The sequence below is a fragment of the Lynx canadensis genome, chromosome A1 (genome assembly GCF_007474595.2).
Source record: "Lynx canadensis isolate LIC74 chromosome A1, mLynCan4.pri.v2, whole genome shotgun sequence".
NCBI classification, from domain to species: domain Eukaryota; kingdom Metazoa; phylum Chordata; class Mammalia; order Carnivora; family Felidae; genus Lynx; species Lynx canadensis.
The window spans coordinates 523-72,611 of record NC_044303.2 but is presented as its reverse complement, the minus strand read 5'-3'; the positions used below and the strand labels follow the sequence as shown (position 1 = coordinate 72,611).

Sequence of the window (72,089 nt, the reverse complement as noted above, 5' to 3'; positions counted from 1 at the left end):
TACGCCACGGACCCGCAAGCCAAGCATACACCACACACACACCACATACAACACCCTTTCACCACATACCACACGTACATTACACATTCAAGACGTATATTTCAGAGACACACACCACACACACAAAAGACGTGCAGACCTTACACCGCACGTACCACATGCACCATGATTTCCACATGTACGTGTGACACATCTACCACACACACATACCTCACATGCACCGATCCTCACCGTACAGATACTACACGTACCACATATACCACATACGCACACCGCACATAAACCACACAGATGACATACAAACCACTCAACACACACAGAACACATATTCCACACAAATTCCCACACATATTTGCCACCAAAAACGATACATAACCACACGAACGCCACACATAAGCCACCTGACACCACACATACACCAGGCAAATATTAGCACATGCACCAAACACTCACACACACACTGCACTGCTAACACATACAACACATAAAAGACACACAAAAAACCTCACACATACACTATATCTAAGTGTATACCACACACAAATCATAGACCAGCTTTTAACCAAAAATATACTGGGCACACACAAATAGCATGCGCACACTTCATATACACCACAAAGACCATACATGTCTCACATGCCATACACACAACACGCATATACCACACACACAATACACACATACGTGACACACATTTGCCATGTGGACGCCACACATACATGACAAGGAAGCCACATACATATCTCACAAATACCACACATACCACAGTCAAGCCACACTCACATAACACGCACATAATACACGCACCGTGCCTATATCACACACACCCACAAACACACACACACACACACCACAAGCCATATGGCACAAAATGAACTCAGCACACACACCACCCTCACACAAACATAAGCACTAATGACACATATAATGCACATACATCACACACGCTCCCCACCCACACACCACATCAACACCACACCCATCACAAAAATACCAAGCAAACACACATACCAAATATACACCACACACAACAAACACATTCATCTCTCACACTCACACCACACATGCAGCACACACCCCAAAGACACAGATCACACATACAACACACACACACAGAGCATGCCACAAAAATACCACCACTACACACACAAAACAGATACTTGGCAGACGCCTCACATATAACACTTCCACAAACACACAAGTGAAACCAAAAGAATATGTCACACACACACACCACGCATATGCCAAATATATACCACACATGCCACACACACACACAAAACAGTCAACCCACAACTCCACACATATACCATACAGCGCACTTTCACAACACCACACACTTACCATATACACACATAGTAAAGGTATATCGCACACTCAGTCACCACAGAGATACCCACACACACCAAACATACACCACACACAGACACCAAACACCATACATACATCACAACTGGCATTTAAATAAAAACTTTAAAAAACATTCTCTACTAGCCATAGGGAAAGGCCCCATACTTAAGTGCCCAAAGCATTACTGTGCTTCAAGTGACAGTCTTGTCCCTCATAGACATATGGAGTAACACTTTCCCCACCACCTCTCTGTGTAGATACTTGTGCTTTACTGCTGAAAAGTACCCTTTGCTGCAAGAGGGTTTTAGAAAGCTTCTTGGGGATGTGTAGTCAGAAGTATTCTTAAACCCTTGTGTAGAAGCACCAGGAAATGGCCTAGCGTTAGGTGCCTAAAAGTACAGTGGCATTATTCATGCAGCTTTCAGTGTAGATCCAGTAGGAACTTTTGTTCAAACCCTCTATATTTGCACAAGGCAGTGTCCATGTTCTTAACTCACAGAAAAACACTTTTCTTAAAGCATTTGTGAATTACCTTCTCAAAGGCAGGAAGAAGTGTGCTTACACCCATCTGTTCAAGCACTAGGGAATGTCCATGTGATGAGCTGCCTGATAGTTGTGTTCTGAGTATTTCAAATTCCTTTTAATACATATAATTACAAGTGTTCTTCCACCTGGTTGGATAAATGCTATGGAAGAGACTTCTTTTTGACCGCCTAACTATGCCGTGCTTAATACATCTTTCATTTGGCTTTCAACATGCATCTAGTTGGGTATTTTCTCTAAAATCTGTTTATTATCATAAGGGAATGGCCATGCACTTAACTGCCACAACACAATTGTGGCTAAGGCATCTTTGCGTTAGTCTCTTAGATTCATCCAGTAAGAAATGTGCTTAAATCCTTCTAAATGATCACTAGGGCGTGTATAGGTGCTTAACTGCCTGAAACAGCCATGCACTTGGTAAAATCTCCAAATATTTTTAAAATACATGAAGTGACAAGTGTTCTTAAATCTCTTTATAGAAACACTTAAACTTAATGGCTTAAAACTACCCTGTTTCAAGACTGGCTGATGACTTTCAATATATGCGAATAAACTCATCAAAACATTCTATATGAGGAATAGGAAGTGTATGGGAGATGCAGGAGAGAAACATCAAAGGAAAAGACTTCCAAAGGGAAGGGCTGGAGAAGGTGCAAGGCCTTAGGACATGTTTACACAGCTGAACGCGGCAGAGGCTCATAAGGAACGCCCAGAGCCATTAACATTGTCCAAGGCCGGATCCTCCTTCACACCTGATCCTTCCTAGTGTTATAGAAACCATTTAACTCGAAATTCAATCTTTAAAGGCTGATTAACACACTTGCTTAGCTGACTTTATGCACATAATCTTTAGCAATTATCCTAATAAAAAGAAGCTTCATTCTGGAGTCGGGGCCTCATTCCGACTCCATTATGAGGACCTTCACTTAACTGCACTTCGCGGACTCATCTTTTGCGACTTCGGCCATACTCCCTGCAACAGAACTGGCCAAGTGCTTCACTGCTTAAAAGTACAGTGTTCTTCAAAGGGCTTTCATGTAGAATTTCATGTACATGGAATAGGACCATTTGTTTAAATACTCCATATTTGTTAGAGGGTAATGGATCTGCATGTATCTTCCTAAAGGTAGAGGTTGTGTTTCAAGTGGCTTGCATAGGCCTTTTACACAGAAAAGATGCGCTTATAGTAAGGCACTAGAGGATGGACATGGCCTTAACTCCCTGAATCTGCAGTGTGCTTAAATTCAGTTAACGTTTTTGGTCAATGTTGGAGGAAGTGCTCCTAACTCCTGTGTATACAAACTAGGGAAGGGCCTACTGCTTAATTGCTTAAAGCTACTCACTGCTGAAAGTGTCTTACATGTACCTTTTCACAGACATCTCATTGGAACATCTGTTGCAACAGTGTATATGAGCAATAGGAATGGCCACGTGCTTCACTGCCTAAAACCACAATGTGCTTCAAGTGGCTTTCATTCCCCGCCTTAAAGGTTTTTTTTTTTTCATTTTCTTATTATTACTTGAAGTCCCTTAGTTAAAATACAATGTGATCTTAGTTTCAAGCATATAGTAGATTGACTCAACAATTCCAGGAGCACCACTCAGTGCTCATCATGACAAGCTCACTACTTAACCTGTCCCTCCATCCTGTCCACTCCAGTAACCAGTAGTTTGTTCTCTATAATTTAGAGCCTTTTTTTGGTTTTCCTCTCTCTCTCTCTTTCCCCTTTGGGGGTTATTTATATCTGTTTCACTTAGATCTCTGCTTGTTCTTTCATTTGGGATAAATTTCTCTGTCTTCTCACTTTCTCAAGTCTCCGTGCCTGTTTCTATTCCAAAAAGTATGTGTTCACAATACAGAAAGGCCATGTGCTTAACTGCTGGAAAAAACTCTACCAGAAGCATCTTTGAGTTAGTTTCTTAGATTTTTCCCATAAGGAGGGGGCTTAAATAATTCTGTATAAGACACAGGAAATGCCTATGTGGTTACGTGCCTGAAAAAGCTGTGTGCTCACTGAGGATCCCATTCACTTGTAAGTTCATGCAGTAGGAAGTCTTGCTAAACTTCTTTGTATACATAGAATGGAAGGGCTTTATGCTTCATGGCCTAAAACTACACTGTGTTTAAAGTGTCTTGAGAGACTGTCTAGACATTGTTCCAATGGCCTTGATCGTAAGAGCCTAAAATTGCACTGTGCTTAAAGCAGATGTCAATTAGTGTTTCAGATGAATGTAGCAAGGAGTGTTTTTAACCTCTCTGTAAACTCTAGGGAGGGGGTTTGGGCCTAAGTGTCTGAAACTCCATTGTGCTTATAGTATCATTCATGTAGCCATCACCTACACAGCATAGGATCTCTTGTTGAAACACTCTCTATTAGCAGCAGAAAATGACTGTGTTCTTAACTGCCTTTTACAAAAGGAGCTTTTGTTCAAACATTCTGTTAGCAAAGGGAATGACCATGTGCTTCTCTGCCTAATTGTGTTTTGTGTCAAGCCTAGTTCAAAAAGGTTTTGGATACACAGTCATAACTATTCCAATTCTGGTGTAGAAGCACTGGAAATGCCCTAGCTCTGAAGTATCTAAATCTACATGGTGGTTAATGCATCTTTTGTGTCACTTATAATGGACATCTAGTATAAACTTTTGTTTAAACCCTGTGTTTTTAGCCTTAGGGAATGTTTTTATGTTTAATTGAGGACAAATGCTCAATTAATGCTTAAAGCATTTTTGAGTTAGTTTCTTGTATTTATCCAGTAAGAAGTGTGGTTAAATCCTGGTAAGCACTAGGGAATGCCCATGTGTTTGTTTAACTACCTGAAACCCTGTGTTCTCAGTGAGGGTTCCAAATGCCTTCTGAATAAAATGTTCTTAAACTTCATTAGATCAACAATAGGGAAGGGCCTTCTATCCAAGTGCCTAAAACTACACTGTACTTCAAACATTCTTTATTAGCCTTTACACTGATCTCATAGGAAACTTTGTTGAAACACTATATATTAGCAATAAGCAATGGCCATGCACTGAAGTGCCTAAAACTATACTGTTTTTCTTGTCACTTGCATGAACCTCTCACCATTTAGTAAAACGTGCACCTGGGGTGCCTGGGTAGCTTAGTCAGTTGAGCGCCTGACTCTTGATATCAGCTCAGGTTGTTATCAGTTGGTGGGATCAAGTCCCACATCAGACCCTGCACTGATAGTGTGGAGCTTGCTTGGTATTCTCTCTCCCTCTGTCTTTACCCTTCACACCTTCTCACACTTGCATGTGCCCTCTGTCTCTCCCTCTCTCTCTCAAAAATAAACATAAAAAAGTAAAAAATAAGTCTTTGTAAAAAGGTGCTCCTTATGTGTACTCCATAAATATTATAGAAATGCCTTGTCTTTTTTTAAGTTTACTTACTGAGAGAGAGAGAGAGAGAGAGAGAGAGAGAGGAGAGCATGCACACGTGGGGGCAGGGGCTGAGAGAAAGAGACAGAATCCCAAGCAGGCTCCACTCCATCAGCACAGATCCCAAGGCCATCAACACAGAGCCTGATGTGGGGATCGAATGCTTGAATTGTGAGATCATGACCTTAAACAAGATCAAGAGTCAGATGCTTAACCGACTGAGCCACCCATGTTCCCAAGAAATGCCTTGTCTTAACTGCCTTGAACTACAGTGTGCTTAAAGCAGCTGTCAACGAGCATTTTAGATGAATGTAGTAAAAAGTATTCTTAACCACTCTGTTTAAACCCTAGGAAAGAGCTTTGTCCTTAACTACATTGCACATTAAGCATCTTTCATGCAATGCCTGAAACAGCCAGCTTGCTAGGAGAATCCCTTCATCCTCACCATTGTCCAATTCTCATCTTTCATAAAGAACGCTGGTCTTCCATGTATCCATTGTCACCACTTTGCTAAATTTACAGGGGAAGTTATCCCTAGGGTCCATTCAGAGTTGGGCTCTGTGAGGAATATCCCCTGCTTGGAAGTGGGGAGTCTGGCGATGTCCTTGTAACTGTGGGGTAAATGTTGCACAACAGTCCCTTTGAATTCTGTTTCAGAACAATTTGGACATCCAGAGGCCTAGGCCATGTGAAGGTGCCTTGTGTAGGTTTGTGGGTAGGGTGAGCCAGAGGTTTCGGAAGGGAGCTGGTCTCTTTTCTGGGGTGAGTGGAAATTAAATTAGACATCTTCTTTCCAGTTTGATTCCATTCCCATTGAAAATGTAGAATATTGGCCCTCTTGGGGGCCCTCCCTTCCCTTCACTGTTTTTTCTAACCAGGTCTTTGCTCACACTTAGGAGCCATGGAGCTCTCACACACTCAGCCAGCACCCAGGAAGAGGCAGGGAGTTTCTACGTTGCTCCTGTGTTCAGTGAGAGTGACCAGTGACAAATATCCAAACAGAAGATGGTCTGTTAGTCCCTGGGCACGTGGTGCTTAGCCAGTTGTGCTATGGAAGGTGAAGGAGAACCAGCTTGCTTCATTCCCCTGGCTGCTTGAGATGCCCTAATTTTCACTAGCAGACAGTTCACACATGGGCAGTATGCTCCAGAAGCTGGTGAGTGCAAGAAAAGCCCTTTCCAGGAAGACAGTACCAGGTTCTGGCTCCAGATGCCTGAGCAACAGGCAGGAGCACCCAACAACTACAGCTCAACCACTGCTGTTTCCATACACTGATGGCAAAAGTGGGAAAAAGAGACAAAGCCAGGGATTTCAGGCTCCTGCTGCAAGAAGAATTCAGGACAATTGCTGACAGGGATCCCAGGTGTACCTTGTAGAGGGCTCGCTTTGCTTAAACTCTCAGGCTTTTAGTATTGGTAATACAGTCATACTGCTAGGATATTGTGCTGGGTACTTCATTTTCAACATTCCCCCCATTAACATCTCTAGGGAAGAACTCTGGCCATCTGTGGTTTCCCTTTATACACCATTGTCTTTTCTTGGGAAACAACGTTCTGCATGGAATCCAAACAGAGACAGTGTCTCAGAGTCATATTTTATGCTTCCAACTTGGGAGTCTGGTGGTATCCTTGTGACTGTGATATGGGTTTGGCATTGGGACTTTCTCAATTTGGTTTCAGAACTATGTGGACATACAGAGGCCTAGGGCATTTGAAGTTGCCCAAAGGAGAATGTTTGTATGTAGTCTAATTCAGAGGTCTGGGGAGGGAGCCAGGATTCTGCATGGGGTAAAAAGAAATGAAGATATTTATTTCCTTCCTGAAGGAGTATATGGACATCTAGAGGCCTGTCATTGAAAGAGGTCCAGTGGAGAATGTTTCTATGCTGGACCAGAGGTTGCTAGAGAGAGCTGACCTACTTTATGGGCTGAAAGGAAATGAAGTGAGACATCTGCTTTCCAGATTGATCCTTTTCCCATTTGGAATGTCGAGCTTTGGTCCTCCTCCTCCTAGCAATTGCCAACCCATTGCTGTGTTTCTAAATATAGTTTTATTCACATATAGGAACCATGGAATTGTCACTGACTCAGGTGGCACCCTGGGGTAGGCCACATACTCCCATTCTGTCCATGTGCAGAGTCTGATGTCCCAGAAGACAGGTATCCCTCCTGTCTCTGAGCCTTCCATACTTAGCAGGCTAGATATCATGGGAATGGGTAACCACATAGAGCTCCTGCCCCTAATTGATGGTGATACCCTCTTATGGAAGAGCAGACAGTCCGTGCTAGTGCAGCATGCTCCATGACCTCATCAGTGCACAAAAAGCCTTTTGAACAAATGGTGCACTTGGACCTCGTTCTCAACTCTTGATCATCAGATGGAAGCATATTCTTCATATCTCAGAACACTGCTGCCCTTACATGCTAATAGGATGGGCAGGAGCACACCAGAAGCCAAATTCCAATTCTCATCCTTCATGAATGACTATGGCCCTCAATGTATCAAGATTCATGGCATTGCTTTATTTTCCATCACGGTTTGACATGTGGCCCATAGAAACTCAGTCCTTCAGGGTACTACCTCCGTCTTCCTAATGTCCAATGTGGACTAGCCACTGTGACTGTGGGACAGGTGAAGGCAAAGGGGCCCTAGCATTTTGGTGTCAGGACCACATGGACATCCAGAACCCTAGGGAACTGGAAGGGTTCCAGCCAAGACCTGCCTGTGTGGAGGCTGTGCCAGACATATAGAAGGGAGCTAGCCCCCTGGCTGGGCCTAAAGGAAGAGAAAAATCTCCTTTCCAAATTGATAACATGCCCATTAGATGGAAACATTGAATGCACTTTGGTCCTTGCTGCAGCCACTCCCTCTCCCTTACTGTGTTTCTGACTGCCTCTTCATCCATCCTTAGGAATGATGGAGCCATCACTCACTTAGCTAGCAACTCTGGGTAGGCTGCAAACTCCCACGCTGTTCCTGTGCTCAGTGAGAGCTATCAGGCTCTACTCTACCAAAGGAAAGGGTGGTTGGTGCTTGTCCTTCTGTGCTATGGGGGGTGAAAAGGAGCCTGCTTGCCGCACCCACCTGGATTGAGTTGCATTCATTCTCAGAAGCAGACAGTATGCACATGGGCAGTATGAACTGGGAGGGGGTCAGCATTGGAAGAGCCATTGCCAGGAATTAGGGAACCAAGACCTTGTTGCAGATTCCTGACCAGGGGCCATCAGAAACCAATAACCCCAGGTCAAACATTGTTATCTTCCTCAACTGATGGGAAAAGTGGCAGGGATAGACCAAGCCAGAAATCACTGGCTCCTAAAGAATGAATGCAGGCTTCTTGCTGACAGGGCTCCCAGGTGTAGTCCCTCAGAGGGCCTAAGCCCACAGGTCTTTCTTATTCCAAATACAACCTGGTTGATAGGAGACTGCTCTGGGTAAGTCACTGTCAACTTTCTCCAGATCACATGTGGGATGAAGAACTCTGGCAGTGTGTGTCTCCATTGTCATACATTAGCACTTTTGATCAAAGAAGGTAAAGTATTCTGAGACAGTGTCTCAGAGTAATATCTTCTTGTTTCATCTTGGGGCTTTGGTGGTGAGCTTGTGATGGTGATAGAGGTACTGCATAGGGCCCTTCTCAATTTGGTTTCAGGATTATGTGGCCCTCTCCACACCCAGAGTGTGTGAACGTGCCCAGGAAGAATGCTTGTGAGTAGGCTAAGGCATAGGAAGTGGATGGATCCCTGTGTGGAACATGTGTGGAACATGGGGAAGGGAAAGTTGGGGTCGCCCTTCCCGGTTTCCCTCGTGCCCATCTGAATGCACTGTTTTGACTCGCCTTGTAGTCATTCCTCTCCCATTGCTGCTTTCCTAACTTGGTCTCAATTCACACACGGAGACCCTGTGTCTGTCCCCTATGCCAACTGAGATCCCCGGTTTGGAGGTGAGTTTCCAAACCTTTCCTGACCCAATGCAGGGCTCTCAGAGGCTGATGTCCCAGAGGACAGTTACACCCCCTGTCCCTGATCTTCTGGTGCTAGTCAGGATACAGTATCATGGGAATGAGAGCCATGTGGATCCCTGCCCTTAACGGATGGAGCTACCCTCTATTGAAAGAACAGACACTCTGTAAAAATACATCAGGCTCCATGACCTGATAAGTGTACAAAAAGTCTTTTGAATAAATAGTGCACCAAGGCCTCGTTCCAACCTCTTGATTGTCACATGGAAGCACATTCTTCATATCTCAGAGTCTCTGCTGCCCCCCTTGATGCATATGATGGGCAGAAACACACCAGAAGCCAAAGATCCCCTCTATTTCTTAAGGGAGAATGTGCGCCCCTTGGTCACAGGGCTCCAAAGGCATCCTTTTGCAGCACTCCTGGAGCCAAAGCCCACAAAAGGTGCTTCTGATACCTGAGCAAGCCAGCTTGCAAATACATTGTGCTAGTCAGATTCTTCTAAACATGAAGAACTATGGCCTTGTTGTATCCAGTTTCATGACACTGCTTTATCATCCATCAAGGTTCATTTTGGTGTCCATACAAATTCGGTCTTTCTGACTACTATCTCCACCTTGCAGATTTCTAATGGGGACCAGCCCTTATGGCATTGGGACAGGTAGAGCCAAAGTGGCCTTGGCCTGTAGGTTTCAGGACTACCTGGACATCCAGAGTCCTTGGACATCAGAAGGGGTCCAGCTGAGAGCTGTGTGTCGGGGGGCTGGGTCAGACGTTTTAGTGGGGAGCTGGCCCCCTTGCTGGGTCTAGGGGAAATGAAGATAAACATCTCCATTCCACATTGATCTCATTCCCATTGGATGGAAATATTGAACACCCTTTGGTCCTGGCTACAACCATCCCCTCTCCCTTCCTGTGTTTCTGACTGCCTCTTCTTTCACCCTTAGGAGTCATGGAGCTGGCACTCACTCAGCAGGCACCCAGGGACAGGCATCATATTCCCACTAGGAATGTAATCAATTATAGCCATCAGCATCAGATAGCCATCCCAAAGGAGTATAGCCCTCCTGTCCCTGGGCTTGGTGCTAGTCTGTTTGTAGCAAGAAGTGGGAGGTGGGGTGGGGGGAGTGGAGCCAGCTCGCCTCTTTGGTCTGCCTGATTGAGGTGCCTTCCTTCTGAAAATCAGACAGTTCACACAGGAGCAGTAGGCTCCAGAAGCTGGTCAGCACAGAAAGAGCCTCTTACAGGAAGAGGACATCAATGCCTGTCTCCACACTTTTGAGCCACAGCTGGGGCATCTCCCAGCTACAGCACTTTCACTGCTCACTCCATTGAAAGATGAGAAAAGCAACAAAAGTAGACCAAGTCCCAGGGCTCTCTAGGTCCTTCTGAAGGAAGAAGGCAGGCCTGGTGCTGACAGGGCTCCCAGATTGAGTCCCTAGAGGGCGCTATTGCCTAAACCCTCTGGTGTTTCTTCCCACATCCAGCCAGGATGCCAGGAGCTGGTGCTGGGCACTCTCTTCTCCATAGAATTCCCCTTCCAAGCAATGAAGAGCCCTGGCCCTCCTTTTCTACCTTGACACATCATTGCCCTTTTGTAAAAACAAGGTTATTCACACATCTCTTTAGAATCAGTGTCTCTGATTTAGAGGCAGTGTCTCTGCCTTCCACCTGGGAGTCTGGTCCAGTCCTTGTGACTGGGGGAGAGATCTTGCCACAGGGCTCCTTCTTCATTAATTCTCTGGGTTTCAGAAGTATGCAGCCATTCTGAGCTAAGGGATTTGAAGGGGCCCAGCAGAGGACGTCTGGTATTTAGGCTAGGCCAGAGATTTGGGCAGAAAGTAGGCCTCCTTCTGGGCAGAGACAAATGAAGAAAGCCATCTTTCCAAGTGTATCCCCATTCCCACTGGAAATGTCAAGCTTTGACCCAGTGGCGCCCATTTCCTTTCCATCATTGTGTTTCTCACAATGAATTTTTTTCTCCCTTAGGAGACATTGAGCTGTCACTCACTCAGCTGGCACCCCTGGGTAGCCTGCAAACTCCCACTCTGCTCCTGTGCTCAGTGAGAGCTATCAGGATCTGCTCTACCAAAGGAAAGAAGGCCTTGAGTCCCTGGGTGCTTGGTGCTTGGCCTGCTGTGCTATGGAGGGTCTAGGGGAGCCAGCTTGCCTCACTGACCTGGATGACTGAGGTGCCTTCATTCTGAGAAGCAGACAGCTTGCTCATAGGCAGTATGAGCCAGGAGGGGTCAGCATTGGAAGAGCCCTTGCCAAGAATGAGGGAACCAATTCCTTGTTGCAGATTCCTGAGCAAGAGCCCTCAGAACCCTATAACTACAGCTCAAACAGCGCTGCCTCCCTCAACTGATGGGAAAGTGGCAGGGATAGACCAAGCCAGAAATCACTGAGTGTAAAAAAGAATGCCAGCTTATTGCTGACAGGGCTCCCAGGTGTAGTGTTCAGGATGCTCCTGTGGCCTAAGCCCACAGGCCTTTCTTATTCAGGATACAACCTGATTGATAGGAGACTGCACTCGGTACTTCATTCTCAGCATTCTCCAAATCTCATGTCTGATGAAGAACTCTGGCAGTGTGTGTGTCCCAAGGCCACCCCTGAGCCCTTTTGTTTAAATAGGGTTTGGATGGGGATAATTCCCAGACAGCATCTTAGAGTAATATCATCTTTTTCAGATTGGGAGTCTGGTGGTGTCCTTATTATGGTGACCTCATATTTCCAGGTACCACAGAGTTGCACTGAAGTACCCTAGTCCTTCCTCTGGAGTCTGGGCCAAGGATGGACCTGGATTCAGGAGAAACCTACCAATTTCAGGAATTTCTGGCCCATATTTGGGCCTTTGAGCATGCAGCTAAGAAAATGGATGCTGGTGCCCCATGGCAGAGCTCTCTCTAACCTCTTTCTCCTTTCTGTCTTGTCACTTCCCCAGTGTCTGCTTTTTCTTGAGCACACCTTTCAGTGTGTGTGTGTGTGTGTGTGTGTGTGTGTGTGTGTGCCAGTGCACATGTGGGGTTTTGGATAGTAAAATGACCCCAAATGGAGAGCAAGTGGGCATGTTTCCTCCCAGAAAATTAAAGTCTTTCATTTCTAAAGCAAACATGATGGGAGGGATTTGAGCCAGGGCCTATAAAGGCAGAGCCCAGCTTTATCCTCTGGACTCTTCCCACCTCCTGTGATCTGGGCCAGTCCTAGTGTCTTGATCATTTCAGTCACCCCACAGTACAATGAGAGCTTGGCAACATAACTACAAACTCCAGTTCTCAAGAGGGTGTGATGTTAGGCTCCATTAACACTGGATAGGGTGTCAGGTGGGGAGCATTCAGGCACACCTGTACACTAAGTATACCGGTTTATTTTAGACAGGTATAAAAAACTTCATAAAACAGGCAAACATTTGGAGCTGATGAGGAAAATATCAGGTCTGTGTCCACCACCAGATACGCAGGACATCACTAACCCAGCAGTGCATGAGTGTGCTCCCTGTCTTATGAAGTACGGTAAGGAAAGACTCTGCTCAGGAAGTAGGTCTTATGCAACCACCCAACCCCACAACCACCTACTGTTCCCAGTAGAGAGGGCATGGATATCAAACAGGAAGAAGCACTGTATCTCAGAATCAGTCTACTTCCACACCTGCCTCTGCTGCTCGGCATATAGAGATCTGTCCTTCAGGACATAGATCCTTTCCAAAGTCATACAATGCTCCAATGATAAAGTTCTTGCTTTGGTTAAGGATGAGATTTGGGAACCTGCAGTAGATGTCAAAGTAACACAAAGTGGCACAAACAGAATACAGATGTGTTTCTTCTTCGTATAAATGAACCTCGGATGTGGCTAGTTTATAACTGATTATGGATTGCCCACCATGGGAGATCACATATCATTGATCTCCCTGCTCTAACATCTCAGTATAAAATTTCCTATTATAAAAATTTAAAAAGCAGCATCTATACCTAATGCATTATGTTGTCACTGGAACATCAAGTCATTTACATAAAAATTAATTGGTCCTGAAAAAATTTTCATTAATTATAAAATAAATTCAGATAAACTAAAACTGTTACATTGAGCTATATTTTTAATTTTTTTATTTTTTCAATTTCTAATGTTTATTTTTAAGAAGAAAGAGAGAGTTCACACACAAGTGGGGGAGGGGGAAAGAGAGAGAGAGAGAGAGAGAGAGAGAGAGAGAGAGAGAGAAGACACAGAATATGAAGCAGGCTCCAGGCTCTGAGCTCTCAGCACAGAGCCTGATGTGGGGTTTGAACTCACAAACTGTGAGATCATGACCTGAGCTGAAGTTGGACACTAAACCAACTGAGCCACCCAGGTGCCCTTATACCTTTTAAATTGATCAAGTAATTGAAATGTTTTCCTATTTTTCCCTGAAAAGCACTTTATCCACAGACATCCTATCTTCATATTTCTGATTTCAATGTTTATTAAGCACAGCCCCAAAACAAAAGTGATCATGTTTGTGAGCAATGTTCTCCGAGATAAAATGTCTGAGTCAGGAATGTGGGGTCAAAATGGAAGTGTAAAAATAACAAGATCAAATCATCTGCTCATTTTTTTCCTAGTTTTATTTCCAAATTTTTATTTAATTCTTGTTAGTTAACATACAGTGCAATATAGGTTTCAGGATTAGAATTAGGTGATTCCTGGGGCGCTTGGGTGGCTCAGTCGGTTAAGCAGCGGACTTCGGCTCAGGTCACGATCTCACGGTATGTGGGTTCGAGCCCCGCGTCGGGCTCTGTGCTGACTGCTCAGAGCCTGGAGTCTGTTTCAGATTCTGTGTCTACCTCTCTCTCTGACCCTCCCCCGTTCATGCTCTGTCTCTCTCTGTCTCAAAAATAAATAAAGGTTAAAAAAATTTAATAATAATAATTAAAAAAAAGAATTAGGTGATTCCTTACTTACACACAACACCCACCCTCATCATAACAAGTGCCCTCCTCAATACCAATCACCCATCTATCCCATCCCCCACCCACCCAGAAAAAGAAATCAATGAATTGATCCCATTGACAATTGCACCAAAGATACTTTGTAAGATACTTAGAATTCAACCTAACCAAAGAGGCATAAGCTCTGTACTCTGAAAACTTATGAAGGAAATGGAAGAGGACACAAAAAAAATGGGAAAACATTCCATGCTCATGGTTTGAAAGTACAAACATGGTTAAAATGTCTATACTATCCAAAGCAATCTACGCAGGTAATGCAATCCCTATCAAAATCCCACCAGCATCTTTCACACAGGTACAACAAACAATCCCAAAATTTGTATGGAATCACAAAAGACCCAGAAGCGGCAAAGTAATCCTGAAAAAGAAAAGCAAAGCTGGAGGCATCATTGTTGAACATATTCCAAAGAGCACTTAAAAAAAATAACAGAGAAAGAAAAAAATGCTTAATGATTTATTGTGACTGACTCATTTATTCCAAGAATGCTTGTTTTTATTTTGTCTTTATGCTTATAGTTCAGCAGTAATATCATTAAATCCAATGTTTGCCACTCAAATATTTGGAATAAATGAAGAAAAAAAATGGGAGCAGAACGTGTTATCATGAAGTTTCAATGTTTCTTTATGACATTTTCTAATCAGAACAGTTTCAAAATATTCAAACTCATCATTCCTAGGTGATAGTAGAATTTGACAAAATTCAGAAGCCACACATGACAGACTGCCTCTCAAGTGAATTTAGATATTTCTATATTTGTGTCAGATATCACTTACCTGTTTGGAGATCACACAGAATTACTCAAAGCTCAACCTCTGGAAGGCTTCCCACTTTAGTCAAACATGTTATATTAATGTCTATATAGCCAAAGACATAAAAGCAAAGAGTGATGTGCTCTCTGTGTTTAATGCAACCCAAAGAAAGGTATCACGCAGCAAAGCAATCTGGTTAGATGTGAAATAGAGTAGAGAATATAAAACCCAAATGCACTTCAGTGCAGGTGGTCCTGGAAAGAGCCCACCTCACTTCAGGGGCAAGAAGAGACTGGGATCAGAGGTCAGAGTCAGGAGCAACTGGGCTGTCCTTAGACAGTGACAAGAAACTCTAGGCAAGCTCCCACTTGGGTGGTGTGCTGCCACACAGCAATTAGGTTTTGATTGCTTCGCTGGGGAAGAAAGGTTTTTCTTCTGTTCCTGAGAACTCAGTGCTTGGCAGGACTGTGTTGGCCCAGATGGTCACTCCCTGCTCTCTCCCCACCTCCTGGAATGCCTGAACTTCCTTCATTCTGAGACACTAACGGTTTGTCCATGCAAAGTCCATACCTTGGAGAGGCAAGGAGAGAAAAAAGTAAACTCAATAACTACAAGAACAGAGCCCATTTCCACAGACTTGGGTGTGAGCCAGGAGCCAGACAAGAGCCCCCAAACCACCACTGTTCTATCACTGAAGGAAAGGAATGGAAAAGAGTGACTGCCCTTTTGCACACAGGGCTCCTAAGTGTAGCTCAAGGATGTTCCCTTTAGATTTGGCCCACTTATGTTGGTGACACCAACCTTACCTTGGGAAAAGTGCTAGTGCCCTCATGTGAAGCTTGATACCATTTTCCTCTGAGATGAAGACATTTGGCCCTTGGTGCATCCCTTCAGATTCCCTTGCTGTTTCATTAATGAGGATTTCATTAGGGGACATACACAGACATAATCGGGGAACATTTTCTTTTTTAAAAAAATTTTTTTTTTCAACATTTATTTATTTTTTGGGACAGAGAGAGACAGAGCATGAATGGGGCAGGGGCAGAGAGAGAGAGAGACACAGAATCGGAAACAGACTCCAGGCTCTGAGCCATCAGCCCAGAGCCTGACGCGGGGCTCGAACTCACGGACCGCAAGATCGTGACCTGGCTGAAGTCGGACGCTTAACCGACTGTGCCACCCAGGCGCCCCATGTGCTAGTAGCATTATCTACAATTTCATTCTGTTCTAATCTGAGATGAAGAACTTTAGCCCTCAGTGTACCCTTTTTAATTCCCTTACACTTGACCGTGTTTTCACTGTGAGACATCTAGTGCCAGAGTCTGGCAGCCTTTTTCTCCAATTTTATTTGTGGAGTCTTGCCAAGTTCCCATTAGTTTGGAAGATCTTGAGGAAGAGGTGTCCCTGGGGTTGTCTGCCAGATCTACCTTGAGAACAGGACGTATTGGGGACTTGAATGTGTTAAGCACAGGAGGATTACCTGTGAGTAGGGGCCAGTGATATTCAGAGATAGTTGGCTTCACTTCTATGGCAAAAACTGATGGAAATGTGGCCTTCAGGGTCACAGTCAGAAGTAAAAAAAAAAAAAAAAAGCCACACTTGACAGGGCTGATTAATTCAAGTGAGCGTACATGAAGGTTGTCTTCTACACCCATAACAACTAATTTCTGGTATCAAGGGAACAATGTTGTCCTCCTAAAAACTTGAGGCACTGAAGTCTTATGTTTGTTCAGTGACTATTACTGTGCTCTGTGCCCCTGCCATAGACTGCCTGAAAATTTTGCTTTCTGAGACTCTAAAAGTTCCTGCATGCCCAGTCTGTTTCCAGAGCAGGTGAACGTGAAAGAAGCTGTTACGGAACCAGGCTGGAATGCTGGCAGAAAAACCAAGCAGCACTCAGAGATCTTGGTGGATTGGAGATTTATTTAACACCAGCGGGCTCAGAGGAGACCGTTTCTCCAAAGATCCGAGCTCTGAATGCAAGTGGGAAGGGTAATTTATAGTTATCAGCCTCCATATTTGTGTGTGTGTGTGTGGGGGGGGGTGGTTTGCGTGTGCAGCAAAAAAAGGAAGAAGAATCCAGAGGAGGGGTCTCTAAGCCAGAGACCAGAGTTTGTTTCAGCCCATTCAGCCATCTTTGGTGTACTTTATCCACTTCTCCAACATTCGCCCCTTTGATGCCTTTAAAAAAACTTTTAGTAGGCATCACCTTTCAGTTTTACAGTTGATACTCTTGGAAGGCTAAGATACATGCAGTTTGGCGAGCAGCAGTGATTTCAATAAAACATACCATGGCATTCAGTATATGGGGGCCGATGGATACAAGTAAAATTATGGAGAGGAGGGGCCCCGCCAGGGCAGGAAGCCAGGATGCCCAATCTGTGAGATCCCATCCTTTCCACTGATTGATATTTTCCTGTTGTCTATATTGAATTCTTTCCTTGAGTTCCTTAACCTTAGTTGTAACTATTCCTGACTGGTTTACAAAATAGCGACCTTCCTCCCCCATAAAGATGCAAGTGTCTCCTTTTTCTGAAGTGAGGAGGTCGAGGGCTCACCTAGTTTGGAGGGTCACTGTCGCCAGAGAGTTTATTTGGCTTTGTAAGGTTACCAGAGAATCTGCCACCTGTTCCATGTCTTCATTTAGCTCTTGAGATAGTCTAGGGTATAGTTCTATGGATGAAACTATGCCCCCTATTCCAGTTCCTATTCCCGCCGCAATTCCTTCAGCTATCAGAATGGGTAGTGGGATTGCCGGTTTAGTCCAGGACTTGGGGCTAAAGGCTGTTAGGAGCTGATCTTCAGTGTACACGGATATCTCTGGGGTTAGGAAGACGGAATAACATATCAGAGTCCAGTTGGCCTCTAAGCATCGTTAGGCCAAATGAGAACATAGATAGAACACCCCAGGGATTGAACACAGGGTTGTATTCCTCTTTAAAGTTATATTTCTTCCGTATAGAGAGGTACCATTCATACCTTCAGGGACTGTACAGGTTAGATTGTCGGCATTTGTGAGATGGATCCCAGTGGCCAGGGATCCAATTAAGGCAGAGGTGTTGGTTTTGAGAATTTCAGAAGATTCCCAGGTCAAAGGGAGAGGAGTAGCTAAGTAAGCCCTCCAGCTGAGGGGCAAGCACATCCAGCAGGTTTGGGTGTGATTATCTATTTTATGGAGGACTTGTAGTGTTGACCCAACACTGGAGTGGGGAATTGGTAAGCATCTGATTTAGGGCTGAAAGGTTCAAACCCTGGTAGGCTGCTGGGGGAGTGGTCACCTTTATGGCTTGTATTACCTTGTCCTGGGTATGCTTAATAAGGAGTATGCCCTTTTGAAGGGCCCTGTCTTGCATCCCTCCTCTGTCTGATATCCCTCGAGATCCCCCATTGAGGAAGGTAAGTGTAGAAAGCACTCTGGAGGCCCTTGTTGTGACATGGGTTCCTGACATTTTGGGTTATCTTTACAGTCCAATACTTAGTCCTTGGGGCACCAGGTGACTGACAGAGAGTGGCTGTTTTTCCCTTGTAGCACTCTTTGTGGAGGGAGGTGAAGGCACTGAATGCCCTTGACCCCCCTTATTGTCGTATAACAATCCTGGGGGCAAAGTGGGTAAGTGGCAGTTGTGAGGGTGAGAGAGGTTATAATATACAGGCAATACTTAATAATCCTCCCATCCAGAGGAGGTATGTGAGACCCGGCATGCATCTTTTGTCCCATGCCCAGCTTGTTGGTGCAGTCTCTATCAATCCAAAAGCAAGAAGATCAGGGCTATGACACCAGTAAGGGACAAGGGCTGGCAGAGTTGCATCCAAGCCCCTGGGCTCTGTCCATATGTTGATTCCTCAAGCTTCTGCCATGCGCAGGCCAGCCAGCTTCTGGGGTGTGACTGGAGCAGGGCTGGAGATCTCAGGAGCCAGTGTCTTTTTGAGGGTCAGTTTAAGCAGGTTGACTGGATCTGGATCACTTTGCCAGGTTGAGGGTTCCTCTGAGTTGGCCTTCTTAGCTCTGGAGTGATGGACCCATGGGGTGTTACCTGAAACTGAATCCTCTATTTGGTTGTATATCTGTAAAGTCCACTTCCAAGTCTTCGAAAGGGGCGGGTTTCTGGTAACTGTCAGATCAGGTTTAGGGAAGATATGGTTTGCATATTTAGAGATCCATCCTGTTTTCCAGTTGTTTAAATAATAATATGCTCATGGGGTCTTATTATTATCCCCATAGAATAACAAGCATAGAAGATTGCCTATACATGAAATACTGTGACAATTTTCTGAAGTTTACCTCAAGTTGTCTAGTTTAGGCAAACAACAAACATTTAAATGCAATCATAACTAGAATTTAACATCCGTAATGGTGCATTGTTGAAACATAGTTGTTCTCTCTAAACACTCCCCCCCCCCTTTCCAGAGATAGCCAAATTGAGACCAATGCATTTGTAGAGCAAATGCAGTCTTAACAAATCTGACCTAATTATTTACATAAGCTCAGCAAGAATAGCGATTGATCATGAGGATCTCTTAAAGTTTACTTTGTTGGAACCTTTTATAAGGAATCTCCAGGTTGAACTTTTAGTAGCCTCTCCAGGCCAGAAGCCACGCCAAATACTTCTCATCAGACAGGCCTGCAATACCTGTAGAATTGGGCGAATTCCTCTTCATGAGGTCCCCAAGATATCCTGAAGTTCCTGCACCTGCCAGGAAGTGACCTTCTTTACCTATCTGGTGAGGCTGCTGGGAACTCTGTAAGCAAGGCACCAGGCCCACATTTCCAAGGGGCTTTATGGCTCCATGTTTTATAAAGCCAACCCTAATTCCTTAAATCTGTCTGGTCATATCTGAGTCTATGAATGTCATCCTCAAATATGACATTCCAGTCAAAGCTTTGGTAAAATAACCAGTATTTCCAGTGGTGACCTGTTACAAGATGAACAGATTCTTACTGAACTTATATGCAAACAATTGTAATTGCCATGAAAGAAAGAATACTCATTGAGAGTTTTGAATTTCAGGGGAGTTATGTAGAGAGAAAAGATAAATGCTTCAGTTTACAAACGCATACTTTATGACATTTTTGTATGTCATAGATATCTTAAGAGAAAGTTTTCTTAATCTGGAAGATGAAACATTAGAGAACCAGCAATATTTTCAACAAGAATCACAAAACTATAATCTTCCTCAGTTCATTTAATCCCATGTTCCTAATTCTTGTTCAATTTGAATGCAGCTTTTTAGTTCTGGAAATTTTTACCCATTTTAGTATTAATCTTAAAGATGTCAAATACCTGTATTTATCCCCAAAGTCCTTTTTATAAACACGATTTGTGAGAGAATAAGAACAATTATAAATGGCAAAATCTCGGAAATAGACATCGTTAAAGATCTGAGAGTTCATTATGATGCAACTGACAAAGAAATTCGGTTATTTCTGTAGCACACAACATCTCAAGTAATCAGAATATTAAGTGATGACCTCATATCAAAACATTAAAATTTTAGGAATTGCATATATTCGGGCAGTTACAGAATTTACCTGTGCAATCTAATGTTTACTATTGTATGACAGCTTTTCCAAATAACTTAACATCCCAAATAAAAAGACCTCATTGGCCAAGAAGACTTCATTTACCATTTAAATCCTGAGAAGTTTGTTAAAGCCCCAGAAGTCATAAATGCATCCTAAATAGGATTACAGATCATTACAAATCTTACCATTTTATATATTCAACCAAAGTGGCAATAAAAGATCCCAAAGGTGAATGTGTAGCATTATACAGTTGTTATCAAAACCTAGCTCCTTTAACATTCAGAAGTTTTAACTAAGTAATCAAAGACCTGATAGAGATGAAACCTAAAACTTTGATTTTCCCGGAGGATAAATCTTTGTTTGCATTGTCTTAACAAGAGCAGATCAACAGGTCAAGAAAACTTTGTCATTTGAGCAGAGAGAAAAGCAGGATTTCAACCTTATACTAGTGTACTTTTAAAATTCCATTCATCTCAACCTTCTATAACTTTCTTTTGCTTCTAAATTTTGTCCCAAAGCTATTTCTTTCCAAATAACCAGTCTCATTTAGGACAAAATTACTTTCTTCTACCCTCAACGAAACTGTATTTCCATTCCTTATATTTTTCTTATATATGTCCTATTTTCCCACATACAGAGTTGCTTTCTTTATTTTCATCAGTCTTAAGTACATTTAGCAGAATTTTAACTCTTAGGAACCCTTAGTCTCCAATTGAGGACTTAGTAACCAGTTGAGAGGTGTTTACATCAGAATTTTTTTAGATGGTAAATTCATGAACCAATTAAGTACAAAGCATGTTTTCCAATAGGTCCAAATAGCCTTAATTTCTCAGCAATAAGAAGTTAAAAACGCAAACCTATGTTCAATAATCAAAGCTGTAGCATTCCATCCTATTTGGAAAGTTTCAGGTTACCAAGGACCTTGAAAGTTATCTTAACAATTACCCATGAAAACTTTGAGAGAAAATTAAGTATCATTAGCAAACTGCAACAGAGATAACATGAGCTTATTTGACCTTTGCTGATAACTTTAAAGACAGGTCCCATAAACTTAAATTAGTTTAAACATCGAATATGTTTCACCTGCATCCACCTAAAAGTCAATCAATTTTTCCCCATTGTCAATTTTTATTTGGGCACCAGTGGAGATATCTTAAATGGGTGGTCCAAGGGGGAGGTACACTTTGCTCCTTGACTTGGAGGGTGGGAGGAGGAACCAATGGTACCTGAGACACTGAGGATGGTACAGGACCACACCCAAGTTGGTGCAGAAACATGAGGGGGAGGGGAAGGCAGAAGCAGCAACTGCTTGGGAATATTCCTTAAAGTCCCTGTCCCGAGGTAGACTAACCACAGTTGGCTCCAATTATAGCTGTTAACCTGGGAAATGAGGGAGAATCCCTCACATCTATTTAGCAGAGGAACAGGGAGAGTCAGTGTCCCCTTTTAGTCTGGTTCTATCTCAGCTAGACCAATAAGGTCCCCTTCTCGAGGTTCCTCCTGATCTCCGCTGGCTTTTTGGGACTTCCCCTGGTTGGGACATTTATTCTTTTTAATGTCCTTTCCCCTTGCAGCTGGGCATATTTATGGCCTTCTCAGCCACCTGCTCTGATCCTCCTGATAGCCTCTTGATATCAGCGGATGTGGACCAGCATCTGGAGAGTGCCTGCGCCTGGCCTTGTGGGGGAGGGTCTTCTGGCCTGGAAGGGGAGGAGAAATGGGCAGCTGCCCTGGCAGTGCCCTGGCAGCGCCCTGGCAGCAGCAGCGAGTCCACTGGGGGAGGATTTTCAAACTCAGGGGAGAGGGGAGGGGTCCTAAAGAGTCATGAAGTGGGGAACATTAGGGGAGCTGTGAGTCGCTTCTTTGGCTCCCCGGGTGAGTCTCTGGATAAAGCAGTTAAAACCTTTGCCTGGCTCTCGTGGCTCCATCCTGACCCCACAATGCTCCTGTGAGGCAGAGTTACAAAGACAGAGGGACAGGGGCGCCCCCTCCAGTGAGGAGACCAGCCAGATGCCCACCTGGCAGTGTCCTGAAGGAACCCAGGCGATGCTCAACTCCACAGGTCCCAGCCCTGCGACCCATGATCAGAAACATTCTGATATCGCCACAGACCTAGCTCCATCCATCATGGAATCGCAGATGGGTCCACTCAGACTCTGTAGCCCCCTGGGGACCCCAAGGGCTCCTGCCTGTGGAGCCACAGAATCGGACTTAGCAGGCAAGCCAGACCAAGTCGCATATTCACATTCACGTACACACCAGAGGTTATTATATTTCCTACCATAGATTCCCTACCTGTGAGACTTCTGAAGTCTCAGGGAGTGATCAGGTCCCCCTTCCACCCTTGGGAGTGGGCCTGACTAGATTGGGCCCCAGCCTTACCGGTTCCAACGTCAGGTCCAGGTCCTTATCTGCCAAGTCTCCTCAAGTCCAGCAGGAACGGCGGAGCAAGGCCGGCCTGAAGGGGACAGAGAAGGTGACTGCCGAAATTTAGGCAGGGTGCGTGCTCTCCCTTGTGATCCCTAACCCTCATTCCATCACCACCTTGCTGTTCTCCCAAACCAGTGGCAACAATGGGCCAGCGCGGTTGGGTTTCCCAGTCAGGGAACCAAGTACGTTAGGGAACCAGGCTGGAATGCTGGTGGAAAAACCAAGCGGCACTCGGAGATCTTGGTGGATTGGAGATTTATTTTACACCGGCGGGCTCAGAGGAGACTGTTTCTCCAAAGGTCTGAGCCCTGAATGGGGAGGGTAATTTATAGCTGACAGCCTCCATATCTGTGGGGGTTTTCACGCACACAGCAAACAAAGGAAGAAGAACCCGGAGGAGGGGTCTCTAAGCTAGTGACCAGAGTTTGTTTTAGTCCAATCAGCCATCTTTGGTGTACTTTATCCACTTCTCCAACAATGTCAAAGGTCCCAGCTCCATTCCATTTTCACCTGAGGTGAACAACTTTGGTCCTCAGGGTGTTTTTTCAGATTTATTATTATTATTATTATTGCTATTGTTATTGTTATTAATAGTGTGAAGACCGGTTATATAATATGGGTTTGGGGAAGGTAAAGTCAAAAGGCAAGTTTACAAGGGGACTTTCATATGCTAAGGACTCACAGATTAGTGGAGGCCTAGCTATGTTGTCAAGCTAAGTTTGTTTTGTTTTTCCCTCTGGCAAAACATTAACATTAAGACAGCAGAGAGTTGCTGGAGAAGCATTTTACTCTGACAGCCTCAAGTATTTGTCAATGGGCTGCAGGTGATAAGGAAATTACATTTTAATTTTTTTTAATTTTTATTTCTTGAGAGAGAGGGGGAGAGAGTGAGAGAGAGAAAGAGAGAGAAAGAAAGGGAGAATATGCACCAGGAGAGCAGCAGAGAGCGAGAGAGATAGATTATGAAGCAGGCTCCAGACTCTGAGTTGTCAGCAAAGAGCCCCACATGGGGTTGGAATGCAAGAACTGTGAGATCATGACCTGAGCCAAAGTCGGAGGCTTAAGGGATTCAGCCACCCAGACACCCCAGGAAATTCAGTTTTATATGCCATTTCCTTCTTGCCTTTGTTCCTCCCATCACTATGGAGGACAGGGTGCTGTTGGGGCTGTAGAAAACTGAGTCTATAGGTTTCTGGATATTAGCCCTGCATTTTTCTTGTAATTTACTAAGATACTTGTAAATTAATGGAGGCTCTATCAGTTTACCCATTTGTTTTCTGCCCTTTCCTTTGTCCTTCCGCAGCCAGGAGTGCCTGAGGAATGTCACACATATCCCTCCTGGGGTTGGGGCAGGTAATGCTAGCTTGTGTTTGGTCCTCAGATTTCCTTCTGCTCCCTCATGAAGCAGATGGGTACTTCCCATTTACCCAGGCCACATGTGTTTTTTCCTTCAGAAAACAGTGAGCTTGCCAGGAGATTGTGCTATTCTGTTTATTCCCAGAAGTATCCCATTCTCACCTGATAAGATCTTTAGCTTTCTGTGTATCCATTCCCATCCCCTTGCTCTTTTTAAAAATAAGTCCCCATGGTGGGGAATTCAAGGACAGACCTAAGAGCAATGTCCCTTCATTTTAATTGGGGAGCTTGGCCAAGTCATCCTGACTCTGGCATAGATTGGACAAAAAGCCCCTTGGAACTTTCCTCTTAGAAATATTTTGACAATAAAAAGACAGGGCACTTGAAGCTTGCCAGACAAAATGTTGGTGTATAGGCAAAGCCAGAGAATTGGGAGGAAGCATCCTTACTTATGGGGAGAAGAGCAGCAGAGCTAGTCACTTTCTTCTCAGTTTTGTCCCATTCTCTGCTGAAATGAAGGCCTTTGACCCATCATGTATCCATTTTGATCCCCTAGCTGTTTTTCTAAGGAGGACTTGAGTCACACTGAGACATGATAGGGCTTTCACTCACATAGCGTATGCCCAGGAATTGGTGGTTAGCTCCCACTCCATTCATATGCTAGCCTAGAGCAGTCAGTTTCTGATTTTGGGGATCCAAATAAAGATTAACTACCTGTTCCTGAGAATGTGGGGCTTGGCATTGATGGTTACCCAGTGTGCCTCCATCCCCTGGCTGCTTGAGAAAAGCAAAAGATTCCCAGATGGTCATTTAGCTCCCAGAACTGGCCAGTGCATTGCCTATTCCAGGAATACTTCCACAGAGCCTGATTCCAAACACATAGGTATCAAAACCCATTACATCAAAACCATTGGTGACTATCCAATGTAGAGCAGAATAAGAAATCCACTCAGTGTCAGAAGCTTCTCAACCCTTTCTGAAGTCTCAATGAACAATTCTTGCAAAACTGGTTGCCAGGGTAGCCAATGAAGGTGTCCTTTGCCCCAGCCAAGAGGTTTTTCTTATTCTCAAGACCTCCAGCTTGCCAAAAGAATGTTCTGGTCACTTCATTCTCATATTTATCCCATTTGCATTTGATAAGGAGAACTTTGGCACTCCATGTATCCATTTCCATCATTTTGCCCTTTATCAAACCAGGTCTTCCCAGTGAAATATTCACAGACAGCATCCACAAGATATCTCCTTGGCTTTTAACTGGAAGTCTCATTGAGATTACCTTACTCAGCCATAGGTTGAGCAACGGGGCCCCTTGAGACTTGCCTTTCCTAACTATGTTGACAAGGGGAGGCCCAAGGGTTTGGAAGGTGCCCAGAACAGAATTTCTGCCCATAGGCCAAGTCCAGAGGAGCTGGGAGGGAGCTGACCTCCCTTATGGGGCCAGAAGAATCTTACCTACTCATTTCATTCTCAGCTTTATGCTGTCCTCATCTGCAGTGAAGAACCTGGGCCATTGATGTCTCCATTCCTATCCCCTTGCACTTTTTCTACCTAGGCATTCACTGTGGGGATTTAGGGCCAGGATGTAAGAGCAATGTTCTCTCATGTCACGTAGGGAGTTGGGCCACGTTCTCCCAACTTTAAGAAAAGTTGGACAACATGGGCCCACCCACAGGGCTTGTCTTTCAGCCTTACCGTTGGCCACAAAAGACATAAGGTATCTGAAGGAACCCAGCACAGAATGTTTGCATGTAGGCAGGAACAGAGGGGTGGGATGGAGCTGGCCTCAGTTCTGCAGAAAGGGGAAATGAAGCTAGGCACCACATTCAAAGTTATATCCTATATCTCTCCAAAATAAAGAACTCTGGCCCTCCATATATTACCATCCTCTTGCAGATTTTCTAACAAGGTCTTGGGTCACACTTAGGAGAAATGGGGTTTTCACTCACATAAAAGCACTCAGGGATTAATGGAGACCTTCCCCTCACTGCCTGTGCTAGCCAAGAGCAATCAGTTTCTGACATCCAAAGAGAAAATTGCTCTCCTTTGACTGAAAGTATGATGCTTGACAGGCTGCAGGTGGCACGGTAATGTTTACCCTGATTGTGTCCCTCACTTGGCTCACTGAGCTACCTTCATTCTGAAAAGCAGAAGGCTCTCAGATGGGCAGTTTGCTCCCAGATATGAGTCAGTGCAGAAAGAGCACAGTCAAGGACTCCTGCACCAGAGACTGGTTCTAAACACTTGAAGGTCAGCAGGGAGACCATGAATCACTGAATGAATGTTGCATCTATAATTGATGGCAAGGGCAGGAGAAAAGGTAATGGCCAGAAGAATTCCTGGCTTACCAAATTTCTGCATGAACATTTCTTGCAGTAGGGGCATCATGTGTAGTCAATATACATTTCCCTAGGCCCAAACCATTGGTGTGTCTTACACTTGAGATTGTGCCAGTCACTTTTTTCTTTGCTTTATCCTATTCTCCTCTGTAAGAAAGAACTTTGGGCCTCTGTATATCTATGTCCATTTTGGATTTTTTTTTTAAAACTAGGTTTTCTCTGATAGGCATTTGGGGCCAGATTTTAGGAAGAATTCCCTCTCATTTAACCGAGGACTTGGGTCAAGTTCTCTGGACTCTGGAATACTTTGGGCTAAAACTTGTGTTTTAGAACTATGCATACATGAGGAAACCTAGGGCATTTGAAGGCGCCCAGCATGGAATGTTTGCATGTAGGCAGGCCCAGAGGAGTTGGGAGAAAACCAGTCCTGCTTATGGAACAACGAAACACTGAGCCATACAGTACATTTTCAGTTGTATCCCATTCTCATTTGAATTTCAGATGGTTTCCTCTGGAATGGGCTTCCAGGTAAAACCAGTAGTATTTTCTCTTCCCTCAGTGCAGAGGTGCTTCCTATTCTGAAGACAGCCAGCTTCAAATAGATTATACTAGTCACTTTATTCTCAGCTTGATCCCAGTCTCAAAGGAAGAACTTTGGCTCTCCATGTGTCCATTTACATTCCATCATTGGTTTTCTTTCCTTTTTTAACTTTTAAAAAACATTCATTCTTTTTTTGAGTGAGTGAGAGAGAGAGAGAGAGAGAGAGAGAGAGCATGAGCTGGGTATGGGCAGAAAGAGGGAGGCAGAGGATCCGAAGCAGTTTCCACACTGTAAGCACAAAGCCTGATGCAGGGCTTGACTTCACAAGTGTGAGATCATGACCTGAGCAGAAATCAAGAGTTGGCTGCTTAACCAACTGAGCCACCCAGGTGCCTCATCCCTTGCTGTTTGTCTAATTATTTCTTGGTTCCCACTAGGCACAGTGGGCCTGTCAAGAATTCAGTGAAAAACCAGGGATTGGTGGAAAGCTCCCACGTTGCTCCCATGCTAACTGAAAGCATTCAGTTTCTGATACATAAAAGGATTCATTGACCCCCTGTCACTGATAAATTGATACTTGAAAGCCTGGAGTTGGCATGGTAACAGTTAGACAGCAGAACTCCAACCACTGGCTGCTATCGATGTCTTCATCTGAAGAGCAGACAGTTCACCCATTTGCAGTATTCTTCAGGACCTGCAGAATGTGCAGAAACAGCCCATTCAAGGACCAGTGCTCTAGAGCCACTTTCCAAATACCTGAGGGTCAGCCACAAGACAGAAACTGCTAACTATGTATTACGACTGCCTCAAAGAACAGGGCAACAGAAAAAAATCCAATGCCAGAAACTTTCCCCCTCCTTCTGAAGGAGCAATGCAGGAGGTTTCCCTTGGTCCTAACCCACACAGTGTTCTTATTCCTGAGACAACCATCTTGCCAGGAGATTGTGCTAGTCGCTTCTTTTTTTTTTTTTTTTTTTTTTTTTGCTATATCCAATTCTCTTCTGTTAATAAAGCACTTTGGCCTTCTGTGTATTCTCCTCCATCCTGTTGCTGTTTTTAAAGCTAAGTTCTCCCTGTTGTCCATTCAGGCACAGTGTCCCAGAGCCATTTTCTCTACTTTTAACTAGAAAGTCTGGCCAAGTTCTTGTCGCTCAGGGGTATGCTGGTACACAGGGTCCCTCAAAAATTGCCTTTCAGTACTATGTTGACAAAGAAAAGCCCAGGGAATTTCATGGTGCCCAGCAGGAATGCTCGTGTGTAGTCAGGGTCAGAGGTTTCAGGAAGGAACTATCCTCACTTCTGGGACAAGAGGAACATGGAGCTAGACAATTCATTCTCAGCTTTATCCCATTCTCAGATGAAATGAAAACCTTTGGCCCTGTGTGTAGCCATTCCAATTCCCTGGCTGTATTGATAACTATGTCTTGGGTCCCAGGCAAGGCGAATGAGGCTGTCCCCCACATAGCGAGTGCCCAGCCATTCCTAATGAGCTCTGACTCTGGTCTGTCCTAACCAAGAGCAATCAGTTTCTCATACCCAAAGGAAAGATTGCCTTCCTGGGAGTACTTAGTGTTTGCCTGGCTGATAAAAGAAATGATGGTTAGCCAACTTGCCTCCCTCTCTGGCTGTTAAAGATGCTTTCACTCTGAAGAGCAGTTTATTCACCCATGTGCAGTATTCTCGGTGACCTGTTTACACAGAAAGAAACCATTCAAGAACTACTGCACCACAGCCCAGTTCTTTTTTTTTTTTGACTTTTGATTTTACTTTTTTATTTCTGTTTTCATTCCTTTCTTAAAACTTTTTTTTCAGTTTTACTGAGACCACAGCCCAGTTCTAAACACTTGTGCACAAACCCACTACTCTTTTTTAAAAATATAATTTACTGTCATATTGGTTTCCATACAACACCCAGTGCTCATCCCAACAAGTATCATCCTCAATGCCCACTACTCTTGAATCACTGCTGCCTCTATCCACTGATAGGATGGGAAGGGAAAACAATGAACTCCAAAAGCTTTCCCTCTCTTCTTTCTCAAGTAGGCATACAGGCATCGTGCCATGAGGGCTCCCACTGTAAATGATGGCATTTTCCCTTTGCCCTAGCCCATATGTGTTTCTTATTCCTGAGACAGTTAGTTTAGCAGGAGATTTTACTAGTCATTTCATCCTCAGACTTATCCCATTCTAATATCTCATAGGAACACTGTCCCTCTGGGTATCTTTCCATCCTTTTACTGTTTTTTAATGTTTATTTTTATTTTTGAGAGATAGAAAGAGAGTGAGAGAAAGAGTGCAGGCAGCGGAGGGTAAGAGAGAGAGGGACAGATGACACGAAGAAGGCTCCGTGCTGACAGCAGAGAACCTGATGTGGGTCTTGAGCTTGCAAATGAGATCATGACCTCAGCCATAATTGGATACTTAACCGACTGAGCCACCCAGGAGCCCCTTCCTTTTTCTCTTTTTATTTTTTTCTTTTTTAAATATTTATTTAATTTTGAGAGAGAGAGAGAGAGAGAGACAGAGTGCGAGTGGGGGAATTGCTGAGAGAAAGGGAGACGCAGAATCCGAAGCAGGCTCTAGGTTCCGAGCTGTCCCCACAAAGCCTGAATTCCTCTACCACAAAAGTGTGAGCTATTAGATATTTGTAGGTTTGTTTCAAGGTGTGTGGATAATGCTGTCAGAGAAATGGATAACTAGCAGTCTACTAGGTCCCAGCATCTGCTCTATGCTCTGCTTCCTCCCTGCCTCTCCTCTCCCAGGATCCCACAGCCACATTTTCCACTTTCCTAAACAAAATCAGCATCTTTATGTGGCTGATATGAAGGCAGTGGCCCTTTAATGTTCCAGGATAAATCTCAGGAGCTACAGGCTCCAGGGCTGTGCAAGGGATCTCAGGCTTCTGCCATTTCCCTTTCTCTGTTCATCCCTGGTTCATTCTCTGGTTCATCCTCTTTACTCATGAGGCATCCTAATGTCAGCTGGGACAATGACCCTCTATTTCCAAATAAAGACCCTGTGGGTCCAACAAGGAGTTGCATTGTACTTGGACTCTAGACTCAGTGTACAGTGCTCTGACATGTCCTTCCCTATCCCAGGTCCTCACCAACCCAAGTCCCCAAGCTTCTAGGCTCTCAAAGATTTCTAGCAAGTATAAAGCATTTCTCTGGTATCTCAGAACACAGTGAGTCACTGATGGAGAACCAAGGCCAACTGACGTTTGTGATTATATGGAACTCTGGAGAAACCTACTTGTAACATAACACTCTATGGGAGAACACTGAGGCCTTTTCTTCTGTAGCTATTGTTTAACCTAATAGGAGTTACTCATCCTAATTCCAGGTGCCCAAAGAGTTGGACTGCAGGACCCTAGTCCTTTCCTCTGGGGGCTGGACCAAGGATGGCCCTGAGTCCAGCAGAAACCTATGAACATTAGGAAATCCTTGCCCATCTTTGGGTCTTTGTGCATGCAGCTAAGAAAATGCATGCTGCTGTCCCGTGGCAGAGCGTTCTCTAACTTCTTTCTTCTTTCTCTCTTGTCACTTCTCCTGTGTCTGCTCTTTCTTGAACACAACTTCAGTATGTGTGTGCCAGTGCACATGGGGATTTGGATAGTAAAATGACCCCAAATGGAGAGCAAGTGGGCACGATTCCTCCCTCCCAGAATATTAGAGTCTCTCATTTCTAAAGCAAAGTAGATGGTGTGTGTGGGGGGGTTGAGCCAGGGCCTAAAAAAAGGCAGAGCCCAGCCTTATCCTCTGGACTCTTCCCACCTCTTGTGATCTGGGCCAGTCCTAGTCCCTTATCATTTCAGTCACCCCACTGATTCTAAGAGGGTGCACCTTTTACCAAAAGAACAGATTTGGACCACATGATGGCCACTGAAATATCCATCGAGGATCCCTGGAGTTGACCATGAGATTTCTAAATCCTGAAAGGAATTTCAGAAGGGGATTTGGGGCCAAGTGCTAAGCATGGAACACATACTGGACTGTCCACTGCACCCAAATCCTATGTCTGTCCAGCACACTAACAGTGGCACCCAAATATGCCCTGCTGGGAGATCACTGGACTGGTGAAATTCACATGACCTAACTATAATCCTAGTCAATGCTCTTTCCTGATGGGGGTACAATTCCTTGGTCTGAGAGCAGAATGGTTTTGGGGCCCATAACTGGTGCAGGAATATTCAGCATGGGATTTGGAAAATCGCTATGCAATTTCCAAAGCAGAGAAGGAACTGCTGACAGGGGATCATGAGGTCAAGTCTAAGCTCTGACACACACAATGCCAGTCTTTGAACTCAAAGATTAAGCCTGACCTGCACCCTACCATGCACACTCAACTCAGCCCTCTGGGGAGACCACTGTACTGCTGGGCATTCAGGCCCTGGTGCCTCTTGAGACCTAACCTGAACTCCTGACAGGGCTCTGGCCCTAGCAGGGCCCACATGGAGGTCTGGGAAAAGAACAGATTTGGTCCCAGTGGCCAATGAGGAATATCTCAGTGTGGAAGACAGAATATCGCCATGACATTTCCACAGCCAGAATAGAGATGCAGGAAGGGATCCTGAGACGTTGCCTAACCCTGGCCCACACAATCTTGTGGCTCTTAAAACCAAACTCTAAGCCTGACTGGCGTCAGACCATGTGCCCTCAACCTAGCCCACCTGGAAGACCACTGTGCTGCTGGTGGTTCAGCCCCCAGTGCCTCCTGGGTCCTAACCCTAACCCTAAACAGGGCTGTGGCCCTAAGTGGGCCCACCATCGAGGTCTGAGAAAAGAATTGATTTGTCCCAGTGGCCAATGGGGAATATCTCCACGTGGAAGCCAGCATTTCACCACGACATTTCCACAACCAGGATGGAGCTGCAGGAGGAGATCCAGTGTCCTTGCCTAACCTTGGCACACACTATCTTGTAGATCCTGGATCCAAACCCTAAGCAGCTTAAGCAAACCAGGTTACATTTGCCAGTAGCTTGCTGTGCTACTTGGAAAGACAAAATAAGTATAATGAAGAAAATAAAAATCCTGGCATTCAAAGACAGTCACAGCCTATTTTTCTACATATGAGCACTATTTTCACAGAGTGGAATCACAATGTGAATTTGGTTATTTGGTTGGATAAACTGTTTTTGTGTTTGTGTTTGTGTTTGTTTTGTTTTCATTTTAATGGGGTAAACACAAGTCCATATATTTAAATATCCATTTATATTGATTTTCCACCTTTTTTACTCTACTTATCATAGGGAATAATCTTCCCCTGCAGACAGTGACCTAAATAGTTCACAGAAATGAGAGCAACTAGTAACCATAGAAGGAATGCTAACATTTTCCTTAAAACAAACAAACAAACAAACAAACAAACAACAAAAAAAACCATAACAGAGTGCCTGCACCAGTTTGCATAAGGGGATCCTGTATTATTTTGAGAGAGTGGGAAAGGTATTGGAGAAGAAGATTTCTGTACAGTAAATATTCAGAAGATTTTATTCTTCTGACCTTTCAAGGCAATGCCAATTCTCATTTAGAAATCTTCCTGTGATTTCATTAAAATAGCTTCCATGTTTGAACCAGTGAGTTTCCTCTTTTAAAAAACATCTGAGCTCTCTCACTACATTGACTATTGGAGTCATAACTAAAGACTTTTAGGAAAACTTTTGCAAGAAGTTGGTTCTTAGGCAACATGGCTACTGGAGTTTTTCAATTCAGGTGAGAAGCTAACTTAGAAGTCTTTCCTGAATTGTGCTAATTCTACCCCACACATCAATTCTAAAGCCACAGCCCCTGACTCCATTTGTTTTGCCTCCATTCTCTCTGAAAGCAAAATCTATTTTCATTGACTATGGATAAAAGAGGATGAACATACACACACATATACACATACATCCACACAGCTCAAGTTCAGCTCTTCTGGTCATTTTCTTTTCTTCACTGTGTCTATTCATTTGGAATGCTTTTACTTTTTTTTGGCTACCCTTCTCTTGGTCTCTTGCGCTGTGTCCAGAGCTCTCATTTCAGATACACAACAATGTAATAACAACAATGACAATTTACAAAGCACCTTCCATGGCTGCTTCCTACTTGACTTTTCACTCCTGTGAAGTAGACAGAGTGGAAATTATGCCATCTTATCAATGAAGAAACTGAGGCCCAGAATAGTTACACTCATTTAGCTAAGGTCACTGCTCAGGGCCAGAGTCAGATCTAGAGTCCTGGATGAGGTGATCTGGGAGACCCAAATACAGTGCAAATTCAAATGGAAGTCACGTGTCCTCATACAACTTGCTAGGTGTCATCTCTGAACCTAAATGTCCTAGTTGTAAGAAAGAAGGGATAAACTAATCAGTACCCCTAAATCTTTGTGTGTATATAAAAATTACCTGGAGTGTTAATTTTAGGTACATATTCCCAATTTTCACCTCTCAGAGAGTGTGATAGACCTGAAGTAGAACCTAGGAATTTACATTTTAATGATTTCCCAAGGTATTTCTGATGCAGATGTTCAAAGTGCATTCTTTGAAAAACAGAATTATATTTTATCTGAGTCCCTCCAGCTCTGACAGTGATAAATTCTATGATATGACCATCACAAGGCAGGCTGTAAGTTGTACTAGTATTTTATGATTTGGCGACCAAGGTAGTCAGACACAGAGAACAGCACCCTGAACATGTCAATTTCCCTAAATTCTGCCATCTCCTTTCTCACACACAAAATGTAGATAATAATTCTTATGTGGGGGCAGGGAGTGGGATGGGGACTGAAATCTCCAACCCTCTGTAATCACAGGGTTTGTGCCCCTGGCAACCTGCCCCCATCCTCAGGTGCCTCCCAAAAGTTGCCTCACTAACACATTACAAAAGACATCTTTATAGGTCTCTTCATAGTAAATTCCAAGAGTTTTAGGAGAGCTCTGTGCCAGGAACAAGGATGAAGACCAAATATATATTACTTATAAATGACAATACCATAGGATATAACTTTATACTAACTATCATCTAGACTGCTGTGGACTGAATTATGTCCCTTCCAAATTCATATATTGAAGCCCTACTCCTCAGTATGATGATATTTAGAGTAGGGCATTTGGGAGAGAATTAGATTCAGATGAGGTCATGAGAATGGGCCTTCATGATATTGCCCTTATAAGAAGAGACGTGTTCTCTATCTCCTTGCTATGTGAGGACACAGCAAGAAGGCAGCTGCCTGAAAACCAGGAAGAGGCTCTCAGCAGAACCCAACACTGCTGGCACCCTGATCTGACTGCCAGACTCCAGAACTGTAAGAAAATAATTATCTGTTGTTTAAGCCACACAATCTATGGTATTTAGCCCAAGATGACCAAGACATGGATTTTTTGACTACTCAGTAGATAACTAGCATTTATTTGGTAAATGAATAACAAAAGCCTTCTCTAAATTCTGCATCCAGACCCAGAAGAAGCAGTAGCACCTGGACAGTTTCCTTCAAAGTTATATGTATGTGTGTGTGTGTGTGTGTGTGTGTGTGTGTAATGGAATATTACTCAGCCATCAAAGAGAATGAAATCTTGCCATTTGCAACTATGTGGTTGGAGCTAGAATGTATTAAGTGAAATAAGTGAATCAGAGAAAGACAAATATCATATGATTTCACTCATATATGGAATTTAAGAAACAAAACAGATGAACATAAGGGAAAAGGGGGAGAGAAGAGAAGGAAATAACCCACAAGAGACTCTTAATGATAGAGAACAAACTGAGGGTTGATGGAGGGATGTGGGTGTGAGATAGGCTAGATTGATGATGAGTATTAAGGAGGGCACTTTTGACGGGCACTGGGTGTTGTATGTTAGGGTTGGATCACTGAATTCTAATCCTGAAACCAATATTGCACTGCATGTTAACCAAAATTTAAATAAATATAAAAACTGAAAAAAATAAGCCAAAAACCCCCTAAATAAAATGAAATAAATCATTGTTTTTGTTTTTGTTTTAATCTGCTCTCTCTGCTCCTGAAGAAAGCATTTCAAGGTGGGGAGTTCTCTGTTGCTGGAAAGTCTCACAATATTCTAGTGTGTGTATGTGTGTGTGTGTGTGTATGTGTGTGTGCATGTGTTTAAAATTGTCTGACCTACCAGTGTGATGTGCCAGAAAGAGCCCAAGATGTGCAGTAAAATAATCGGATTTGGGGACACAAGTTTTGTAAGCCTATGTGACCTTAGATAGATTATTCAACCTGAGTCTCTGTAAAATAGGGGCAATAAAGTCCATCTCACATGACTGCTATGGCACTCTTAGTTATAAATCCCTATCAAGATAGAAGGAAGTCATTGTTGCTGCTTTACAATTTCAACCTACTTTAGAGTCCCTGACTCAGTGTTCCTGCCTCCTGCATCCCACACTGGTGAACACAAACAGACTCTCCTGCCTCCTACTAGTAAGCAGTAGCTCTGCACCTTCTCTATATGTCATTTGGAGCGAAAGTTTGGAGGTTTCCTTCCTAGACCTGCAAGCATTTGCCTACATTCGACACTTTACAGGTACCCTTGTGGTATTTTCTGACAAGGGCTCACAGGTCTTTGTCATAGTTTCCACAGAAGAGTGGTAGAGTACCCCTGTATCTCTACTGGACGTCAGATTAGAAAAAAGTACACTGGCTTTGAAGTCAGAGGGGCTTCTTTGCAGAACCTAGTCTGTTCCCTTACCAGCTGGGCCATCTTGGGCTCCTCATTGGCACTTGGTCATTACCTTTATGAAGCCACTTGCTTTTTTTAAGAAAATACAAAAATATTAAGAGAAATAAATTGTGTTAATTAAGACCAACAAACAATTTCATACTACTAAAAGGATTGTCATTCCATCACTGTTGTAAACAAAATGAATCTCCCACAGCAACTATCTTATAGATACAAATGAAGAAACTGAGGTTCTGAGAGATTAGTTAATCTATCCTGAGACACCAAGTTTATTTTTATTTCTATTATTTTTGTTGTCTATTTTAACATCACCTTAGAATTGAGGAAAAACCCATCATGGTAGAGGAGGAATGGATAGGTGTAGGGACAGGGGTTGGAGGGAAAAACCAGGAAGTCATTCCCATGGACTAAGGCAATTCTGCTTCAAGGAACTTCCAGCAGACTCCTAGATCTTTTTGCTGGGATCTAACCCAGTCTGATCCCCTCACACTCTAGGATCATCCATGCAATTGTAACCTGAGGGCATCCTTTTACCCTTATTCATGGGCTCATTTTCTCACTTTCCTGCTCAGTCACACAAACTATTAAGCAACTACCACATTCAGGAATGGGCTCTACCTTGAAGACACAAAGATAGATGGACACAGGTCCTAGCCCTTCTGGAACTCAACTTCTAGTGGAAAAACAAATAGATAACAATTCCATTAGTTTATGAACCATGGCACAGGTGTTTACTGATCCCTTATAAGCTGGAGGAGCATCTCAAAATAATACAGAATGTCACCCTCCTCAAAGCCCACAACTTCATAGGCGATATTGGGAAATAAGGTAAAATCCTAACACAGAATGAAAAGCAAGAGTTCCCAGGGTCTCAAATCAAGGACCTCTGTCTTAGAGGATGGAGGAAGGATAAATAGAAGATGTGATGTTTGTGCTGGGTTTTTAAGGGCCATCAGGTTATCAGGCAGAGGAGCAAGGGAAGGAACACCCAAGGAGATGGAACAGCATGTTCAAAGGCAGACCTGAGAATGGGTCTGGTATATTCAGGGAACAGGTGTGTTGGCTTAGTCAAGAGAGAATCAAGGGGATGAGGAAGGAAGGGAGGGAGGTCTGAGAGCAAAGAATGAAATGCCTGGTATCCCAAGATAAGAAGTTTTCATATCATCCTATGGGTAACAAGAATCCAACAAGGGCCTGACAGGTCAGACTTTGTTTCTTGTTTGATTGATTGCTTTCTTTGTTTTAAGAAAGGTTGCACCATCAGCACTATGAAAAATGAGGAGGCAATAACGTGCCTAATGAAGTACTTGGCTGAGAAACAATGGCATTAACTCAGGTGTGGGAAAGGAAAGGAGATTTTAGAGTCAGGAGACATTTCTGAGCTCAAAACCAGAAGACTACAGCTAATTGTAAGCACTTCATCTGCATTATCTTGTGAAGTCCTCATAATAACCTTGGGGCTTAAATGTGGCCCCAGTGTCAGTCCAGCTCCAAACTGTACACCCTGAATCGGTAGCAGTACTGCCTTCCTTACTAGCTGTGGATGAAGAGGAGGAGGAAAGAGAGCCATGGAGTTTTCCATCTATGGAAAGGCTTTGGGGGAAAGGAGGTACACTTACTGCTGGACACTTGAAAGCTAGGATGGTCATTGCTCAGTCCATTGCACAAATGGATCTGGAGCTCAGAGAGGGATCACCATCTATCATTAAGGAATTGCAAACTAAAACAGTCATGAGAGGGGTGCCTGGGTGGCTCAGTCGGTTGAGTGACTGTCTTCGGCTCAGGTCATGATCTCACGGTTTGTGAGTTCGAGCCCCGCATCAGGCTCTGTGCTGACAGCTCAGAGCCTGGAGCCTGCTTCAGATTCTGTGTCTCTCTCTCTCTCTCTCTGCCCCAACCCCACTCATGCGCTGTCTCTCTCTGTCTCAAAAATAAATAAAACATTAAAAAAATAAAGAATAAAACAGTCATGAGATACTACTACATATCTGTTGGGTTGCCTAGAATCTGAAAAAAAACAAAACAAAACTGAGCTGGAGAGGATGAGGAGAAACAGGCACTTTCATCCACTGAACACTTTGGAAACACAAAATCGTATAGCTCTTTTGGAAGATAATAATCTCATAAAGTTAAATATAGCATTACAATATTAACTAGGAGTCATGCTTCTAGGGACCTGATTTGAAAACTTATATACAGACAAAAACTTATAGCAGTTTTATCCATAATCTCTAAAAACCAAAAGCAACCAAGATGCCCTTTGATAGGTGGCTATGTCACCTGTGGTACGTCAGTTACCCATCAATTAAAAAGAAATGGACATGGGTGGCCCTTAAATGCATATTGATAAGGGGGGAAAGCTAGTCTGAAAGGGCTATCTACCGTATGATTCTAATTATATGGCATTCTGAAAAAGGCAAAACTACAGAGATCGTAAAAAGATCGGTGGTTGCCAGGAGTTCAGGGTTTGAGGGGAGGGTTGTGTAGGTGAACCAGAGAGGATTTGGGGAGAAGTGAAACTATTCTGTGTGATACTGCACTTGTGCTTTGTCAAAACCCTTTGAACTATACGGTAGCAAGAACGATCCTAAGTGTATGAAACTAAAAAAAAAAAATAATTTAGGAGGTAAGAAGAATTCCAAAATAGAATGCATAGTGTAATTTTTAAATCTAACTGTATTACAAATGAATGAAACAGCATCCCTGAAAGGAGTGTGTGTGTGTGTGTGTGTGTGTGTGTGTGGTGGGGGAGGCCAGTAAGGCTGGAGTGAAGTGAGAGAGAGGAGAGGTAGTAGCATAAGTGGCTGGAAGCAAAACAAAGCCAGTTTGTGTAGGATCTTTGAGGCCATATAAGAACTTGGGCTCTTACTCTGAGTGAAATGGGAAACCATCAGAGAGTTCGGAGTAGAGGAGAATTGTGATCTAACTTGGATTTTAATAGATTTCTCTGGCTTATGTGTTGAGAATAGGTTCCAGGGATGAGGACAGCATATTCAGCAGATCAGTTAGGAGACCAGTGCATCATTCCAAGTGACAGATGGTGGTGACCTGAACCAGAGTGGCAGTAAAGGAGGTGCTGACAAGTGGCTGAATGCTGAATGCACTTTGAAGGTAGAGTTAGCCAGATGAAGAAAATGAGAGAAAGAAAGGTGTTGCCCAAGGGCTTTGGCCTGAGCAACTAGAAGCATGCTATTTCCCTTCATTGAGCTGGGGAAGACTGGTAGGAGAAGTTTTAGAAGTTTTATCTGCTCAGTTTCAGGCATGAATGTTTATGATGCCATTAGATATCCAAATGGAGAAAAGCATAGATTTAGAATTGGAACTTTGTGTTCAGGAAAGATGTTTTGGCTATAAATATAAATTTGGGAGGTAAAGTGATGAGTTAAAAAGATCCCAGGGGCGCCTGGGTGGCTCAGTCGGTTAGGCGACCGACTTCGGCTCAGGTCATGATCTCACAGTTTGTGAGTTCGAGCCCCACGTTGGCCTCTGTGCTGACAGCTCAGAGCCTGGAGCCTACTTCAGATTCTGTGTCTTTCCCCCTCTCTACCCCTCCCTTGCTCACACTCTGTGTCTCTCTGTCTCTCAATAATAAATAAATGTTAAAAAAAATTAAAAACAAAAAGGAGGATTCCAAAGGAGCACAGCAGGAAATCAAGGGAAGGTGTAGAAAGTTGGACCTTAATGAAGAGGGGACTCATCACCCCAGAGGCTGATGTGAAGAGAACTTTGGGAATGGGGTTGCAGGCATATTTGCAAGGTGGCAGGAAGGTGACAGTAAGAAGGTGGGGAGCGAAGCCTGGAGAAGGCAGTGGAATGTGGGGCTGTTTGTGAGGGCCCAGGAAGCAGAAGCCAACCAAAGCAAGCAGATTTGCCCCAGGGCAGTGCTGGGAACCCATCAGGATGGCAGGCAGGGCTCCCCTGTAACCTCCATATCAGGAAAGGCCACCTTGCCACTAGTCATCTGATGTGCCAAGAAGTTTTGTGGCCACAAGTACGAGATGCCAACACGTGATACACCGTGATAGGCCCCTGTAGCAACTGGCCCAGGAAGTCTGCACGCATCTCCAACCATTCTCCCTTCCTCCCTGTGCCTGCGCCTGCACCTGCCAGGACCTATACGCTGGCCCCAGGTACTCCAACTCCACACCCACCAGGGCTGGCGTGACCCCCGCCCTGGCCAGGGAGCCAGCCCGCCTGCACCCCTTCCTGGTCAAGCTGGGGCAGGATTCCAGCTCCCTTCTGCTGTTGTTCCCTCACCCACCTTCTACCCTAACCTCTACTGGAGTCAGAGCACACACTGGGACCCTTATAACTGGAAAATACCGGGGTCACCTAATTCAACCCTTCACTGAGGGTGAATCCTTTTTCTCACAGCTGCAGAGAAGATACCAAGAATATTCATTCATTCCACAAATACATGTTGGACTGCCATTATGTGCTACTGTACCTGACACTGTCTCAGGAGCTAGGGATATACTGGGGAGGTCCCTGACCTCGTAAAACTAATGTCTAGTGAGGAAAACAGTATAAAATGAAGATCACAGAATTAAAAATATAGTCCCAAATCATGCAGTGTTGGAAAGTAGCAAGTTCTGAAAGAGTATGTGGTTAGTGGATGGTAGGGAGAGAGTTCCTCTCTGAAGACATGATGTTTAGACAAGGAACTAAAGAATGTATAGAAATTGGCCAGACCAAAAAAAAAAAAATAATGGAGGGGGGTGTGGGAGAACATTTCAGGCAGAGAAGGCCCAGAGTACCACAGCCCATGACCAGTAGGACCCTGTCTCAACTCATGTCACTTCCTTAGTGTATCCCCCCTCCTCCTATCTCCAGATGGAAACCTCCGTGAGGTTACTCAAGTGTGAGAATATGTGTTTTATATATCCACTTAGTTGTAACATTGCAAGTTCTTCCTCTTTTCTCTTTTAAATACCAACCCAAGAATTTCATTACCTAAATTTAACAGAATATTTGTTTTTCAGGTGTGGACTTTGGTGAGTTCTTTATAGATTTTGGATACTAGCCCTTTGTCTGATATGTCATTTGTAAATATCTTTTCCCATTCTGTTGGTTGCCTTTTAGTTTTGTTTACTGTTTCTTTTGCAGTGCAGAAGCTTTTTCTCTTCACAAGGTCCCAATAGTTCATTTTTGCTTTTAATTCCCTTGCCTTTGGGGATGTGTCAAGAAATTGCTGTGGCTGAGGTCAGAGAGGTTTTTTCCTGCTTTCTCCTCTAGGGTTTTGATAGTTTCCTGTCTCACATTCAGGTTCTTTATCCATTTTGAGTTTATATTTATGGATGGTGTAAGAAAGTGGTCTAGTTTCATTCTTCTGCATGCTGCTGTCCAGTTCTCCCAGCACCATTTGTTAAGGAAACTGTCTTTTTTCCACTAGATATTTTTTCCTGCTTTGTCAAAGATTAGTTGGTCATACTTTTGTGGGTCTAATTCTGGAATCCCTTTTCTATTCCATTGGTTTATGTGTCTGTTTTTGTGACAATACCATGCTGTCTTGATGATTACAGCTTTGTAGTCAAGGCTAAAGTCTGGGATTGTGATGCCTCCCACTTTGGTCTTCTTCTTCAATATTACTTTGGCTATTTGGGGTCTTTTGTGGTTCCATACAAATTCTTGGATTGCTTGTTCTAGCTTCAAGATGAATGCTGCTGCAATTTTGATTGGGATTGCATTGAATATGTAGATTGCTTTGGGTAGTATTGACATTTTAACAATATTTATTCTTCCAATCCATGAGCACAGAATGTTTTTCCGTTTCTTTATATCTTCTTCAATTTCCTTCATAAGCTTTCTATAGTTTTCAGCATACAGATCTTTTACATCTTTGGTTAGGTTTATTCCTAGGTATTTTATGCTTCTTGATGCAATTGTGAATGGGATCAGTTTCTTTATTTGCCTTTCTGTTGCTTCATTATTAGTGTTTAAGAATGCAACTGATTTTTGTACATTTACTTTGTATCCTGCTACTTTGTTGAATTCATGTATCAGTTCTAGCAGACTTTTGGTGAAGTCTATTGGGTTTTCCATGTATAATATAATGTCATCTGCAAAAAGTGAAAGCTTGACTTCATCTTTGCCAATTTGGATGCCTTTTATTTCATTTTGTTGTCTGATTGCTGATGCTAGAACTTCTAACACTATGTTAAACAACAGCAGTGAGAGTGGACATCCCTGTCGTGCTCCTGATCTTAGGGGGAAAGCTCTTAGTTTTTCCCCACTGAGGATGATATTAGCTGTGGGCTTTTCATAAATGGCTTTTGTGATGTTTAAGTATGTTCCTTCTATCCCAACTTTCTTGAGGGTTTTTACTAAGAAAGTTTGCTGAATTTTGTCGAACGCTTTTTCTGCATCAATTGACAGGAAATAATCCAGTGAAGAATGGACAGAAAACATGAATAGACACTTCTCTAAAGAAGACATCCAGATGGCCAACAGGCACATGAAAAGATGCTCAACGTCACTCCTCATCAGGGAAATACAAATGAAAACCACACTCAGATACCACCTCATGCCAGAGTGGCTAAAATGAACAAATCAGGAGACTATATATGCTGGCGAGGATGTGGAGAAACAGGAACCCTCTTGCACTGTTGGTGGGAATGCAAACTGGTGCAGCCGCTCTGGAAAACAGTGTGGAGGTTCCTCAAAAAATTAAAAAGAGATCTACTCTATGACCCAGCAATAGCCCTGCTAGGAATTTACCCAAGGGATACAGGAGTGCTGATGCATAGAGGCACTTGTACCCCAATGTTTATAGCAGTATTTTCAACAATAGCTAAATTATGGAAAGAGCCTAAATGTCCTTGAACTGATGAATGGATAAGGAAATTGTGGTTTATATATACACTGGAATACTACTTGGCAATGAGAAAGAATGAAATATGGCCTTTTGTAGCAACGTGGATGGAACTGGAGAGTGTTACACTAAGTGAAATAAATCATACAGAGAAAGACAGATACCATACGTTTTCATTCTTATGTGGATCCTGAGAATCTTAACAGAAGACCATGGGGGAGGGGAAGGAAAAAAAAGTTAGAGAGGGAGAGAGCCAAACCATAAGAGACTCTTCAAAACTGAGAATAAACTTAGGGTTGATGGGGGGGGGGGAAGGAGGGGTGGGTGGGTGATGGGCATTGAGGAGGGCACTTGTTGGGATGAGCACTGGGTCATTGTATGGAACACAATCTGACAATAAATTTCATATAAAAATAAATATAAACAAACAAAACAAACAAACAAATAAATTTGACAGAATAACAAACTGAAAGAGTTCAACAAAGTATCCTTGGCTTCACTGGGCTAGAATCCAAACCAAGAGTCTCTGATTTTAAGCAGCAACATACCTTTAATTTCCTCAAACACCAGAAGTCTACAGATCATGAAGCTCTATCCACCCTCCACAAACCACACATCACTCAGAAAAGTCCTTGGACTTGTCATTTCTGGCTTACTATATACATACACTATTCCCTGTGTGCCTGGGTCAGTAACATGCTGGGGTACCCAAAGATAACTTGAAGAGTTAAGGGGCCACATCCAGATCCATGGCCACCAGACCAGAAGATGCACACCTAAAATGTCAATCTCATGACATGTATGTAAAAAGAATAAGAAGGGAGAATAGTTAAGAATGGAGTTTAATTTAGTAAAAAACAAGAATAAAAATTCCATATTGGGGTTCATAAGAATGCTGACATAAAATGAAATAATGTCTATGGGTGCTCCATAATGAAATGGACTAATTGATAGGAATGAACAATGACATTGTCATACCACACACACACACACACACACACACACACACATGCACACACTTTAGCCACAATTTGTGTCTCCCTTTAGCATTTGCAGAATTATAGGGAATGAATGATCAATAGCACTTGCTATCTATCATATTTGTAGTTTCTGCAACAAACAGCAGAGATTTGTGGCTAGAAGATGACTGCTAGATGACTTAATCGTCTTTAAGGTAGATTTCTGGAAAAACTATACAAGGCAATGGTGGTGCAGGGGGAGGGGCCTCAATCTAGGTTCTTGACCACATCTCCTCACTTATTCATCTGGGATATGGGAGCACAGTGTCTTCCTTGCACCTTTTTGCAAAGGTAAAATGGGGCAATGTTTGTAGGAGTGCCTGGATCTGGTTGTACAATGCCTGTGGATGTCTGGGAGGTGACCATGAAGGATTTGAATAAAATGCTGACGAAGAAGAAGGAGCTATGACTCATAGACAATGATGAAATAAAAATCCAAAAGATTTCAATAGATTTTAACTATGAGGAAATACTGCTATTACACTAAATCAGGACAAACTGGAGTCCCACATTTAGGTTGAAAAATGGGCCTGATGAGGGCATGAAGGGGTAAGAGGTGGGTTAGTAGCAGTTTTGATGGAAAGACCCACTGGGCCAGTGGAGCAGATGGTGTAACCAAAAGGCAGTCTTGGAATGCATTGCTAATATTATTTTTTTATTGAAGCATAATTGACATGCAATGCTATATTAGTTTCGGGTATACAGCATCGTGATTCAACAATTATGTACATTACTCAGGGCTCCCCACAGTGAGTATAGTCAACATCTGTCACCACATGTTACTACAATATTAGTGACTATATTCCTTATGCTGCATTGGCATGTATGTGACTTATTTACTTTAGAACAGGAAGTTTGTACCTTTTAATCTCCTTTATACATTTCACCCATACCCCTCCACCAACCTCCCCTCTGCCAACTACCAGTTTGTTCTCTGTATAAGAGTCTGTTTGTTTCTTTGTTTGCTATTGCTATCACTATTACAACATGAATTCAATACTATACCACTTACACAGGATTTTTCAGGTATCACCTTATAAATTAAAGAATATTGTTGGATCAAGGGAAGTAATTGTTCCAATGAACTTTGTCTGAGTAAGGGACCCCTGGGTATTTTTTCCACCCATTGTAAAAGGAATGTGAGCAACCTAGAGAACAGCCTGGAGAACAGAGACTCACCTCAGTGCTGGCATGCACTAGCTGTGTGACCTTAAGAAGGTGACATAATCTCTCCAAGCCCAGTCTCAATTTCCTCAGCTGTCAAAGAGCCCTATAGAGCTGTCTTGAAGATTAAATGAAATCATGTATATCATGTGCCCAACAGAGTCTGCATAAAGAAAAGACCACTGAGTATATTAGGCACTCAGCTATCTCAATTATCCACATATGGGTGTCCACTCTGTGGCTCTGCTGTGATCTGGTTTGACCCAGGTCAGTTTCCTTCTGATCCCCCCATCTTCACACCTTGGCTCCTTCTCCCTCTCCCATCCTCCATGTGATGAGCCAGTGGAAGGGACCCCATCCAGGACAGACCAGACAAACAAACTGCACTTGCCACTTGCTCCAAGACAAGTCATTAAACAATCACAGCACTTGTTTCCCCCTTGGAATTCTCCATGTCTAAAATGTTTACCGAGCACTTACTATGCACCAGGAGGAGATAGAGACATGAATGGGGGAAACATGGTCCCCACTCTCATAACACTCAGAATCTAGTGGTTCAGACCATATAAAACATATATACACATGGGTACACACACAGATTTATAATTATGTAAAAAATAATTACAGATGAACAGAGTGCCAAAGAAGAACTGAATAGGAGAATCCTAATTCCGGGGCCTCAAGAGATGGATTCTGAGAAGAAGGAACTCACGAGCTGAGCCTGGAGGATGAGTTAAGAAATTTCCCAGCTCGCCGCACATGCAGACAGCTGCATCACTCTTGGGTACCAAAGTGCTCCCAGACACCCTGAGAAGGATCCTCCAGCTCCCTACCATGAAGAGGCACTTCTTACTCTAGCTTCTGCAGAAAGTCCCCCAGAAGTCCCTGCCACACCTCACAGGACCTCCCACCCCACCTACCACTCTTCCCAGATAATAACACCTTCCCTTCTCTCCCAGCCAGCATTTCTAATTAAGGCCTTGCCCTTAGTCAGACCTGCCAGGAAGAACCTGCTGGGCCAGAAACACCTGTCCCACCTCTGCTTCTGTGTGGCTCTAAGCTCTGGAAAATGTGTGCATTCCCCAGAGCCACCTGGAAGCCCTGGGGCAAGGTGGGGGGAAGTGGCAGGGGTCTACAGTCTCAGACCCCTTTTGGCTGTTTCTTTCATGCTGCCGTATTCTGCATGCTGGAGAAAGCAAAAGAGAAAGGGCAAAATCAGGGCAGACACAGAAGTAGAAGCGCAGCAAGAGTCAGAAAGTGAGAAGCACTGAGGAGAGAGGGGGAGGCAGCATGAGAGAAGGAGAAAAAGAGAGACAGGCACTGGTGGGAGGAAGACATACAAAAGAGAGAGAGGAAAACACAGCCAAAGTGGGGAAGAAAGAAGCCAAAGAGATAGAGGAAGAGCCAGGGAGCACAGGTAGGGGTTAGGCAGGGGAGTGGTGCCCCCAACCCTGGCTGTGGCCTCCACAGTGAGAAGGGCACAGAAGCCTCCAAGAGTGGCAAGGGAACTTTGATGGTGAAGAATGTCTTTCCCCAACTCTCACTGATGGGGACGGGGCACTGGAAGGTGGGAGCAATGAATGGCCTGGAAAGAAGATGGAACCAGCCTGTGAGAAATCACAGGGCTGCACCAGTGGGTAGTTTCAGTCAGTGTGAAGACATGGGGATTTTCCAGTCTGAGAAATATCTCAAGCCCAGCTGAGGGAAGAGCAGCCGCCCTCCCAGGCTGGGAATGCTGCCTGTGTTCACTCAGCCCTGCCCCGGTGTGGCTCCTGCCCTTCCTTTCTTGCGCAGACAAAAAGGTGCCCTCAGTGTGCTCATGGATATCCTGAGCCCTGACAGGTGAGGCACAGCCTGGAGAGTCAGGGTTGGGAGGGAGATTGCGGGGCGGGGAGCAGTGACGAGCCACCAAGAGGCCCAGGTAAAGTTCATGGGCACTTGGGGGAGAAAAATGTGATTTCTGGTCTGAAGAAGCAAGAAGCCTTCTGGAAGAACTAGCCTGGATAGGTGTCTTAAAAGCTAGTGGAATTGCAGTAGTCAAGAGCCGGGAAGGGAAAGCATGGGCAAAGGCTCCAAGATGGGCAAACCCAAGAAGCAAGCCCATACCTTGACCACTTGGGCTCATTCTATGGGAAAAGGTAACTTGGAGTGAGATTGTAGAAAGCCCTGGTTGCTGTGCTTGCTGAGTTGTTTACATTACCCTGTCAGAAAGGAGGGACCATAAAATGATTTTGACCAGAGGTATGAAAGAAATGGTGCCATGCTCCTTCCTTTCTTTAACTCACAGAGTGAACTTAAACAGGTCGTCTTGGGTTCAGTTTTTAATAACATGTGGGGCATTAGCCAGATTAGTATTTTGTTCTGGAATCAAAGAAAACTTCATTTGGCTTTTTCCCCCCAAGCTTACAGTTGTTGAAAACAACTGACAAGATGACCTTTAGAGTCCCTCACAACCTGACAGCCAGGGACTGTGAAAAAGGTGTCCCTCCTTCATCATGGGCTCCTTCAGACCTGCCAAGACCTGTGCTCAGCAAACTTCAGGCCAGCCTGCTCTCCTAGGGAGTGCCAGACTCCCAGGGGCTGCCTCAGCTGGTGCCTGCAAAGGCACATCCTTCCTGTTGCAAATAGGACTAATAGATACTGAAGGAAAGAAAGTTCTTCTCTACCCTGAAGGTCTTCGCTGGACGAGCAATTAAATTTACAGGACACAGATTAACAGTAGGAAAAAAACCAAAGTTGTATTAAATGTGCACAGAGGCCCAGGAATGAAATTAAGACCAAAGAAGTGACCAGGCAGGCAGTTTTTATACTTTTCAGACAAATAGACAATAAGTCTGTGAGGTACTGACAGGACAAAGAAAACTTAACACTGGGAGGCTTCAATTCATAAGGGATTTTAAACAGATTTTGGGCTGGGGTAGTAAATTAGTAAAAAGTAACAAGGGTTGTTATACAGCCTCCTCTTTTCTAAATTTCCCACCTCTGGTGATAAGGGTGTCTCTTTCCCTCCTGCATCCCTTTTCACATGGGATATGTATTCCTTCTCTCAGGGGGGCGGAGGAGGGTTTGAGTGTCCTTCTTGCACAGACTGTCTCTGAAGTGACTTTTTTAATGTTTATTTATTTTTGAGAGAGAGAGAGAGAGAGAGCGAGCGCACAAGCAGGGGAAGGGCAGGTAAACAGGGAAACAGAGGATCCCAAGCAGGCTCCATGCTGACAGCAGAGATCCCAATGCAGGACGTCAAACAGGCGAACCTGGAGATCATGACCTGAGCGGAAATCGGCCGCTTAAGGGACTAAGCCACCCAGGCACCCTGACGGGACTTTCAGTTAAAATAATCGGTATGCCCAAGAGGCACACTCTGGGGCAGCCTGCTCTTGACCCCTACACAAGCTATTGCCTGGTGCAAAATCACAGCAATAACAAGAATAACCATAGCTCCACAAACTTTAATGGAAACATTATCACATGCCAACCATGAGGTCTAAGACATTAACACATTTTAATTCACTTAATCCTCACAGCAATCTTCTGATGTGGCAAGGGGCACTATGAACCCCACTTTACATGATTGAGGGGAGTTGGGAAGAATTTTTCTATACTGAGGACTCAGAAGTGCCAACTGCACAGAATGGGCTGCCTCAGAATTTGCCTTTAGAAAAGCATTTGACAGTTGAGTGCTCTGCTTTTACTCAGATTGTGTGGGTGAGGCCAATAAAAGTCAATAATATGGAGGAGACAGTAATCCAGACCACACAGTTTTGTTGATTTGAGGAGACCTTGATGAGTGCTGGGGGAGATGGGGAAGTCAACAGCCCTGTTCACAGCCTGCCTGGGGTAGGGTGTAGGGGAGGCCAATGAGACTCTGAGGCCTGGGGATCAGGTTTGAATCAAAGGCACAAGACCCTTCCTCAGTCAAAGGGAGGATTGTAAGAAAAGTCAAGAAATTTGAAGGATAATTTTTATTGTGAGACTATTTCTTAGCATCTTATATCCACCTTATTGGGTCCTCCCTGTGTGAAGGCTGGGAAACTCATCCTCAATGTTTTAAGAGATAGAGAAACATTATGTTCCTCTGGGAAGTTGTGCCCCCAAGGAAGGAGCCTCTAGAAGAGAGAGCCCAGGGGGTTCTCCTGGAGCTACCTCTGATGGCTGGGTAAGTCAGGAAGGGGCACTGGGCCTACTTGACACTTCAGATAAATAATTCCTTCCTCTGCTTACATGCCAGGTGGCCTGAGGACAAATGACAAAAGGACAGCAAATTCAGTAACATCACAGACAGTCTCTGAAAAGAAAAAAGACTGTAAAAATGAGAGGTTGTTAAAACCTGCCTTGTTGAAGAGATGTAAAACACTCTAAGGGCAAGGACACAGTACAAAGGTGAGGGGTGCGGAAGTCCCTATTTCTGGCTACTTCTATTTATCCCTCCCCTTCTTCTTCCTGTCTGCCCTCCACCCCCCCCCCCCGCCTTGTTTCCAGATCAGGAGAAACAAGATCCAGCTGATATACTTCCAGTGAACAGCAAAATACTGTCTCCCCCAACTGAAAGTATCTGGCTTCCCTCTGGGCAGCAGGAGACCGGGCCAGAAGGGCTGCAGAGTGCCATGCTCTGGGTCCCCGCTGAACCCCAAGGCCAGTGGGCACAGCTGGGCAAGGGAAGGCTGCAGGCACTGGTGGCTTGTGTGGACACAGCCCAGCTGGACCTGGAGGAGTACTGTCTCTGCCCTCGGGGAACTTGGGGAGGACAGGACACAGGAGCCTAGAGGCACATCAACCATTACAGACAAGTGACCAGAGCTGGCTCTGAGCCTTAGACTGGGAGGGGCAAGAACAGAGAGAAAATGGCAGGATGGGGGACAGTCCCAGAAGGTGTCCCCAAAGAGAGGGGGTGGTGGAACAGACTGGAAAGGGAAGCAGGGACTCGACCCACATATTTGTTTATTCATCCACATCTCCAACAAATATCTATAGCACACACAAGACTCCAGATTCTGCTGAGGAATCAAGGACATGGGGGCAAATAAACATGGAAACCCTCACAATCCAGTGGAGAGAACAACCACACCTGTAAGCAATGAGCCCTGAAATAAGGGCTGCATCCACATGGGGACAAGTGGCTGTGTGAGCAGAGAGGGGTTTTGGGCCTTGACCTGGGTCCTGTGTGAGGCTTGGGGGCTGCTGGGCAGATGGCAGGGGAAGTACATGGGGCAGAGGGGCAGCCAGAGAGGGAATGAGAAGTCAAACAATGATCAGCCCATCTTCCCACCTGGCTTAGGAGCTGGGTGCCCAGGGGAGGGGAAGATGAGGAGTGAGGAAGGTGGGGCTCACTCAAAGGGCTGGTAATGCCCAGCTCCAGGGTTTGGGGCTGCTGGGGGGTGGTGCTAGCAGGAGAGAATCATCCTAACCTGAGAAAGGAGGGGCAGGATGGGGCTGACATGGAGGGGACACGGGATGTTGAGTCAGGATGGAGGGTGAGAACAGGGGAGGCCCAGCAGCCAGGCAGGACAAGCAGTCTCAGAAGGAGCAGGGGTTCCTTCAGTGTTTGAAATGAGGCCAAGTCTTAATGATGTTGTACAAAGCTTCCCCAGGAGACAGTGTATTGACAATATCACTGTGTCCCACCAGCAGGTAGTTGGGAGTTAAATACCCCTTGTCCACTGCACACTGGATCAGGTTCTGGGCTGCCTCCAGGGCTGCAGCATTGGGTGGGGTACCTGCAAAACAGAGTTATCCATCTGTTCTAGGATTCCAGGGCACCCTGCCTAAGGAAGGACCCATTCCAGAATCACCCCTAACCCACCCCTACCACCAAGCTAATATATTCCACTATTGCCATCCTGTAGACAGAAAACCAAGTCAAGACTCAGATTTCTCAGCACCAAAGTTCTTCCCAAATGAAAATAGCAGAGTCTGGGATAAAACATACAATTATTTGGGGATGTAAAGAGCCTTTGTCTGCTGTAAATATGCCTGCCTGATAGTTCCCTACTGGGGAAATTTAGCCTCCCATAGGATATTTGGCACTGTGTAGAGACATTTTTTGGTTGTCACAGCTAGGCAAGGGGTGATACAAGCATCTGGTGGCAGAAGCCAGGGATGCTGCTAAACGTCCTACAATGTACAGGGCAGCCCCTATACAAAGAATTACCTGATCCAAGATGTCAATAGTGCTGAAGCTGAGAAACCTTGCTTTGGCCACAGATATGCTTCCTGCACCTTCATATGCTCAGCCCCATCTGCAGGTACCTTCCTGGGTCACCCCTCGCCCCACTCAATGTCCATTTTAGTATCAGCCTGAACCAGCCCCAAGTGGCAAAGTCTCCTCTCCCCAGACGTTCAGCAAAAGGCCTCGGAGTCTAAACAAACTCTGGTCAAGAGCTGGGAGCAATGACAATTCTCAGTGTACACTTTGGATGCAGAGACAGGGGCTCATTCAGGGCTGTGGCAAATAAGGCAAGGGTCCCTACATTGGTGCCATCATAAAAAACTTAGGAAAACATATGCACAAAGATATTTTCCTCTTGTCTTGTCAGAAGAGAGAGGCATGTGTGTGGGCATTATGCCTGGGGGATGGGGGTCATTCCTGGTCACACTTAGCTTCGTCAAACATCAAATCAGAAGCTCAGTAAGTCCAAGATATGCAGGCTCTCAGTGATGCCTGAGTTTGATGCTGTTGTTGTCCACGTGAGACACACTCTTTCAGACACCATACCATGAAAGGTCATTGTCACTGCCCAAAGCATCCACTTACCCAGGAAGGTCCCCATGAAGGCAATTCCCAGGGCAATGTCATTGTAGCCAGGAGCACGAGAGCCTTGGACATTCCAGCCCACTCCTTCATAAATGACACCATCCTGCCCCACAAGGAAGCTAAAGGACCATGACAGGAGAAGGACATCAGCATGACAGGCACTCTGCAATTGTTTCATTTATTCATCCATTCACTCATTCATTCAATCACTCATGCCTTTACTTAGCAGACAGTGATTAGTCATTAAATTCTAAGCACTGAGTTACAAAAAAGACAGTCTTTGCCAGAGGTGTGCTGGCAAACCAGCTGTCATCAGAAAAGGGGAAGGGCAGGAAGCCCTGGTTTATGCCCTTTATTGATTTCTGTGGTGTAAAACTCCCACCATGGCTGATTTTAATCCACCAGTGATTTAACAAAGGTTCACAAAATTCCTGGATCTCCCAGGGATCCCCTCTCATGAGCCCTCCAGGTCTAGCACACTGCTGCTTCCCCAAGGAGCTCACAGACTAGGGAGAAAAGAGTGACAGCTGCCATCCCTGCAACCTGGCTTTCCTCATACCTTGCCAGTGTTTCCCCGGTGATCTGTGGCCACCTTACCACTAAAGACAAAATACACTTCTCCAGCCCTACCTTGCTGATCCCTCTGTATTGTCATTCTCTCCCCTTTACTTCCATCGCACCCCACTCTCCCAGTTGTCTTCTGTGGCTGTCCCTCATTCCTCTGCACCTTGTCTCCCTGTGTCCTTTCCTTGAATGTGGGGTACCTCAAGATGCTGCCCAGGACAAACCCATCTACCTCCTTGAAGATAACTTCAACTGCCATTGAGCAAAATTCATGTGTCCACACCTGTGCCACCTTCTTCCCCACCAGTTCCCCTTTCCAGGCTCCCCATCTTAGTGAAAGGCACCACCTCCTGTCCTTCCATTGGTCCCAGCCAGGAATATGAGTATGAGCCCACCGCTTCATCCCTCAGTAACCATGGATTGTCCACCGCATCTTGCAACCACTGTCCCTGATCAACCCTGGCATCCTCATCACCAACATTACACTAATCTCCACTGACCTCTTAGATCTGTCTGCTTCTCCCCATGACAGCCTTATCACCACCCTGGTCTTGCTTGAATTGATCTCACCACCTGCAGATTTGTCCTTTTCTGTTCCATTCCTGAAGCTGTGAATGATCTTCCTGATACAAATCTTATCTCAAACCTGCTTTTATGCCCTTGGCACACAGTGGGCACACACTCCCCAGCTTAAGTGAGAAGATCCCTCATAATATGGCCCCTTGTTTGCCTCCTTACCTTCCACCATCCCTCTCTTTGGCATCTGTTTTTATCATTATTATTATTTAAAAATTTTTAAATGTTTACTTATTTTTGAGAGAGCGAGAACGCAAGCTGGGGAGTGGCAGAGAAAGGGGGAAAGAGGATGGAAGTAGGCTGTGCGCTGACAGCAGCAAGCCTGATCCAGGGCTCTAACTCACAAACTGCAAGATCGGGACCTGAGCCAAAGTTGGACACTCAACTGATTGAACCACCGAGGCATCCCAGCATCTATTTTTATTATGATAAACTTCCCTCAGCTTCTCAAAGACACCATTATCAGGCTGGCATCCAGGACTTTCCACAGAGGTCCTTTCTCTCTGCCCAAAACACTCTTCCCCCTCCTCCAATGAGCTCACTCATTTCTTAGATCCCAGTTGATATGTCATCTCTTGAGTAGTGCTTTCTTCACACCCAATTCCCCTGCAAGCTACCAAGAGGTAAAAATGTCTCCTGTTTACACTCTGCACCCTCTATAATAACACTTAATGTACTCTATTAGGCTTTATTCATTTAGTTATCTTTCTTCTTCAGCAGTTTTAGCTCCATCAAGGCAAGAACCATATCTGTGCTACATCTGCTAGTGTCCCCAGAGTGTAGCCTCATGCCACAAAGAGTAGGCACTCAGTGTTCTCAGTGAATTAATTTATAGCAAGTGGGTATTTACTCCTGACTACAGATCACCGGTGATCTTTCTCACCTCAGGGTGAGAAAATGGCAGGGTCATGAAAGTTATGGCACAAGGTATACAATAAAGGTCAAAGTCAAGGGACAGGAAACTCGCTACTGAAACCTGAATGGGAAAAGGGAAAGGTCCTCTCTCAGCATCCATCACTTTCCAGGTTAGGTTCAAAACATAGAGTCAATATTCAGGTATCTATTATGATCAAAGAGAACAACCCTGTGAATAATCCTGCATTGCAGGATCTATAAAAGCACTTGACAAGTCTTAACAGATGAAAGGTGTTGGAGGAAGCTTTCTCCTATTTTGAAAGGGTTGAAACTATAACAGGATGGAGAGAGGAGAGGCCATCACCCCAAAATCACATACTAAGTAATGGTAAATCCAGCTAAGGAAGGGCCATTGCACACAGCTATGCTTCTTGCACCCTGCACAGAGTGCCTGGCCAGGAGGCAAGGAAGGACTAAAATCCAGCTCCACTAGCTAATCCATAAAGTCTCTAGAGGAAGGGCCTCCTTGATTAATGTGTACAAATATGCTATCTAGGCTAGTCCATCCTGAGACTTAACATTCAGTGTGATTGTTTCTGATGGATATGAGATGGTATCTAACCTACCTGTGAACTTGGAAAGCACGCTGCAAGAAGTTTCTATTCTCCCATTAGGTCAGTGTGCTTTTTATTAAAGGATTACAGATCTTGGCATTAGAGCAATCAGAGGATATTATCTGGTGCCTCCCCCTGCCTTCAGACAGGAAGATATTCTCTATAGGCTTCACAATCTTGCATGTGTATGACTTCTAATATCTTGCCAGCAGTCTTGACCTCCATCATATCTATATACAATCTTTAAAAATGACACATTTTGAGGGGCACCTAGGTGACTCAGTTGGTAAGGCATCTGACTTTATTTCAACTCAGGTCATGATCTCATGGTTCATGGGATCCAGCCCCTTGACGGGCACTGCTGACAGTGGAAAGCCTGCATGGGATTCTCTCTCCCTCTCTCTCTGCCCTTCCTGCACTTGCACTCATGCTTGCTCACTCTCTCTAAAAACATATAAATAAACTTTAAAAAAATAGATACATTTTGAGAACATGTTCAAGGAGAATGACCACCCCATTAGCTATATCCTAAGTAAGGCTCACCTAGGGTTGTGTGAAAAATCAACATGGTCATAGATGGAGCACCTTTCATATGGCAGGCACTCAGTAAACATTACTTTCTTTTCTCTCCCATTCGAAGGTTCAGAGTCTGCTCCGAGGTAAAAGAAGCCTATATATCCTCAGGTCCACTTACTTATACCCAATGTCACATGAATTCAATCTGTCTATGAAGAAGGACTGGATATCTTGGACCAGCAGGTGGCACTCATCAGACATGATGCAGGTTCTCCCAGCGGTGTGGAAAATGACAACATACTTAGCTGGGAGGTTCATCTTGGGACAGTGCGTCTTCCTGGCCTCCCATGCAGATCGAGGGACAATGTTGGAGCAAGCTGGGGAGGGGAGCCAGAAAACATCAACGTGTGGACTCGTGCCCACTCATGCCAACCACCTCAATACTGAACATCCCCATGCCATCTGGGCATCCTGACCTAACCCTGACTGTGGAACTCAGGAAAGTCCACCTGGTAGTGGGGTATATCTGCATGGTAGGATTGGATTCAAAAGGCAGGAATCATAGACATGGGATCTAACCTTAAAATAGAACCCAGAGGAGGGTGTGAATGTTGATCCTAAGGGTACATGGATACTCATTCCCAAGAGCAAAGGGTACTTATTTACCTGTATGGTTGTCTTGTGTATATGTGGATGTACATACATAACAGGGTCTTTTGGACAAATCAGTTGAATTTTCATCTGAAAGCATGTCTTTGAGACTCACTTGTAATCCCTAAAACTCTGTCAGTGTAAGCAATTATTAATATTAGCAGATGGCTAATCCAAAGACAGAGATCAGATTTACTCAGAGCTTTCACATAATAGAGCTAATTATCTTTAAAACTTTATTAAGTCCAGGAAAAGGCCAAAAGTGGTTATTAACTACACTGTCAGTTTTGGGTTTCTTTGAAAGAGAGAGAGAGAGAGGGCTAGAGCACACCCTTGCACAGCATGAGCAGGGAAGGGACAGAGGGAGGGAGACGGAGGGAGGGAAAGAGAATCTTAAGCAGGGTCCATGCCCAGCGCAGAGCCTGATGGGGACTCAATCTCATGACCATGAGATCATGACCTCAGTCTAAATCAAGAGTCAGATGCTTAACCAAATGAGCCACATAGATGCCCCTATTTTTTTTTTTTTTGAAGTAAACTCTACTACCAACATGGTGCTGGAACTCATGACCCCAAGATCCAGGGTCACGTGCTCTACCAGCCAGTTGTCCCTTAACTATACTGGTTTTGATGTTGTAATTTGTTAAACCCAAATCTACCTTTTATCTAGTGTTTATTACCTGTATTACACTAACCCCTTCCTCTGAAGTCAGTATAGGTGGTGACTTAAGCACTTCAATCAATCAATGTTGTTCAGGTTCTTATATTCAGAAAGATGCACATTTGTGCTTTTGTGCTTGTCTGTGTTAGATGCCTATCCCTCTCCATGTTTTTTTCCTCCACAGTACTTTTCACCTTATAACATATCAAATATTTTACTTGCTTATTTGCTTATTTGCTTATTGTCTTTTTCTACTCTCTAGGTTGAAACTTTATAAGGCTACTGCTTATGTGTTTTATTCCATGATATCTCTTCAGTGACTAATTGTTGACTGACTCAAGAAATTAGTACACATATATTATACCAGGCTAATGCCATAGCTCTATCATTCTTGGAGTCTGAGGTATAAAGGGGTGACCTGGAGAGTCTGTCTCAAATTGTACCAGCCCCAAAGTTTCAGAGTTGGATGACCAGTTGCCTATCAGAAGGGATCCAATGAGAGCTTGGCTAAAAAAGTCACTCTCAATGGCATTTGGAAGTTATAAGGGCATGGGGTGGGTGGGTAGGTTTAAAGGGAGGCCCGGTAGGGTTGAAAGTCTTACCTTTCTTAGGACTTGCCTTCTGCAGAGGGGCCAGGCAGTTTTCACCTTTCACAAGAAGTGGCTGAACATACATGGAGGACAGGTGGCCCTTCTGGATTGCATAGGAGATCAGACCCTCCATGGCTGACAGGGCAGCAGGGCTAGGACTGTGGCCTGAAAGAGAGCCATCTGTGGTAACCTGGGTCTGGCCTGAGTTTCAGGGTATTGTGGGAGAAGGATGAGAGGCCCTGCCAGCCCCTACATAGCTGTTGGAGGGGAACTGGCTCATCCCCCAGGTTGGAAAGCCTAAAAGTCAAGGATCCACCTGGTCTAGGATGAAGACCTTTTCCAGTGACCTGATAAGACTTCATTTATTGCTCTTTCTCCGTGGAAGAGCTGGAAGGCAGCACTATGCTCTGGAGTGCTCAGCTGGCCGGGCCAGGGTTTCCCATTGGCAGGCACCCTTCCAGGCATGTGCCAGCCTCTTTACCTGCATTAACTTCTTTGATCCTCACCACAAACCTCTGAGGTGGATGCTATTATTAGCCCCATATTTACAGAGAGGAACTTGAGGCTCCAAAAAGTAATGTGCTCAAGACCCCAGAGGAAACAGGGTGACACCGAGATAGCAATGAGTGGTCACAAAAACAAACCAAGCTGAACACACAGTCCTCTGGCATTCTGGAAACCACCCTGAAATTAGAAAAGAAAAGTGTGGCCTTGCCTTCTGATTCTTCTCCTTGGGTCACTTCCTCTCTGGAGCTCAGGCTGTACTCTGTATAACAGCAACCAGGAAACTTGTCTGGGTTTTCTCACAGAGTATTGGGAGGGGACAGTGAGAAACTAGCTGAGCAAGAATTTTAATAGTAAGAGTGCACAAACTCAGTGGAATGGTCCTGGAGCATGTATGCTAGGACACGGGCTGGGGGAATGGGCAGCAGTAAGAATAAAAGAAAGTGGAAGGGACTCAGGGATTGGAGGCCTCAGAGTGGTTTTAAAAATTATACAGAAAATCTTGGGGTAAGAGAGATGGGAGGAGGAGGTTCCTGGCAAGAAATGGGGAACAGGGCCTGGCACTGAAGAAGGGTGAGAGCCAGAGAGGAAGATGTGAGTCACTGATAGAAGAAAGCAGAAGCCCACATTCCTCCATGATGAGTGCATAATGGTGACAAGGCTGCAGAGAGAACTCTGGACAGCACCTCCACTGTGAGACTGTCAGAGTGAAAGGAGCCAACTCAGAGACTGAGAAGGAAACCAGAGCAGGAGGAAGAGAACTAATACCATTCATTCATGGAAGCCAAAGGAGAGGGGAACTCCAGGAGAGTGGATCATTGGGGAAGTAGGAGGTTGAAGAGTCAGTGCGGAAACAAAGAAGTGGGTAACTCTTTGGAGAAGGGCAGCTGGAATGACCATTACCTTCCTTGGTGCCAAAGAAAGCAAAGCCCAGGGAGATGTGGTTGTAGCCCTGGGTGTGCATGCCTTGGATGTTCCAGCCAACACCTTCATACACCCTGCCATCGTCTCCAACCAGGAAGCTGTGAAGCAGGGAGATACAGGCTGAGTGGCTGGCACCGTGGTGTATCCCACAAGAGGAACCACTTACCAACCTCCAAAGGGAGAAGTGCTCAAGCTGTGCTCACTACAGGGAATTTGCATGGACTTGTCCCAGACAATGGATAGTCCAAGTCATTTATATTCCGTTAGAATTCAGAAGCTACCCCCACACTGCCTACCTTCTTTGCTCAAATGCCTAGGTTTTGTGTAAATCATTCTACACACTCAGGAGGAGGAGAGGTCCTGGTGCCATCACAGTAACTAACACAGACTCAATTACACTGTGAGATTCTTCTCAGCCTCAAACATGGCTTTCCTTCCTCTAAAATGCATGCTACCTGTGTCATCTCCACGTAAGCTGCTCATGTGATTTCTCTTACATAGATCTATCTTACATAAATTTATCAGGAAGTAGGTCCTCAGAAAAGCACATGGACACAGGCAGTTTATTTGATAAGGGGTCCCAGAAGCCAGAGTGAGGGAGCAAGGAGAGCAAGTCAGAAGCAAGAAACCCAACAAAGCATGTGCAATGCAATTGGGCTGGCTTCACAATGGCCACCTGGGGCTTAGAATCATTACCCACTCCCCACCACCCACCACCCACCACCAGACAGGGTGAACTTCCAAAGAACTGAGTACATGGACCTAAGATTGTCCCTGAGAAGGGCCAGGGGCTGAGGAAGTTATCTACAACCTCTGCCTGCCAGGGGGGTATTAACTCCCCTTCACCATCAGAGATGATGAAAGTCTGAAGTGGAAAAGCAGAGAGATGCAGAGGGTACTGGAAGTGAGAAGCCATTACCATGCATAGGGACTGTCCATAACTGGGTGAGGTCAGAGATAAGCCAAGGGCACGTGGTCCTGGACACTAAAAGGGTCCACTGGAGTGGCCACTAGGGTAAGAGATGTCTCACAAGGTGGGAGCCCCCTGAATGTGGTGAAGTGGGGCATGCAGCAGGCAAAGAGCCAGTTTTGAGCCAGTCTGGGCTCCACAACTTTGCAGTTGTGTGACTCTGAGCAAATCAAACAACGTCCTTGCCTCAGTCCCCTCACCTGGACCATGGGGATAGTAATGCATGCCTGACCAACCTTGGTGGAGCAAATGAATTCATGCACACAGTAGTCATTTGTAACTGTCAATGTGTTATGTGAACTAGGTTTGGGGGGGGCATATACGTACAGTTATTACTTAACCTTCCTTGCTTTCTTTTAGATCTGACAGAAAATTCAAAAGGATTTGGAATTTTGTAGGGGTTTAATATTTTACTCATTATCAACCCAATATAACCTCAACCTGGTAAGTGGAGAGCAGAGATGAGTAAGGCCAAGAGAAGTGTCATAAGCAGTATCATTGATCACGTACTCTCACATATCCCTTGTCCCTTACTTGTAGGCCACGTCACACCAGATGTTGTTGTGCACATGATGGTCCCAGAGTTCCCACAGCCTCTGACTACATGCAGTCCGGTTGTGACACTCCAGTCCAGGGACATGGTGCGTGACAAAGAAATCCACAGGCCTGGTCAGTGGAGTGCTGCAGCCAACAGCTTCTGCCCCCCACTCCTTGTGAGAGACCACTGTGGAGACACCAGTGGGGTAACCACAAGGGTGAGGAGGTTATCACTCGGCGCATCCTGCTCCATCACTGCCTCACTAACCCCCTGGGCCATGGGTGCCATTCTGGGCTGAGTCTGCTTCTTGAGGGTAGAAGAGTCCTGGGAGGAGGCCTTCAGCAGGCAGGCACACCCTCTGCTTCTTACCTCCACATCCCTTCCGCTGTTCCCATTGCAGAGTATGCACCTGTCCAGAGAAGCCTGGATGCTCTGCTCCCTCATACAGGGCATCCCTACCTGGGACAGACTCCATCCTGCAGCTGCTGCCCTGCTCTGCTCTAGGACCCCTGCTTTCAGGAAGCAGCTCCTTCCCACTGCTTCCCCGGGGAAAGCCTGAGAGGCCCATCTGGGCAGCACTAATGCCCCCGTGCACACTATGTTCACTGACAGTTTGCTCTGTGGCTCTGTGTCCTTTGTCCTGTTCTGAGTGCTTCCTGAAGGGACTATATCTCCTCCTCAGCCTAGGGACTCTCTCAAGGTATGGCCTGACTCTCCCTTTCAGTTGGACGACTCCCTGAGGGCAGGGTGTGGGTCTCCACCCTCAGGCGAGGGGGCCCTTAGTGAAGAGGATGAATCTCCCTGTCCTGGTTTCTGCCCTCTCCCAATAACACCTGGACCCCCGAGGCCTGTGGCATCCTAGCAGGTGGTTTGCTCCGTCCACTGTCTCAGCCCCATGCATTCTCATGCCAGCCACAAGGGGCAGTGCAGACCTCAGAAGCACTGGTCACAGCAGATACCCAGCTATCCTTAAGCCTCCTCACCATTGAGACCAAGTCTTCCTTTATCAATAAGCTGAGAGATGTTGCCAAACAGGTCCTGAAGGCCCTCTGATATGCGTTTGGCTTGTGTTTCATTCCAGGAGAAAGCACCTGCAGAGAAACATTCCATTTTGCATCAGTCCTCAGAGAACCCCAGTACTAGCCATCTCAGTGACAGACTCAGGCCAGATCACTGAGGCCCTTCCAGGAGACCCCATTAGGCTGGCAGAAGGACTACCTCCAGTAGCAACATGTGCATGCTTTTCTCCAACACCAACTCCAGGGAATATCCCAGAACATAGTTAAATAGCCAAGAGCAGGAAGTTGGAAATATATCTGTTTGTCATGAGCTACATCTATACACACAATTGGGGGAAAAATGCAACCTGGAAATAAATGTGTCCAAGCATCTCAAAAGGACAAGGTCCTCTTTTGTATGGATTTTACTGAATAGAAACAATGGGAAGATGATATGGAGAAGGGATTAGAATTACTTGCACAAATCAAGTCTGTTCCTCCAGGGCTGATTTGGGGACATGTGCTGTGCCCAAGCTCCTGTGTGTGGAACTGACATCCCTGTCTCCGAGGACTTTCTCTTATTGACAAAAGCATAAACCCCTGATTGACTCTGGTTGACATAGAAATCATACAGACAGAACCATTGCTCCCGTTGTGCAAGTGCAAAGTCCTTCATGTGCATTATCTCATTTAATCCTCAAAAACTTTGGGAAATCATACCATTATCTCATTTTCAGCTGGGAAAATTAAGGTTTAAAGGACTGAGTAGTTTGCTTAAAATCATTGCTGGAGGCAGGTCAAGGATTTGAAATAGGTTTACAGAGTCCAAATTCTGTGTTCTAAATGCAAAGTTATTCTTTCTCCCTAAGGAGAAAGCACATTCTCTGCTGTGAGATTAGATGATCCTTCTTAGTTACCCACTGTTCCAGTAAAAGAAAACTCACTCCAGCTCCCAAGACCCAGCAAGACAGGAAGCCACAGCAGCATCCTCATGTGGTCCCAGGACACAGATGAGAAAGTGTGGACCTTGGCCCTGGGAGAGACACTGACAGTTAACCCAACTGTGCTTTACTCCTCAAACAGGGCACCCATCCCAATGCATGGAACCCCTGTCTGCTTCCCTGCCAAACTATAGGCTTCCTGTGGGCCAGTGCCTGAGTGGGACTCTCAGGGTCCCCAGCACATATCAGGTGCTCCTTGGATGGGTAAACACCCTCATCCTATTTTCCTGGGCAACTAGATTTCATTGAGTGGCTACTATGTACAAAGCCAGTATGGACACTCACACAAGCAACCTTATTTAATCCTTACACTAACTGTGCAATGTAGGATTGTTAACTCCCATTCTTATAGAAAAGAGTTGCAAGCTCCAGCAATAAGAGAACTCAGAAATCCAAACACACATGGATGGGTCTTGTGCAGAGAATTCCTTCCCAGTTGGGAATGGTGTGAGGGTGAGGGAGGGCACAAGAGGGTACTGACAAGAGTCAGCAGGGGGTCCCCTGTTCTGGGGCAGAGGAGATATGGTCTTAACACTCCATGTGGTACAGTCCTCTTCCAAGGGAGAGGCTTCTCAACAAGAAACACACTCACACCCACACTCAGAAATACCTGTGGGTCCTGTGCTGTCCCAGTTCCACAGGTCAGGGTGCAGGCAGTTCCCCTTTCATTGGCTGGCAGTTCCTTCCTTCAGACTTGGCTTCTGGCCCTGCCCTCCTTCTCCAGCTGCTACCTCCCAGGCTTTTAGGATGCCTTTCACCAGAAGGCACTCCCTCCCTGGTAAGGGAGCACCTGGGCTCTGGCTCTCAGGAGAGAAGAAGAACACCTGGATTCCTAACAGAAGGTAGAGAGGGGGCAGAGTTCTGAGGCTCCCCACAGGTTCTGTCCACCCAGAGTAACTGGAAGAGACCAGACTCAGGCTGAAAGCAAGGCCTCACCCTGTGAATAAGCCCAGGTACCGCCTCCCTGGGAAAGGGCATGATTGCCCAAGTCTCCCTGAGCTGCTTCCTCATCCCCAGGCTTTGGGAAGCCCAGTCAACCCAATATCTGGGAATTCTTGGAATGCCCCAAATCCAGGGGTCAAACTTCGCCACCCCAAGATATGCCTCTTTGGCATATTGGTTATTCTGAGCTGGTTATTTTTTAAGGAAATACACAAGAACCACGAGAAGTTCTGAAAACCAAGAACTCACCCTTTTGTAAGAGACACATGAATAGGGGAAATCTCCACTTGTAAGGGTGACTCCTTCAGCACCAGGATGCAGGTATGACTGTCAGTCTCCAGAAGCTGCTATCACTGGAGAAAGCAATAATTTATATATGCTTAACTTTGCCCTTGTTTGCTGTGCTTTTCCTGGGGACCTCCCACAACTGACTTCCTGTCCCCAACATCTTTTGTCTTTAGCTAATGATGGTATTTAAGGTGATGGCTTTGGCTATTTAAGGGAGTTACTTAGTTTTCCTGGGGCTCTGGGGCTCTGCCATATATCTCTATCTCTATCATCTCTATCTCTATCTCTATCTCATCTATATATCTATATCTATATACATCTCTCTCTCTCTCTCTATATATATATATATGAAGTATACAATTTCTTTCTTTTTTTTAATGTTTATTCACTTTTTGAGAGACAGAGTGTGAGCAGGGCAGGGGGCAGAGAGAGAGGGAGACACAGAATCTGAAGCAGGCTCCAGGCTCCGAGCTGTCAGCACAGAGCCTGACGCAGGGGTTGAACTCACAGACTGTGAGATCACGACCTGAGCTGAAGTCGGACACTCAACCGATTGAGCCACCCAGGCGCCCTGGAAGTATACAATTTCTTAAGATCTCCTTGATTTTCTCCTGTTAATCTGTCTCATGTCAATTTAATTTTTAGTCCATCTAAAGAACTTTGAAAGGCAGAGGAAAACTGTTTTCATCCCCAAGACCTGCTCCAGGAGTGTCAAGGCTGTGGATGGGGGCCACTGACCAATACCCCACCCTGCCCTACCCTCCTTCCACCAGGGCCACATGCACAGATGGGATGGAGGCAGAGGAACAGAAAGGTACATTCCAGAAGGCAGCACATAATGCGCTATCATCACTAGTACTTATTTTGGCTCGTGCACCCACCACCCCCACCACGAACGCCTGGCCCCTCACCCACTCCAAGCTCACTTTCCACGAGGTGAGTATCTCCACAAAGACCTGCACAGCTCTCACCTCCCAAGGGGTAGCCTCCTGAGACTGCAAAAAGGACGCTTCTGAGGGAATGCCCCAAATCCAGACAGGTGGCCCTTAGTGGGGCTGCAGTCTTACCCTCAGGCCTGTGGGATCCAGAAAAGCCCCCTCAAGGGGGGGGCACAAATGAGCCACTTCCAAATTCTGTTCTCCTCATTTAACCAACAAGACCCAGGGCCGGGGAGAAAGGCCCCAGGAGCAGTGTGAAGGAGAGCAGGGGGCTGCTTTAGCTATAGGGACCCCATCAGTTTCCCAACAGTTTCCCAAACTTTGCTGACTTCTGTTTCTCCTTGCCTCTCCAATCCCCACCTTGACTAGTAATAAAGTTCTTGCAAAGAGAAGCTCACCTCTGGCTCATCTAGTTTCACAGTTGAGGAGACTGGTCCCCTTCTACAGGTGGGCCCTGCGAACTTCAGGGATGGGATTGGAATCCTGGGTGGTGAAGGAGGGATGGGAATACTAGGCAGTGGCTGCCCAGAGGTAGCAAATAGCACTCAGGCAGCAAATTCTTAAGGCTAAAGGGCCCATTCTATATGATGGCATCAGGAGGGAGGAAGAATGTGGGCTGTCCCTCTCTGGTTCTGTGCACTTAGGACTAAATGCTAAGGTTCTGAATGACCCAGGTCCAGTCATCCTCCACAGCCACACTCACCTCTCTTGGCCAGAGCAGCTCCTTTTCCTGAATGTTCTCTCAACATGGTTGTCTCAGGGAAAAGTGCTTGTGTGACTGCATGGTGGGCTGAACGAGCCACACAACTTTTTTTCATGTAGCACCATTTCAAGTATATTAAAAGAACAATTAACAGCCAAACCATGGAGGAGTATCTCAAATGAAGAGTGTACCTTTTACTTCAAGGAAAACAACCAATGAGATTTGTTAGCAATAATGAAATTGGAGCTTTCAAACAAAATTAGAATTTTGGAAAATTTGTGTTGGCTACCATGAGCTTGAAAATCTCCTAATACTTTAAGACTTTTCTGATAAGATCAGTGATTACATTAATTTATCTGATTTATATATGTACATATTAAATATTGAAATGTGTCAGCATTTGGAAGGTGTGGATAACTCAGTGAATCAATATTTTTCAATGACCAATATTTGAACTTACAAAATGATGCCTTTTATTCAAAAGACCCGTTCAAATTTCACAATAGACAATGGATTTTAATGTAACAGAATACAAAGGACTCATCGATAAGGTTTCAGATTCTACATTGCAACTAACCTTAAGAAACTTCTACTTGTTAAGTTTTGGTGTCTTATCAAAGAAGAATATCCACACTGATTTTTAAAGACTATTAATATATTCCTCCCTTCCTAACTACTCATCTGTGTGAGGCTGGATTTTCTTCATATCTTCAACCAAAACAACGTAGAAAACACATCGAATGCAGAAATGGATATGAGAATCCAGGGGTCTTCTTTCACCTATGCATTAAAGAGGTATACAAAAATGTAAAAAATGATATCACCCATTTGTTTTAAAAAATAGTATTTTTCAGAGTCGCCTGGGTGGCTTAGTCGGTTAGGCATCCGACTTCGGCTCAGGTCATGACCTCACAGTCTGTGAGTTTGAGCCCTGCGTCCGGCTCTGTGCTGACAGCTTGGATCCTAGAGCCTGCTTCAGATTCTGTGTCTGCCTCTCTCTCTCTGACTCTACCCTGTTCAAGCTCTGTCTCTCTCTGTCTCAAAAATAAATAAACGTTAAAAAAAATTTTTTTAAATAGTATTTTTCATTTAAAAAATGTGTTAATATGGGTTTACTACTACTTTAAGTGAGTCAGTATTTTAACTTTAAATTTTCTAATATTATACATATTAATACACATAACCCGCATAAACAAAAGCTCTGTGGTGTCAATTTTTTTTAGTGTAAAAGGGTCTTGAGAGCCAAAAGTATAAGCATTGGGATCCAAGGAATGTCATGGGCTGTCCTGTAGCTGGTAGGCCACAAGGGGGCAGCATGCTGCCCAGTAATAATCCACAGGGGTCTCCCCACATCCCTGTCCACTGCACCTCCCACTTCTTTTCTTTCCTTCTCTTCACTCTCCTGGGAGGCACAACCTCTCAATTACAGGAAGTAATCTCCTAAGCGTGGGTTCCATCAAAACCAAGGCAGGCACATATACTTTTGCAAATGTTTATCAGATGTCTCAAATGCAAAGCTTATCATCCAGGACTGGGTAAACATGAGAACCCCTTCTCTGGAGGAGTTAATAATCTAGTGAGGGAGGCTGAGTCATAGGATCACTGCCTAGGGTGATAAGGGATACGCCTAATCTCAAGGGATAATCTGCATAAACGAGCATATCTTTCCTGAAGGCAAAGCTGGAAGATACTGGACTGTATTTCCAGAGCAGTACAGGTCAGCTAGGCAGTGATTTTTCCAATAAGAGTCTCTTGGGTTCTCTAATTCAGAAGAGTACTTGACCTGATCAGGCAACAAATCCAAATAGCTGACTGTTGTCAATTTGCAGCTGCTGCCTCAGGGTGATTTTCAGGGAGTGACTTGGGGACTGTGAACTGAAATCCAGGGCCCAAGGCACTCCCTACCTTGCAAGCCCTCTGAGATGTCTTGCAAGCAGATGAGCTCTGGATGAAGCCCGTAGGCTGAGGCTGAAATCACACATTTCCCACTCTTGGTTGGCTTTCATCCATTTTTTGTTCACAGCAAGTCTCCCCCAGTTGGGGTGCATGGGCCCCCTAGTGGGAAGGAACTAACCAGCTGTGCCCCCACTGCAGCACCCTAAGGCCTCCAGTGGAGGCTTCATGGTGTGAGGACCTAGGGTTTGCTCACCATGTGGCCAGAGCAGGGCCTGTCACCAGGTAGGCACCCATAAATGCTCCATGAAGGATACAGTCTGCCATGGGGCCTGGGGTGGAGTTCTAAGAGCTCTACTGCAGACTCTTAAGTCCTAAAGGAACCCTGGAATGGGGTCGGGTGAAAAGTCTTTCAAATTGGCTGTTCTTAACAACTGTTCTAGCAGCTGTTTAGAACCAGGTAAAAATTCTATAGATATCTAGAGGGCCTCACCTGGAAAGACAGTGGGTTTCCTACTCTACCCATGGCAGTGCAGCAGCCTCAGTCTGAGTGTGCTGGTGGCAAGGAGAGGAGTAAATGGGAAAGCTGAAAAGGAGAAAGAAGGTGAGGGTAGGCAACCATGAGTAGGAGGGAGAGGGAGAGAGCAAGGGAGGGAAAGAAAAGGACAGAGAAAAGGCAGAGTGAAGGAGGGAGGGAAGGAGGAGAGAAAGAGGGAGGAAGGAAGGTAGAGAGGGAGAGATTGGTTCAATTCTAGCTGCTACTAATCTCAAGTGCTGAGACTCAATTATAGCACTGAAGATCATGGGGGGACGCAGTGGTCATGGAAGAGCTGGTGTGGGGTTTGGAACTTTGGTAGCTTGGATTTGAATTCAAATTATAACAGAGAAAGAGCTCCCTATGCAAGTGTGTGTGGTGCTGCCTTTTGGGCTTGGTGGCTTCCCCTTTCTGCCTGAGGAGCAGGAGGGTGAGGTAGTGTCATGAGCACAGTAATAAGGCACACACAGAGAACTGTGTCTTTCCACAATGTCAGCTTTATTCGATCCTAAAGCAAAGTTAATCACAATTATAAAACACTTTCAGGGTTCCAAATTCAGTTTCACCACGTGATTAAACTTGGCTTCTTACCCAGCACACAGAGCAGAACATAAGACAAACCATACAACAAACAAGGTAATAGAAGTTGTAGAAGTCAGTCTGTGGGCACGCAGTCCTTCTGGCCTTGGTCCGGTCCAGGACAGCTCGTGGCACTTACTGCTTATTATGTTCAAGCAGTGAAGGATCTCAGTTCTGTTTGAGGATCAATTGGGCAGAGCCTTCGGTGGCAGCTGCCTTTTATAAGTGGTCCAACATAGAGAGGTCATGTCTGAAGAGTTTGACAGTTTGCTGCAAAAATCCACCCCTTTTTAAAGGGATTTAATCAGTCTTGGCCCGCTCCTGTTTCTAAGTATTGTCAGTTCTGAGGTGTCAGCTGATGCTAGTCCTGGCAGTACCTCCCAGCTGCATTATTTTTAACTGCTTGCTTTATTGCTTGACCCAGGCCCCTGCTTGAATGAGCTCTCTACAGGTGGAATGAGGCACAGCTTTCAGGGGCACCCATGGCCTGGAGTCAGCAGCCACCCCAGTCCCCTTCCCTTTTCTGACTTCTCACTTCTGGGCCATTCTCAGGTCGGGGGGAGGGCAGAAACCCTCCCTGTAGGGGCCTCAAGGGGTCTTTTGGTCCTTGCCTTTTGAGGTGGTTGCAAAGAACAAGGACTCCTGCTGGTCTCTAATTCCCTGGCCAGGCTGTGTGTGATTATCCAAGACCCCGGGCTGAGGTGACCCAAAATAGGCAACCTCCTGTCACTGTTCATCTCTGACCCAAAAATCCACGGGTGGCCTGTGGCAGGTGTAGGCTTCCACACCCAGCCCAAATATATTTTAGAATTGAAGTTGAGCAAAAGTAGTGTGGAAAGGAATAAATAAAATTATCTCTATTTGTGGAAGGCATCCTCCTATCTAGAGAAAAATCCCAAGTACCTCACAAACAAAAATACTAGAGTCAATAAACTAATTCTGTAAAGTTGCAGAGGACAAGATAGACAAAATTCAGTTGTGTTTCTCTACACTAACAAAGACCAATCTGAAAAGGAAATTAAGAAAGCAACTGCACTTATAATAGCACCCAAAACAATAAAATATCTAGAAATGAACTGATTCAAGGAGGCAAAGACCTTTACAATGAAAACTATAGAATACTGCTGTAAGAGATTAAACTAAAGAAACAGTAAGACATCCTGTGTTCATGGATTAGATTTTATAGAGTGAGGGGGGCAATACTAACCAAAGGGGTCTGCAGATTCAAAACAAGTCCTACGAAATGTTCTTCTTCTGCATTTTCTGTTGCTGTCAACCCCTTGCAGTACATTTCTCTTCAGGCATTGTGGTTTTCATCACTTAACAGGAGATTGGGTCTTTTTCACATTTTCCATTTACCTGTTGAACATTCTGAACTGATGGAATGCAGTTATAAGAAACACCTTAATGTCTTCCTCTGGTGATTCTCCCATCTGTGTCAGCTTTGGGTCATTTTCAGATGACTGAACTGTCTCCTCATTAAGGGTCATTTCTCCTGCTGCTTTGCATACCTCAAAATCTTGGATGGAATGGCCAGTGTGAATATTACCTTGTTTGGTTGCTGGATATTTTTTTGTGTTTTCTTTAATTTTGAGCTTTGCTCAGGGATGCATTTATTTACTTGGAAAGTTTGATCATTTCTGGTATTGCTTTAATGATTTGTTCAGTGGTCCTGAGCAGTGCTCAGCAGAGGGCTAATTAGGAGTTCCCAACATTGTGGCAAGACCTCCCTGAGTTCTGCCTGCTGAGTTAGGAGGGTTACTTTTTTCAGTCTATCTGTTGGCAACAGGCTGTATTTCCAGTGCTGAGGTACAGGCTCTGTTCCCTCTAACCCTTTCACAAGATTCCCCCCTGACTGGCTAGAGTTGCCTCCCATGGAGGCACAGAGCAGGACTGTGCTGCATACTTAGGGCCCCTCAACAGCTCTTGCTAATTGGTTTTCCACAGCTCTGCCCTCCCCATCACATTGTCCTGTGGACTCTCAGCTCAGTGTCCTCAACTCCACATAGTCCACTGGCCTCTTCAGTTTCCCCTCCCTGCACCTTGCTTGGAAACTGTCTCGAGGCAGCACATATGTTGTGTAGGGCTTGGCTCACCTGTGTGTTTCCAAGTGTGGAATTGCTGTCCTCTTTTGCCTGATGCCCAGTATCTTGGAAATCTGCATTTTGTATATCTTGTGTGGTTTTGTTTTATTGTTTCAGACAAGAGAGTAAATCCAGTTCCTGTGAGTCCATAATGGTGTGGCTCCCCTAAGTGAAAACCAAAGTTGGAAAACATCAATGTAAATTCTCAATAGAGACTTTTACAGAGTGAAAGCCAGAGCCCCGGTGAAAACAAAGCCAGAAAACCCTTAAAACATATATTTACAAATCAAGGCAGCATTGTAAGGACAGGTTTTGCTTAAGCCCTAGAGCAAGCACAGGGCCCACCACCTTCTGTCCCAGAGCTGATGGTGAAAACCCATCCTGTGTGCGCGTGGCCATGCCTCTTTAGAGGTGTGTCAATCTCATTGAATCGTATTCTCCTGAAAGTCTTTTAAGGAAGGCCCAACACGAATGCAGTGGCCTGATAGGAAGTCCGGGTTTTGTCTTGAGATTTTTGGGGGGATTGTTGTACAGGTAACACCCAACCCCAACTAACTTCTCTTCCCTGGGAAGAGGAAGACACACAACAACTTCACCAAAGTTACACTTTCTTTCCTCTTAAAGGTGGATCTGTTTTCTTTGCTGTCAAAAAATAATAAAGCACAGGGGCGCCTGGGTGGCGCAGTCGGTTAAGCGTCCGACTTCAGCCAGGTCACGATCTCGCGGTCCGTGAGTTCGAGCCCCGCGTCGGGCTCTGGGCTGATGGCTCGGAGCCTGGAGCCTGTTTCCGATTCTGTGTCTCCCTCTCTCTCTGCCCCTCCCCCGTTCATGCTCTGTCTCTCTCTGTCCCAAAAATAAATAAAAACGTTGAAAAAAAAATAATAAAGCACAAAACAAATTCAACAACTTTACAGCACAAAATTTGATCTCCAACTCTTTGACAACCAAAGAACAGCACAAACCCAGCACACTTCTGTCACAAAACACACAACCAAGTGAGGAAATAACTAGCACAACAAAACACAACGGAGAAGCCCAGCCCTGGAAAAACTAACTACTACTTTCGGTCTTAATATTTTTCCTGACTGGCTAGCATAACCTTAATTTACTCCCACCACCATAGCTTCACATGCCTGACACTGTGCACACACGGTCACTTGCATTCCCGCACCCCAAAACCCACTCCTGTCTCAACCATCCTTACCCCACACACACGTCTTCCTAAAACAATCCATGCAACAGCTCTGGGACTTCAACTGCCCCGCCCAGAACTGCCTGATTTACATAAGGCCAGGCCCCGATCAGGACTCAACAGGCCTCTCCTCCTCCTCCCCGCCCCCCACCCCCCATCGTCCGTCTCCTATCTTTTCCCCCCCAAAACTAGCGCGGGATGATTCCGCGTGGAATTGGGAAGATCTCCAGGCCATTTCCAAAGCAGCGTCGTCGACTGCGCCAGGAGGAAAATGAGGCCCGACCTATGCGTGACCCACACTCTAGATGGGCCCTTGAGCGTGGAGACAAAGCCTGACCAGCAACCTCCCATGCGTCCTGCACTCAGCACTCCGGGGAGACTACTGCACTGTGGGGATTCGGCGCCTGGAGCCCCCTGGGACCTAACCCTGGCCAGGGCTCTGGCCCTAAGGGGGCCCACCATGGATGTCCGAAAGAAAGAACGGATGGGGGCCAATGATCAAGGAAGATCTCCCCGTGGAAGCCACATTTTTACCATGACATTTCCACCCCGGGATGGAGCTGTAGGAGGGAATCCTGAGACATGCTTCAGCCTGCCCACCCGCCAAACGTATGGCTCCTTTCTTTCAAACCTACAACTGACTCGCACCTGCGCATGGGCCAGCCAACCAGCTAGCGCCCCCCTCCCCAGAAATAAATACGCAAAAACGCAAAATCTCCTTTACCAAGACCAGGGAAAAACTAACTCGAATCATTTAAATGCACTCCAAACTCCATAAGGAACGTTACTCTAAGTTATCTTGCACATAAACCACAAGAAAAACTAAGAATGAACCACAAACTACAAATAAAAAAGGAACAAGTAAACGAAATATACAAAATAAGGGCCATTTTGGTGATTATTCACAAGTATCTCTGAGATGCTGGGGCAAAACTCTTAAACTAAAAGGACAAGCAAAACAAAGATACAGCAAAACACCAAAACGCGTTTGATGTTTTAAAAACCAGTTACCTCGAGAGAGCACAAGCGCAGCCGAACTGCGCATACTTGAGGAAAATCAAAGAGGGTCAGTAGGTCCTCGGCGGAACACACATGCCTCACTCTGGAAAAAAGTACGTTGCCGACCATGATCTCTCTCGCCAGATTAGCGTGACTTGCTTTCACGCTGCCCCAATGCACCCTCACACTGTACACATACGGTCACTTGCCTCCCCGCAACCCAGAACCCTCTGCACCCACTCCTGTCTCAACCATCCTAACCCGACACAAACGTCTTCTTCAGGCAATCCAAGCAAAAGCTCTGGAATTTACACAGCCCGTGGAATTCTACCGCCGAGAACCGCGCCCACCGCTGCCTCATTTCATAAGGGTTAGGGTTAGGGTTAGGGTTAGG

At 45.0% G+C, this 72,089-nt stretch overlaps 1 protein-coding gene across 1 annotated transcript; it reads right to left on the bottom strand.

Annotated features, from left to right (window-relative positions):
• Positions 1 to 50,364: 50,364 nt before the first annotated feature.
• On the bottom strand, positions 50,365 to 64,459 carry LOC115514625 (peptidoglycan recognition protein 4-like). Its single transcript, XM_030316756.1, has 8 exons — positions 64,414 to 64,459; positions 60,536 to 60,634; positions 59,540 to 59,729; positions 58,015 to 58,133; positions 56,620 to 56,772; positions 54,884 to 55,082; positions 51,581 to 51,699; positions 50,365 to 50,543 (listed from the first exon to the last, which is right to left on the bottom strand). Exons 1-8 carry the CDS (start codon positions 64,457 to 64,459, stop codon positions 50,365 to 50,367), a joined length of 1,104 nt encoding a protein of 367 aa, XP_030172616.1.
• Between the last annotated feature and the right edge of the window lie 7,630 nt (positions 64,460 to 72,089).

Coding starts and splice junctions, on each gene's coding strand:
- LOC115514625 (XM_030316756.1), bottom strand. CDS start 64,459: ATGTTGAGAGAACATTCAGGAAAAGGAGCTGCTCTGGCCAAGAGAG. Junction 56,773..58,014: donor TTTCTTTGGCACCAAGGAAG/GTAATGGTCATT, acceptor GCTCTCTTTCAG/GCCACAGTCCTAGCCCTGCT. Junction 50,544..51,580: donor CTTCATGGGGACCTTCCTGG/GTAAGTGGATGC, acceptor TCTGTTTTGCAG/GTACCCCACCCAATGCTGCA.